Source organism: Oncorhynchus mykiss, chromosome 9 (assembly GCF_057628025.1).
Source record: "Oncorhynchus mykiss isolate SJ-2025 chromosome 9, ASM5762802v1, whole genome shotgun sequence".
NCBI lineage: Eukaryota > Metazoa > Chordata > Actinopteri > Salmoniformes > Salmonidae > Oncorhynchus > Oncorhynchus mykiss.
Window position 1 is genome coordinate 6845569 of NC_143030.1, and position 71744 is coordinate 6917312.

The 71744-nt window shown below is 45.0% G+C and overlaps 3 protein-coding genes across 7 annotated transcripts; all 3 read left to right on the plus strand.

The window, feature by feature from the left end:
* The first annotated feature begins 4298 nt into the window (after window positions 1-4298).
* On the plus strand, window positions 4299-6718 carry LOC110531335 (ladderlectin-like). Its single transcript, XM_090183384.1, has 6 exons — window positions 4299-4369; window positions 4778-4843; window positions 4984-5084; window positions 5495-5671; window positions 6252-6360; window positions 6498-6718. Exons 2-6 carry the CDS (start codon window positions 4786-4788, stop codon window positions 6587-6589), a joined length of 537 nt encoding a protein of 178 aa, XP_090039510.1. The 5' UTR covers window positions 4299-4369; window positions 4778-4785; the 3' UTR covers window positions 6590-6718.
* A 5354-nt stretch (window positions 6719-12072) lies between these two features.
* LOC149980731 (thyroglobulin-like) lies at window positions 12073-26370 on the plus strand. 2 transcript variants are annotated; one of them, XM_090183382.1, is made up of 16 exons: window positions 12074-12122; window positions 13886-13949; window positions 14603-14734; window positions 14964-15053; window positions 16560-16691; window positions 16926-17015; window positions 18965-19096; window positions 19238-19327; window positions 19675-19809; window positions 19925-20014; window positions 22818-22949; window positions 23105-23194; window positions 23576-23710; window positions 23846-23935; window positions 25547-25678; window positions 25824-26370. In XM_090183382.1, the coding sequence occupies exons 2-16, from the start codon at window positions 13898-13900 to the stop codon at window positions 25913-25915; spliced, it is 1614 nt and encodes a 537-aa protein (XP_090039508.1). In that variant the 5' UTR covers window positions 12074-12122; window positions 13886-13897; the 3' UTR covers window positions 25916-26370. The 2 variants fall into 2 exon arrangements, with proteins under 2 accessions (XP_090039509.1, XP_090039508.1); XM_090183383.1 differs by lacking the exons at window positions 19238-19327; window positions 19675-19809 and having other exon boundaries at window positions 12073-12122.
* Window positions 26371-49409: 23039 nt separating this feature from the next.
* LOC149980732 (thyroglobulin-like) lies at window positions 49410-65342 on the plus strand. 4 transcript variants are annotated; one of them, XM_090183378.1, is made up of 17 exons: window positions 49417-49525; window positions 51208-51244; window positions 52976-53039; window positions 53693-53824; window positions 54044-54133; window positions 55574-55705; window positions 55904-55993; window positions 57943-58074; window positions 58216-58305; window positions 58653-58787; window positions 58903-58992; window positions 61796-61927; window positions 62077-62166; window positions 62548-62682; window positions 62818-62907; window positions 64519-64650; window positions 64796-65342. In XM_090183378.1, exons 1-17 carry the CDS (start codon window positions 49479-49481, stop codon window positions 64885-64887), a joined length of 1710 nt encoding a protein of 569 aa, XP_090039504.1. In that variant the 5' UTR covers window positions 49417-49478; the 3' UTR covers window positions 64888-65342. The 4 variants fall into 4 exon arrangements, with proteins under 4 accessions (XP_090039506.1, XP_090039504.1, XP_090039507.1 ...); XM_090183379.1 differs by having other exon boundaries at window positions 49448-49525; window positions 51171-51244; XM_090183380.1 differs by lacking the exon at window positions 51208-51244 and having other exon boundaries at window positions 49410-49525.
* The last annotated feature ends 6402 nt before the right edge of the window (window positions 65343-71744 follow it).

A 71744-nucleotide genomic window follows, 5' to 3' on the forward strand; every position in this document is an offset into this window, starting at 1 on the left:
GTTGTCTTAAAAATTTAAAAGAGTCCAACTCCTTCCTCCATCTCCCAGAAATGGACAGGTTCAGATGAATTGTTCAGCCTATCAAAACGACAATAAAGAAAGTAAAATCGACAGTTTAATCTCTGGATTTCTTCATTTATTTTTAATGGAACGTGAATCAGTTCCTGTAGTACAGTAAAGACAACTGTGTCTTTTCAACATCTTCGTTCCAACTGCTTTCATCTACAATTACAGACAAAAACAACATTTAGAATCTGCTGCAAAGGACTAACATTTAGCGAATGAGTGACTGTGTACCTTGGTGAAACAGTTGATCTTGGTGGAGTCTCAGTACCCGGGATCTTCTGTCCAGTACTGGACACACGCCAACAGTAACCTACCAGAAATGGACAAGTTAAAAACATGTTACATATAAACTCAGCAAAAAAATAAACATCCTCTCACTGTCAAATGCGTTTATTTTCAGCAAACTCAACATGTGTACATTTTGGTATGAACAAAACAAGATCCAACAACTGAGACATAAACTGAACAAGTTCCACAGACATGTAACTAACAGAAATGGAATAATGTGTACCTGAACAAAGGAGGGGGGGTCAAAATCAAAAGTAACAGTCAGTATCTGGTGTGGCCACCAGCTGCATTAAGTACTGCAGTGCATCTCCTCCTCATGGACTGCACCAGATTTGCCCTTACCCTCCGATCCAACATGTCCCAGGCGTGCTCAATGGGATTGAGATCCGGGTTCCTCGTTGGCCATGGCAGAATACTGACATTCCTGTATTGCAGGAAATCACACTCGTTCTGTGCAGTATGGCTGGTGGCTTTGTCAAGCTGGAGGGTAGTTAGGATGAGCCTGCAGGAAGGGTACTACATGAGGGAGGAGGATGTCTTCCCTGTTCTTCCACTTTAAGATGACATATTATCATCATTGACAAAAAGATCATTGACAAAATAAATCAGTTATTCCATTCAGTTATTCCACTCCTCCTTTCATACCCTAACCTCTCCCCTCCTCCTCTCCTCCTCTAACCTCTCCCCTCTCCCATACCTCTCTCCCCTCCTCCTCTCATACCCTAACCTCTCCCTCCTTCTCTCGTCCCCTAACCTCTCCCCTCCTTCTCTCCTCCCCTAACCTCTCGACTCTCCCCTCCTCCTCTCCTCTCCTCCCCTAACCTCTCCTCTCTTCCCTTCACTCCTCCCTCCTCTCATCTCTCCCATAACTCTCTCTCCTCCTCTTGTCCTAACACAAACCCTGGTCCTACTTTCACTCTCTCTCTCCTCCAGACCTTCAGCTTTAATACAGTAACTATGTACCCATTAACTTGTCCAGTGATTTTTTTTGTTGTTGTTGTCAACATTTAGAAAGTTTGCACAGAAAATAGATGTAACAATTGTCTGCTACAGTGAGATTCTGTCGATTAAAAACAACTGGAGGTAAAAAAACTTTACCCCTCAAAAAAAAACATATCACCATCATCTGCACCAAGGTATCACCAAGGTCTGCACCAAGGTATCATCATGGTCTGTACCAAGGTATCATCATGGTCTGCACCAAGGTATCATCATGGTCTGCACCAAGGTATCACCAAGGTCTGCACCAAGGTATCATCATGGTCTGCACCAAGGTATCATCATGGTCTGCACCAAGGTATCATCATGGTCTGCACCAAGGTATCATCATGGTCTGTACCAAGGTATCATCATGGTCTGCACCAAGGTATCACCAAGGTCTGCACCAAGGTATCATCATGGTCTGCACCAAGGTATCATCATGGTCTGCACCAAGGTATCATCATGGTCTGCACCAAGGTATCATCATGGTCTGCACCAAGGTATCATCATGGTCTGCACCAAGGTATCATCATGGTCTGCACCAAGGTATCATCATGGTCTGCACCAAGGTATCATCATGGTCTGCACCAAGGTATCATCATGGTCTGCACCAAGGTATCATCATGGTCTGCACCAAGGTATCATCATGGTCTGTACCAAGGTATCATCATGGTCTGCACCAAGGTATCATCATGGTCTGCACCAAGGTATCATCATGGTCTGTACCAAGGTATCATCATGGTCTGCACCAAGGTATCATCATGGTCTGCACCAAGGTATCATCATGGTCTGCACCAAGGTATCATCATGGTCTGCACCAAGGTATCATCATGGTCTGCACCAAGGTATCATCATGGTCTGCACCAAGGTATCATCATGGTCTGCACCAAGGTATCATCATGGTCTGCACCAAGGTATCATCATGGTCTGCACCAAGGTATCATCATGGTCTGCACCAAGGTATCATCATGGTCTGCACCAAGGTATCATCATGCTCTGCACCAAGGTATCATCATGGTCTGCACCAAGGTATCATCATGGTCTGCACCAAGGTATCATCATGGTCTGCACCAAGGTATCATCATGCTCTGCACCAAGGTATCATCATGGTCTGCACCAAGGTATCATCATGGTCTGCACCAAGGTATCATCATGGTCTGCACCAAGGTATCATCATGGTCTGCACCAAGGTATCATCATGCTCTGCACCAAGGTATCATCATGGTCTGCACCAAGGTATCATCATGCTCTGCACCAAGGTATCATCATGGTCTGTGCCAAGGTATCATCATGCTCTGCACCAAGGTATCATCATGGTCTGCACCAAGGTATCATCATGCTCTGCACCAAGGTATCACCATGGTCTGCGCCAAGGTATCATCATGGTCTGCACCAAGGTATCATCATGGTCTGCACCAAGGTATCACCATGGTCTGCACCAAGGTATCATCATGGTCTGCACCAAGGTATCATCATGCTCTGCACCAAGGTATCATCATGGTCTGCACCAAGGTATCATCATGCTCTGCACCAAGGTATCATCATGGTCTGCACCAAGGTATCATCATGGTCTGCACCAAGGTATCATCATGGTGTGCACCAAGGTATCATCATGGTCTGCACCAAGGTATCATCATGGTCTGCACCAAGGTATCATCATGGTCTGCACCAAGGTATCATCATGGTCTGCACCAAGGTATCATCATGGTCTGCACCAAGGTATCATCATGGTCTGCACCAAGGTATCACCATGGTCTGCACCAAGGTATCATCATGGTCTGCACCAAGCTATCACCATCATCTGCGCCAAGGTATCACCATGGTCTGCACCAAGGTATCACCATGGTAGGTGCCAAGGTATCACCAAGGTCTGCACCAAGGTATCACCATGGTCTGCACCAAGGTATCACCATGGTCTGCACCAAGGTATCATCATGGTCTGCACCAAGGTATCATCATGGTCTGTGCCAAGGTATCATCATGGTCTGCACCAAGGTATTATCATGGTCTGCACCAAGGTATCATCATGGTCTGCACCAAGGTATCATCATGGTCTGCACCAAGGTATCATCATGGTCTGCACCAAGGTATCATCATGGTCCGTGCCATGGTGGAACTGCATTGTATGTCTGAAATAATTGTATGGTGAATCCTGCATCGAGCCTACCAGAAAAGCAAGGTGAAGCATTTCCGGCATTCTTGAAAGTCACGAGAATCCCTGTCATGCAAAAAACTATTTTTATATTTGATTTAAAAAAATTGCATGCAGTGAGCATAATAAAAGTCTAAATAAATCACTTTGCTTATATAATTAAACGATTGAAGATTTATAGTTATGTGATGACATCACGTACCCCAACAAACAACGATTAATCAGACTAACTTTCCACAACAATTTGAACCCGTTTTTGTTCCATTCTTGGAGTTCACTGTTCTCCACTTATCTTTCTTGCTAACTGTACTCAACCTGCTTTCAACTTCAAATGACACTTTTGCTTCCGCCATCTCCACCAACCTGCTCACAAAACTCGAGAGGGAGAGGTCTGACTGGATGGGTCCTTAAAAAGGAGAGGAGGGAGAGGTCTGACTGGATGGGTCCTTAAAAAGGAGAGGAGGGAGAGGTCTGACTGGATGGGTCCTTAAAAAGGAGAAGAGGGAGACGTAGCACTCAACTCACAGCAGGATTTCAGAAAGTGACATTTCAACATCTGTTCATCTAATACTGTATGTGCATGTATCCCAAATAGCCCTCTATTCCCTATGAAGTGCACTACTTTTGACCAGAGCCCATAGTGAATATGTTGCTCTGAACAAATGTAGTGCACTTGTTTTGAAGGATAATGCTAATTCCACAAACTCCCAATTACCCTCTAGACACGCCCCTTTCCTGCAAACTCACCACACCTGAACTCACTCTGCTAATCACCAATTCCTCTTCCATTCTTCTGGTATATAAGCAGCTTGTTCTACTTGGATTTGTTCAGCATTTGTGGTGTCCCAGTTCCTTTATAGTTCCTGTTGTTGATTGGCTAAAGTAAGTTCCTGCTATTGTAACTTTTCTAGGGTTTTAACTTCCTGCATTGGGGTGTAATATCCTGTTCATCCTAGCATGTGTATTGTTATGGTGTAGCTGGCCCAGTATTAGACCTTTAATTGAACTGTAAGGGAAGTGTTACAGCTTGTGAGATGAGACGTCGTATAATGATGGTTCCTGCTAGCAGAATGTGTCTTCCATCTATAATCCTGTAGACTGTTCTGATTGGTTGCCTGTTGCACTGTGTCTCAGTGAACAAGAAAATATGAAATAGAGGACACATGGATGTGCAAAGCCAGAACAAAACATTGGCAGCCATATTTAGCTGGGTAGTGTCTAAACTAGATTGTATTTACACTGAAGTTCTCATTGAATCTGGTTATGATGGCTTCACTCTGTTTCTCTCAGGAGACTCCATGACCATGTTGACCAGTCTTCTGCTTCTCAGTGCTGCCTTTGCTCTGGGAGATGCAAGTAAGAGTCTACTTTTCTTGACTCGTTCTGTATGTTTATTGTAGCAGAGGTGACTGACTGATCAACAAATAATACTGTAGCTCTGTTTTGTAGATCGTTCTCCACTAGCCTTTAAAGCCACATGTAACTTCTCTTCACAGATTCATTGCTAGAAGAAGACTTGTGTCCTTCCGGTTGGACCAAATATGGATCACGCTGTTTAATGTTTGTAAAGACTACAAGGAGCTGGCCTGAAGCAGAGGTATCACCCTTACCATCTACTGTGACTTTGAAGGGGAAGTGTAGTTGAAATTAGCTCTTTGACATTACCTTAGGTGATACTTTCTTAAACTGCAACACATGACTGATGTGAAATACTGAACTTCCCTTTAAGATGGGAATTTTCTATACATTTTGAAGATTTAATGTGGAGTCGTGCCTCCTGTATACTGGAACCCACCGGACATGGCTTAAGACTGAGATAAACTAGTATCTTGAAGAGTTTTAAAAAGGAATTAGTTGCGATGGTCAATATTTGGTTGAGTCCAGAAGACAAATTCTCAGCAAGGCTGACTAATACATGAAATGTCTTTGTTCCATCTACTGCTTGGCTGTCATTGTACATAATACTTTTCTTAACTGACTTGCCTAGTTAAATTAATACTTCTCTAGCGGTACTGTGTGTCCCTTGGTGATCAACTGGTGTCTGTACCCAACGTTGTGAAGTACCTTGGCGCAAACCTGGCATCTGTGCACAGCTCCGAGGAGGACCAATTTCTACAGACGTTGGTCTTGGTCAAGACTGTTGGTTTCCCTCCTACCTGGATTGGCGGATTTTATTCTGTTAAGGTGGGATCATTAACCCTACAGTGTTATATAGAACCATTATTGCAAGAAACTCCATCTCATCTTGCTCAAGTGAACAGCAAACCTCGTTAAAAAAATAGTGTGTTGTGGCATTTAGGCTACCTGTTATGTAGTTCTGTCTGAGTTGTCTATTTTGTGTGGACCCCAATAAAGTCAAGGCTGCTAGTTTGAATCCCAGAGCTCACTGAGAAATCTGACGTGCCCTTGAGCAAAACCCTTAACCTAATTGATCCTGTAGGTCATGCTAGATGAATCTACTAAATAACGTCAATGTATTTAATTGTTAACTTCCGTGGGATGCTTTTATACATCTGTAAAATGGTTCTAGTTAAGTATAGATGTAATCTATTACATACAGTCTTGTAACCATGTGTATGGGGTTTCTAGCTTCAAAAGTTGTAGACTTGTTATAGTCTTTGAAAGGCATCGGGATGATTGCAAATGTGAGAAGTAGACTGTAGGTTCTTTACACAAGCAACAGTCCCAGTAGGAGGGGTTTTGGAGTAGCTATAGCTGTACATTGAGTTTATTCTGAACCCCCCCCCCCCCCCCCCCCTTTCAGGACAGGCATTGGTTCTGGAGTGATGGCTACGACTTTGATCACCAGAACTGGGCTGAAGGAAGGCCTGGTGCTGGTGCCAGAGAGACTTGTCTTCATATCAACTTTGGAGGTACAGTAAACCCAGTATCATTCACTGATCCAGTCATCAAATTAAACTTACTCCTAGTTAATTTAACTAATGAATGTCTCCTGTGGACTTTCCTACTGTCTGTACAGCTGAGTTTTTCGGTTCTGTTTCATCTTCAGGTCAGAAGCGCTGGAACAATGCTCTATGTGGAAGGAGCTTTCCCTCGGTGTGCTCCCTGAGACTCCTGCCTCTCCGCCAGACTATACATTAGAAGTAGCAATGCTATTCTGTAGTGTCTGCACCCTTAATACCTCACGGTAACGTCAAAATACTTTGTTGCTGTTAAATGAAGTTTCAGTTACTACACAAATGTGGAATTGTTTGCAGCCAATAAAATGTGTACACTATTTTGTCTCATGAGTTATTGAACAGGAATGATGCGTTGTAGTTAGTACTCTTACTGGTCCTCTGTGGGACTCAAACCCACAACCTTGATGTTACAAGTGCCACCAGGACATAACTGTCATTGTGCTTTACTTTATGTAAATGTAGACATGAAGTGACGCAGTGTGTTTAGGATACTGAAGGTTCAAAAGACATGTTTAACCTGTCATGAAGTTATTTTGTCTACAAATGTTTGTTTTAAATAACTGAGGTCATTATGCCTCTAAAGAGGTGGTTTACAATGACCTAGGAACTTTCATGTTTATTATGACAACCTACTCCGGATGGTGCTACCGGACTCAATCACAGCTGAATGTGCTGGAGTTGAACCATGAACTGTAGTGAAGCCTCTTGTGCTGAGATGCAGTGTCTTTGACTGCTGTGCCACTCAGGCGCAGGTTCCTGGAGTATCCTTTTAGGGTTTCTTCAAATTGTAACTAGGGGGAACCCCTATCATCAGAGAACCCCCTTGGCAGTGATCCTTGAAGAAAAAAATGAGGTGAAACGCCAGCGGAGCTTCAGGTCCAATGTTTTATATCTGGCGTGTTGCTGCTCTCTGAACATTTGAATTATACTGATAAACAAAACAAGCTCAGATTTCATACCTTGGTTTTTGTGGTGACAACTTTTGCTAATAGTTTGAATACTTTGTCCATAACGTAGAGGCCCAGGTGGTAGTAATTGAAGAGGTAAAGGAGGTGGATGGTAAATGCGATCTGCATAACATACCAATTGACATTCCTCGTCTGTATACCTGCATACAAGAGAGCAGTTCAGTCTTTGGCACGCAATACAGCTAACCTTATCGTACCTCATGATTATCCATTGAATTGTGAATATTTTCTGTTAAGATTGTGAAAATAGATGGTATCAAACAATACTTAGATCATCCAAAGGACAAACCTCACCTTGATCTTTCCATTTTTCAGTTAAAATGTCTTATGGCTGAAATCCCGGTAACTGGATCGATATGACAACAGCCAGTGACAGTGCAGGGCGCCAAATTCAAACATCTCACAATTAAAATTCCTCAAACATGTGTCTCATACCATTTTAAAGGTAATCTTGTTAATCCCACTAAAGTGTGCGATTTCAAATAGGCTTTTCAGCGAAATCACAACAAACGATTGTTAGGCCACTGCAAAATCAGTCCTTTTTTCAGCCAAAGACCGGAGTCACAAAAAGCAGAAAGGGATAAAATGAATCACTAACCTTTGATCTTCATCAGATGGCACTCAGGACTTCATGTTACACAATACAAATGTTTTGTTCGATAAAGTTAATATTTATATACAAAAACCTCTACATTGGCACCATGTTCAGAAATGCCTCAAATATCCAGAGAAATTGCAGAGAACCAAGTCAAATAACAAATAGTCATCAACTTTGATGAAAGATACATGTTTTACATAGAACTAAAGAGACACTTGTTCTTAATGCAACCGCTTTGTCAGATTTCAAAAAGCTTTACAGCAAAACACAATATTCAATCATCTGAAAACAGGGTTCAGCCACAAAAGGAAGCCATACAGTTCACTGCCAAATTGTGCAGTCAACAAAACTCAAATCTTCACTTACCTTTGCTGATCTTCGTCGGAATGCACTCCCAGGACTCCCACAAGAAATGTTTGTTTTGTTCGGTTATGTCCAAGTAGCTACTTTTGTTAGCATGAAGCGCGTTCACTAAAGGCTGACGAAATGTCCAAAAGTTCCGTAACAGTCAGAAACATGTCAAACGATGTATTGAATCAATCTTTAGAATGTTAACATAAATCCTGAATAAAGTTCCAATCTGAGAATTACATGGACTTCAGATGAGCGATGGAAAAGAGCTCACACTCATGTGAACGCGCATGGTCAGGTCATGGCAGACCTGACTGATTCTGATTCTCCTCTCATTTGGCCCCCCTTGACAGTAGAGGCATCAGACAAAGTTCTACAGACTGTTGACATCTAGTGGAAGCCGTAGGAAGTGCAAACATCCATATCTCGCTGTGATTTCAATAGAATTTTGGTTGAACATTTCAGGTTTTTGCCTGCCATATGAGTTCTGTTATACTCACAAACATCATTCAAACGGTTTTAGAAACTTCAAAGTGTTTTCTATCCAATGTGAAAAAATCATATGCATATATTAGTAACTGGGACTGAGAAGCAAGCAGTTTAATATGGGCACCTCTGTGCACCTTTCATCCAAGCAACTCACTGCCCCTTAAGAAGTTAAGCACCTGCTACTGTCCTTTCAAATCTAAATGTTTGTTGGGCAGGTAGGTTCCTGCAAGAACCCCCACCAGCTAAGGAGGTTCCTTGATGACTCCCACCTTTTACAGGGTTCTTAGAATAACCTTTTGAGGGCCATTTTCAGTTCCAAGAACTGTATGGTTTTAAAGAACAGAACTTTACAACTCCAGTTGAACCCCACATTTTTAGAGCGCACCCTGACTAGGATTGAAGAGGCACTCTCACATCTGAGTTATCTTTGTTGCAGGTGCATGGTTACAGTTGAGTAAGATGAAGAACACTATTCTTGCTAGTCTCACTGCTCTAAAGCTGTAGGTATCAGCCTCAAAGCCTTCGTCAGAGCTTTCAGTGTTCACAACCTGCACCTCTATGTAGACATGGCTCCACCCACATCCGTTCAATGCATCCAATGGGGTTGGAGTATGAGAGAAAAAAGTGTTACCAAAAATAACTGCATTTCATAAGTATTCTAATAAAGTGTGTAGGTGATGTGTCAAACAAGACACAAATCACACAGAGGACATCGACCTATCAATTAAGTTCTCATAAATCATTGGGTTCCGTACAAGAATAAAACAAGAGGAGTCTAAAGTGGCAGCATTAATTCATGTTCACATTTACAACATAAATAGGCATTTCATACCTTAAGGGAACATTTTGACATTCGCCATATGGTTTGAGAGAAAGTCCATATTGCAAATGTACAGTCCCTTTCTAGACGTCCGAAAACGTTTGTAAAATTCGCGGACGGCGTCGGGCCGTGCGGCAGGGAAGGCATCAAACGAACTCTCGCGGACATTCGGTTTCCGTTTGATAAAATAATCAAATTTTGGTCATTTTTCCGCTGTCCCGATAAACCGTACAATGTCAAATTGGTGATGTTCAAAAATATATATATTTTTTTAACAGTTAAAGATCCAGTTGAAGCGTGGTCATACGAATCTTTTTAAAGTGTGCTTCGGAGCTCTGCGAGATTTCAGTGATTTTCTGAAATAACACACACTCACTAAACACTCCCTAAATAAGTCAGTTCTTAACATAAAGACTTACAACTCAGGATTCTGTAAAGGCATACCACAATGAGGATATGTGGTTACCTATAGCTTCCTGTGCCAACCGGAAGTGCCATACTTGGTGTCACAGGGGCTGTTTCAAAGGGTTAAAAAAGTCAGATCTTTCCAAAACTTCATATGTGTGATTAGGCAACCCCCATGAACTGTAAATCAGTCATTTTTCCCATAAATGTTTTAAGAAAAACTAAATCACACACACAGCTTGGAAGGAGGGACATATTGGGGTGCGTAGAGACAGACAGTGCCTGCAATAGTTAGCTTTGTTAGCGCTAAAAAATAATCGTCAGACCTAGAGTTCTGAAACCTGTTCTAGACCTCAGGTCGATAGAGCCACGTAACTCACCACGCACTAGAAGGTTCTCGGACCGAGAAACAGCCTCGCACATTTCCAATAACTTCAATTCATTTTTGCCTCACGAAAATGACGACGTTTAGAAATGTCCCAGAGTCGCAAGACTAGGTGCATTGCGACCGCCTCAGCCCATATAGACGGACCCCAACGTTTGTCCGATAGCTCATTCAAGGACCCCGTAGCAAGTCATGGAAAAAAGTGGATTTTCAGCACCAATTAGGGTCTTGCTCAGGCACCAAATGACCTATTGAGCCGAAACTTGGGATTCTGGGTCTCCTCAGCTAGGCCTACACATATCAGAACTGTACCCGCAGCTAGACTGTAACTAGGTGTTTTACGTTTTTGTTATGTTTGAACAGAAGGCGTCGTGAATTTCAGGCCAGCTCTGAAGTATGTGATAGTTGGCTACTAAACGAGTTGGAAAAAGTGGGGTTGGTGTAAGTTTGTATCAGTTGTCAGAATGATATCTAATTGACTGATGGATGGTGACTTGCTGGTGACTTGTCCATTTGCAATATGTTTAAACAGTGAGGTACCATCACCAAAGTGACATTCTGAAATCAACCCTAACGAGCGATGGAAAGGAACAACTATGACTGCCCAGCCATCCCGAGTTCATCAGGCCAGTCAATCTCTTTCCTGCAGTATTTTTGAGCATGCCAAATTTGTGATGGTAAATGGATATAACATCCTGATTTGGCATTTTCCAATCTTTCATATTGCATTTGGCCAAAAAGTGACTTGACTTCCTATGAAATCATATTGCAAATGGACCAAACATGCCATATGCGCAAGTAATTAAAAATGATAATAAAATTGGACAAAAGTATACTCATACAGTTCTTACATGTGTAATTGACAAAAAAAAAAGTCCAGAAAGCACTTTAAGGGGGTGATAAAAATCTACGTTTTGCTTTTGGATGTTGACGTGTTGCATTTGCAACATTTGCATTTGTTCCCTTACATCATTGAGATCTTTTGGGAATAATGAGGGTGAAAATCCCAGAACATTCAATAGACATAAATATGACCACCATCAAGACACACAAATATGACCCCACATCAGACAATATGGCGGTTGTTTTGCTGCACCAACAAGCCTCACAAGACTCGTCTGAAGGTAGACCAGTTTTAAAAAAGACAAGTAGGTATTTGATGAGCAGGTGACCACTTTGTCATGTGGTGTGTTTTAGTTATAAAATTACCTAGTTAGGAAATTATAGGCTGAACATTTACCCCACTAAAGTTATTAATTTAACTTCTTGGATGTCCTGTTCACACAGAGCAATGATGTGTATCACCCACACATTCTAGCTAGCTAATACTGTACTGACCACGTTCATTTTCTGGCAAGTTCCGTCCCCGCCTCCAAATATTGGTATGAACATGAAGTGGACCCAAATCCATAGGCATTGAGGCCTTGACTGTGCACGTGACTAAACCCCGCAACTCCCTTCTCAGCTGTCCATCTTTCTGATTTCCACCAATCAGAGTTGATGTCAGCGTGATTAGAGGGACAATAGTGCTCAGTACCAAGCAGTCTACCAAGTGTGGTAGACTACTAATGACCATCACCAGAGCTTGGAGAAGCCTAACATGGCATTTGACTGTCTTCATTTCCTGTAACAGTCACCATAACAGTCCTACTCCTTCCTCCATTTCCCAGAAATGAAACATATCACACCAACAATAACGTAAGTAAATCAACACTTTAATCTCTGGATTCCTTCATGTATTTATTTGTATGGGATGTGAAACCGTTCCTGTAGTACAGTAAACTGTCCGTCTTCTACATCTTACTTCCAACGCCTTTCATCTACAATTAGGAAGAAATACACAGCAATAACTAGCTGCAAAGTAGTAACATTTAGTGAATGAGTATGTATATACACACCTTGGTGGAACAGGTGATAGCAGTGCCTGGTGGAGTCTCAGTACCCTGGATCTTCTGTCCAGTAGTGGTCACACACCAACAGTAACCTACCAGAAAGAGACATGTTAATAACCTGTTACATAATACAACAGGTACACAAATATACATTTTACTGTAACATATTGAATTGTCACGTTAAACTGAATTGGAGCATTTATGGTGTGTGTGGTAACCTGTAGAGCCCCAACATTGCTCAGGGGTTTATTGTCCATTGTCGTCACACGTGGAGGATGTAGGCTCCAATTGAGCCATTTAAAGTGGCATCTCTAGCATCCTCACATGGGGTCTTTGGTCGTATCATAGCATCTGGACACAGGTAACATGCATTGTAATGTGGACATAACATTTCAGGACTATATACATTTCTGGACGCTGTTTGAGAGTTGGGCCAGTAGTTTAAATCAGAGCTTCCTGGCTAAATATTGAAGTTGTTTAAAAGCCCTGTGCAGTCAATTCTGGTTCTGTGTTTTGTAGAAGAGCTGATGAAACTAAGACTGGAAATTGTATCAGTGTTATTTCCTGATAGTTGCTAGACAATCCAATCATACATCCAGTTGAATGATCAAACCATTCATACCTCAGTCCAGCATCTAGATATACATCTCTGGAACTAGAGGAGTGGCAGGTAGCCTGCGGTTAGAGAGTTGGGTCAGTAGCTCAAATCAGTGAGGTGACAAGTTGACATATCTGTCTATGTGCCCATCAGCAAGGCACAACCTTAATTTCTCCAGTGTCAAGGTTGATAATGGCGGACCTCTCAGAGGGTGTCCCATGGGGAACCGATAATGAATAGAAACGCATTTCCAAATCACACCTGCGTATTAATTATTAATATTAAAACTCAGTTCACTTCACAGGAATATGTATCCTTCCCAAATGGCTCCTCACTCCTTGTGTAGTGAACTACCGTTGATCAGGGCCAACAATGCACTACATAGGGAATGGGAAGCATTATAGATAGTCAGAGACTGCCCATTTACTGCAAAGGTAACTATTAGTCTACACTCTTAAATTCAGGGGTCACTCCACAAAAATGGCACAACTACATAGTGCACTACGTTTGACAAGGGCACATAACATTTAGGTAACATTGGAGATGCAGATAGTCTATTAAATAATGATGCACTCTCACCATCTGCACTCTTCCAAGGGATTCACTGGGTGTCTCCCAGTACCATTTTTGTGAAGTGGCCCCCTGATTTTAAGAGCAGTAAATGGGTAGTCTCTGACGGTCTAAAATGCTTCCCATTCCCTATGTAGTGCATTCTAGGCCCTCGTCAATGGTGCCAGGCTAATCTATTGTATGTGGTTGAAGAAGTGATACCTGAGTTACATCAGAAGACTAGTAGCACCGTGTTGCCCATACTTCTTCTTGGGGTCCTCAGGACTGGGTTTAGAAAATGCTGCTTTGGCTGTTATTTCAGTTTTGTACCTAATAGTGGGTTTCTTTAACCTCTCCTCTAGTACCCACAGCCATTCCAGATGCTTTAAAATGCTCAACTAATCTCTCTTTCTCTCTCACAGGAGACTATAACCATGGCGATATTGACCATCATTCTGCTTGTCAGCACGGCTTTTGCTCAAGGAGGTAAGCGTGACATACCTCACACTTACTCACCAACATCTTAATTAAACATAACACACCTAATTCACACATGTAGGTATTAATATGCAGGTGTGAATTGGAAATGCGTTTTTATTCATAACCCGTTCTCCATGGGACACTCTCTGAGAGGTCAGCCATTATCAACCTTGACACTGGAGAAATGAAGGTTGTGCCTTACATATAGACAGATATATCAACTTGTCATCTCACTGATTTGAACTACTGGCCCAACTCTCTAACCGCAGGCTACCTGACACTCCTCTAGTTCCAGAGATGTATATCTAGATGCTGGACTGAGGTATTCTGATATGAATGGTTTGATCATTCAACTGGATGTATGATTGGATTGTCTAGCAACTATCAGGCAATAACACTGATACAATTTCCAGTCTTAGTTTCTTCAGCTCTTCTACTAAACTGGAATTTGACTCCACAGGCGTTTTAAACAAGTAGCAGAATGAATATTTAGCCATGAAGTACCTAGGTATCATCTGAAATGGAACCCTATTCCGTATAAACTACTTCTGAATAGGGCCCATATGGGACGCACCCCAAGATTCCAGAATGTATGTCCAGAAATGTATATTGTCCTGCAATGTTATGTCCACATTACAGATAATGTTACCTGTTTCCAGATACTATGATACGACCCAAGACCCCATGTGAGATTGCAAGAGATGCCGTGCCACATGACCTAGTTGGAGCCTACATCCCCACGTGTGACGCTGCTGGACGATACACCCCTAAGCAATGTTGGGGCTCTACAGGTTAAAACACACACACACACACACACACACACACACACACACACACACACACACACACACACACACACACACACACACACACACACACACACACACACACACACACACACACACACACACACACACACTATAAATGCTCCAATTCAGTTTAACTTGACAATTCAATGTGTTACAGTAAAATGTGTAAATATTATATATTTAACAGGTTATTAACATGTCTTTCTGGTAGGTTACTGTTGGTGTGTGACCAGTTCTGGACAGAAGATCCCGGGTACTGAGACTAAACCAGGCACTCCTAGATTCAACTGTTCCACCCAGAGTAAGTGAGGCCCTGTGGTCTCATCCAACACCATCACCACTTTAAACTCCAACACATCACTACTCTTGCTTCCTACCTTGGATCTCTTTATGCTTTCTTTAAAAGATGCTAAACTGATTTCTGTATCATGATCTCTCTTCTTCCTGTGTCAGTATCTCTCTTCTTTCTGTGTCATGATCTCTCTTCTTCCTGTGTTTTTCCACTTCCGACCATTCAGGTCATTAACCCTCATCCTCCCGCTACATACCATCAGAACTGACAGCTATATTGTTGTCAATCCTGCACAGCTGTTGCTTCACCAACTCATTCTTAATTTCCTGCATTTTTTCTGAACTACTCGCCGCCATTTCGTACCTCCAACTCTCCGTGCGGGGTTCCAGGGGGAGGGTTCTGACTGGACGGGTCCTTAAAAAGGAGAGGAGGGAGAATTTAACTCACAGGTAGGACAGAGAGAGACCCAGTGAAGACCTTTGAAGATCTCTGAAGGAGTGAAGCAACAACTGAAGATTTCAGAAATGTACATCTGAAATGGCTTCCTATTCTGTATAGGGCCCTTCTCCTGATCAGGGCCCTTCTCCTGATCATGGTACTTCTCCTGACCAGGGCCCTTCTCCTGACCAGGGCCCTTCTCCTGACCAGGGCCCTTCGGGGAACAGGGTCCCATGTAGGATGCAGTCTCCTGACCAGGGCCCAAAGGGGAACAGGGTCCCTTATAGGATGCAGTCTCCTGACCAGGGCCCTTCGGGGAACAGGGTCCTATGTAGGATGCAGTCTCCTGACCAGGGCTCTTTGGGGAACAGGGTCCCATATAGGATGCAGTCTCCTGACCAGGGCCCATAGGGGAACAGGGTCCCATAAAGGATGCAGTCTCCTGACCAGGGCCCTTAGGGGAACAGGGTCCCATATAGGATGCAGTCTCCTGACCAGGGCCCTTCGGGGAACAGGGTCCCATATAGGATGCAGTCTCCTGACCAGGGCCCTTCGGGGAACAGGGTCCCATATAGGATGCAGTCTCCTGACCAGGGCCCAAAGGGGAACAGGGTCCCAAAGGGGAACAGGGTCCCATATAGGAAGCAGTCTCCTGACCAGGGCCCAAAGGGGAACAGGGTCCCATATAGGATGCAGTCTCCTGACCAGGGCCCTTCGGGGAACAGGGTCCCATATAGGAAGCAGTCTCCTGACCAGGGCCCTTCGGGGAACAGTGTCCCATATAGGATGCAGTCTCCTGACCAGGGCCCTTCGGGGAACAGGGTCCCATATAGGATGCAGTCTCCTGACCAGGGCCCAAAGGGGAACAGGGTCCCAAAGGGGAACAGGGTCCCATATAGGAAGCAGTCTCCTGACCAGGGCCCAAAGGGGAACAGGGTCCCATATAGGATGCAGTCTCCTGACCAGGGCCCTTCGGGGAACAGGGTCCCATATAGAACACAGTCCATGATTCCAGAATGTATATCCATCATTGTTATTTTATGTCCACATTACAATGTATGTTACCTGTGTGTCCAGATGGTACAATACGACCCAAGACCCCATGTGAGATTGCTAGAGATGCAGTGCCACATGACCTAGTTGGAGCCTACATCCCCACGTGTGACGCCAATGGACGATACACCCTGGAGCAATGTTGGGGCTCTACAGGTTAAAACACACACACACACACACACACACACACACACACACACACACACACACACACACACACACACACACACACACACACACACACACACACACACACACACACACACACACACACACACACACACAAACTATAAATGCTCCAATTGAGTTGAACATGACAATTCAATATGTTACAGTAAAATGTGTAAATATTATTTATATTAACAGGTTATTAACATGTCTTTCTGGTAGGTTACTGTTGGTGTGTGACCAGTTCTGGACAGAAGATCCCGGGTACTGAGACTCCACCAGGCACTCCTAGAATCATCTGTTCCACCCAGAGTAAGTGAGGCCCTGTGGTCTCATCCAACACCATCACCACTTTAAACTCCAACACATCACTACTCTTGCTTCCTACCTTGGATCTCTTTATGCTTTCTTTACAAGATGCTAAACTGATTTCTGTATCATGATCTCTCTTCCTCCTGTGTCATTATCTCTCTTCTTCCTGTGTCATTATCTCTCTTCTTCCTGTGTCATTATCTCTATTCTTCCTGTGTCATTATCTCTCTTCTTCCTGTGTCATTATCTCTCTTCTTCCTGTGTCATTATCTCTCTTCTTCCTGTGCCATTATCTCTCTTCTTCCTGTGCCATTATCTCTTCTTCCTGTGTCATGATCTCTCTTCTTTCTGTGTCATGATCTCTCTTCTTCCTGTGTTTTTCCACTTCCGACCATTCAGGTCATTAACCCTCATCCTCCCGCTACATACCATAAGAACTGACAGCTATATTGTTCTCAATCCTGCACAGCTGTTGCTTCACCAACTCATTCTTAATTTCCTGAATTTTTTCTGAACTACTCGCCGCCATTTCGTACCTCCAACTCTCCGTGCGGGGTTCCAGGGGGAGGGTTCTGACTGGACGGGTCCTTAAAAAGGAGAGGAGGGAGAATTTAACTCACAGGCAGGACAGAGAGAGACCCAGTGAAGAGCTTTGAAGAACTCTGAAGGAGTGAAGCAACAACTGAAGATTTCAGAAATGTACATCTGAAATGACTTCCTATTCCGTATAGGGCCCTTCTCCTGATCAGGGCCCTTCTCCTGATCAGGGCACTTCTCCTGACCAGGGCACTTCTCCTGACCAGGGCACATCTCCTGACCAGGGCCCTTCTCCTGATCAGGGCCCTTCTCCTGACCAGGGCCCTTCTCCTGACCAGGGCCCTTCAGGGAACAGGGTCCCATATAGGATGCAGTCTACTGACCAGGGCCCTTCAGGGAACAGGGTCCCATATAGGATGCAGTCTCCTGACCAGGGCCCTTCGGGGAACAGGGTCCCATATAGGATGCAGTCTCATGACCAGGGCCCTTTGGGAACAGGGTCCCATATAGGATGCAGTCTCCTGATCAGGGCCCTTCAGGGAACAGGGTCCCATATAGGATGCAGTCTCCTGACCAGGGCCCTTCGGGGAACAGGGGCCCATATAGGATGCAGTCTCCTGACCAGGGCCCTTCGGGGAACAGGGTCCCATATAGGATGCAGTCGCTTGACCAGGGCCCTTCAGGGAACAGGGTCCCATATAGGATGCAGTCTCCTGACCAGGGCCAATAGGGGAACAGGGTCCCATATATGATGCAGTCTCCTGACCAGGGCCCTTCGGGGAACATGGTCCCATATAGGATGCAGTCTCCTGACCAGGGCCCAAAGGGGAACAGGGTCCCATAGGGGATCAGGGTCCCATAGGGGAACAGGGTCCCATATAGGATGTAGTCTCCTGACCAGGGCCAATAGGGGAACAGGGTCCCATATAGGCATATAGGATGCAGTCTCCTGACCAGGGCCCTTCGGGGAACAGGGTCCCATATAGGCATATAGGGTGCAGTCTCCTGACCAGGGCCCAAAAGGGAACAGGGTACCATATAGGATGCAGTCTCGTGACCAGGGCCCTTCGGGGAACAGGGTCCCATAGAGGATGCAGTCTCCTGACCAGGGCCCTTCGGGGAACAGGGTCCCTTATAGGATGCAGTCTCCTGACCAGGGCCCTTCAGGGAACAGGGTCCAGTATAGGATGCAGTCTCCTGACCAGGGCCCTTCGGGGAACAGGGTCCCATATAGGATGCAGTCTCCTGACCAGGGCCCAAAGGGGAACAGGGTCCCATATAGGATGCAGTCTCCTGACCAGGGCCCTTCGGGGAACAGGGTCCCATATAGAACACAGTCCATGATTCCAGAATGTATATCCATCATTGTTATTTTATGTCCACATTACAATGTATGTTACCTGTGTGTCCAGATGATGCGATACGACCCAAGACCCCATGTGAGATTGCTAGAGATGCCGTGCCACATGGCATAGTTGGAGCCTACATCCCCACGTGTGACGCTGCTGGACAATACACCCCTGAGCAATGTTGGGGCTCTACAGGTTAAAAAACACACACACACACACACACACACACACACTATAAATGCTCCAATTGAGTGGAACATGACAATTCAAGATGTTACAGTAAAATGTGTAAATATTATTTATATTTAACAGGTTATTAACATGTCTTTCTGGTAGGTTACTGTTGGTGTGTGACCAGTACTGGACAGAAGATCCCGGGTACTGAGTCTCCACCAGGCACTCCTCCAATCAGATGTTCCACCCAGAGTAAGTGAGGCCCTGTGGTCTCATCCAACACCATCACCCATAGGGCCCATAGGGGAACAGGGCCCATAGGGGAACAGGGCCCATAGGGGAACAGGGGCCCAGTAGGGGAACAGGGGCCCAGTAGGGGAATAGGGGCCCAGTAGGGGAACAGGGGCCCAGTAGGGGAACAGGGGCCCAATAGGGGAACAGGGGCCCCTAGGGGAACAGGGGCCCACAGGGGAACAGGGGCCCATAGGGGACTCAACCCAAGATTCCAGATCCAGCCAGAGCTTCCAGGATGCTTGTCCAGCAATGTATGTTCTACTATGTAATGTCATCGTTACAAATAATGTTATCTGTGTGTTTAGATGGTATGATACGACCCAAGACACCCTGTGAGATTGATAGAGAAAATGCTTTGAAAAACGTCAGGCCTGGAGTCTACGTCCCCACGTGTGACAACGATGGACAATACACCCCTGAGCAATGTTCAGGCTCTACAGGTTACCACACACACCATAAATGCTCCAATTCAGTTTAACTTGACAATTCAATGTGTTACAGTAAAATGTGTAAATATTATATATTTAACAGGTTATTAACATGTCTTTCTGGTAGGTTACTGTTGGTGTGTGACCAGTTCTGGACAGAAGATCCCGGGTACTGAGACTAAACCAGGCACTCCTAGATTCAACTGTTCCACCCTGAGTAAGTGAGGCCCTGTGGTCTCATCCAACACCATCACCACTTTAAACTCCAACACATCACTACTCTTGCTTCCTACCTTGGATCTCTTTATGCTTTCTTTAAAAGATGCTAAACTGATTTCTGTATCATGATCTCTCTTCTTCCTGTGTCAATATCTCTCTTCTTTCTGTGTCATGATCTCTCTTCTTCCTGTGTTTTTCCACTTCCGACCATTCAGGTCATTAACCCTCATCCTCCCGCTACATACCATAAGAACTGACAGCTATATTGTTCTCAATCCTGAACAGCTGTTGCTTCACCAACTCATTCTTAATTTCCTGAATTTTTCATTTCGTACCTCCAACTCTCCGGGCGGGGTTCCAGGGGGAGGGTTCTGACTGGACGGGTCCTTAAAACCTCTTACTTCTACCCCTTCCTTTTTCGAAAATTCTGTTAAAAATCGCGCAACTTTTCAGCGTCCTGCTACTCATGCCAGGAATATAGTATATGCATATGATTAGTATGTGTGGATAGAAAACACTCTGAAGTTTATAAAACTGGTTAAATCACGGCTGTGACTATAACAGATCGTGTGTTTCATTGAAAAACGCAAGAAAAACTGCTCTCTGAAAGCTAAAAAAAATTTCCATAAGTCACTTCCACCAGTTATTAAAAGAGAACAGAATTTAATGGCGACCTGCCTGCAATTCATACACATTCCGCACGATGGCGCCATTGTCCTAATTTTCAATTGAATTAATTGTTGGAAAATCCTTCTATCTGACCTCCATTTTCCCAGTCTTCACCCGGATGCAGTTGAGGGAGATATCAGATGGCATTGTTTTTGCAAGTGAAGACCTATTGAAAAGACATCGCCCTGTAATCATTTTGATAGATTATAAACGTTTACTAATACCTAAAGTTGGATTACAAAAGGATTTCGAAGTGTTTTGTGAAAGTTTATCGTCTACTTTTTTAATTTTAAAAAATTACGCAGCGTTTAAAAACGATGATTTTTTCTGAATGACACAGATCCCATACTAAGCTATTTTGGGTATATATGGACCGATTTAAACGAAAAAAAGACCCAATAGTGATGTTTATGGGGCATATAGGAGTGCCAAGAAAGAAGCTTGTCAAAGGTAATGAATGTTTTATATTTTATTTCTGCGTTTTGGGTAGCGCCGGCTACCGCAAAATCTGTTGTTTACGTGTCGAGCTGGCATTTTGGGGGGTGCATGCTATCAGATAATAGCTTCTCATGCTTTCGCCGAAAAGCATTTTAAAAATCTGACTTGCTGGCTAGGTTCACAACGAGTGTAGCTTTAATTCAATACCCTGCTTGTGAATTTTGATCAAAGATTGAGTTGTAACGAGTACATTTAGCATTTAGCGTAGCGCATTTGAATTTCCAGGGGCATACTTGAGACGTCTGCGTCTCAAGTATGGTCAAGAAGTTAAAAAGGAGAGGAGGGAGAATTTAACTCACAGGCAGGACAGAGAGAGACCCAGTGAAGAGCTTTGAAGATCTCTGAAGGAGTGAAGCAACAACTGAAGATTTCATAAATGTACATCTGAAATGACTTCCTATTCCGTATAGGGCCCTTCTCCTGATCAGGGCCCTTCTCCTGACCAGGGCCCTTCTCCTGACCAGGGCCCTTCAGGGAACAGGGTCCCATATAGGATGCAGTCTCCTGACCAGGGCCCTTCGGGGAACAGGGTCCCATATAGGATGCAGTCTCCTGACCAGGGCCCTTTGGGAACAGGGTCCCATATAGGATGCAGTCTCCTGATCAGGGCCCTTCAGGGAACAGGGTCCCATATAGGATGCAGTCTCCTGACCAGGGCCCTTCGGGGAACAGGGGCCCATATAGGATGTAGTCTCCTGACCAGGGCCCTTCGGGGAACAGGGTCCCATATAGGATGCAGTCGCTTGACCAGGGCCCTTCAGGGAACAGGGTCCCATATAGGATGCAGTCTCCTGACCAGGGCCAATAGGGGAACAGGGTCCCATATAGGATGCAGTCTCCTGACCAGGGCCCTTCGGGGAACATGGTCCCATATAGGATGCAGTCTCCTGACCAGGGCCCAAAGGGGAACAGGGTCCCATAGGGGATCAGGGTCCCATAGGGGAACAGGGTCCCATATAGGATGTAGTCTCCTGACCAGGGCCAATAGGGGAACAGGGTCCCATATAGGCATATAGGATGCAGTCTCCTGACCAGGGCCCTTCGGGGAACAGGGTCCCATATAGGCATATAGGATGCAGTCTCCTGACCAGGGCCCAAAAGGGAACAGGGTCCCATATAGGATGCAGTCTCGTGACCAGGGCCCTTCGGGGAACAGGGTCCCATATAGGATGCAGTCTCCTGACCAGGGCCCTTCGGGGAACAGGGTCCCATATAGGATGCAGTCTCCTGACCAGGGCCCAAAGGGGAACAGGGTCCCATAGGGGATTCAGTCTCCTGACCATTGCCAATAGGGGAACAGGGTCCCTTATAGGATGCAGTCTCCTGACCAGGGCCCTTCGGGGAACAGGGTCCCTTATAGGATGCAGTCTCCTGACCAGGGCCCTTCAGGGAACAGGGTCCAGTATAGGATGCAGTCTCCTGACCAGGGCCCTTCGGGGAACAGGGTCCCATATAGGATGCAGTCTCCTGACCAGGGCCCAAAGGGGAACAGGGTCCCATATAGGATGCAGTCTCCTGACCAGGGCCCTTCGGGGAACAGGGTCCCATATAGAACACAGTCCATGATTCCAGAATGTATATCCATCATTGTTATTTTATGTCCACATTACAATGTATGTTATCTGTGTGTCCAGATGATTCGATACGACCCAAGACCCCATGTGAGATTGCTAGAGATGCCGTGCCACATGGCATAGTTGGAGCCTACATCCCCACGTGTGACGCTGCTGGACAATACACCCCTGAGCAATGTTGGGGCTCTACAGGTTAAAAAACACACACACACACACACACACACACACACACACACACACACACACTAGAAATGCTCCAATTGAGTTGAACGTGACAATTCAATATGTTACAGTAAAATGTGTAAATATTATATATTTAACAGGTTATTAACATGTCTTTCTGGTAGGTTACTGTTGGTGTGTGACCAGTTCTGGACAGAAGATCCCGGGTACTGAGTCTCCACCAGGCACTCCTCCAATCAGATGTTCCACCCAGAGTAAGTGAGGCCCTGTGGTCTCATCCAACACCATCACCCATAGGGCCCATAGGGGAACAGGGTCCCATAGGGGAACAGGGCCCATAGGGGAACAGGGCCCATAGGGGAACAGGGCCCCATAGGGGAACAGGGCCCAATAGGGGAACAGGGGCCCAATAGGGGAACAGGGGCCCAGTAGGGGAACAGGGGCCCAATAGGGGAACAGGGGCCCCTAGGGGAACAGGGGCCCCTAGGAGAAAAGGGGCCCACAGGGGAACATGGGCCCATAGGGGACTCAACCCAAGATTCCAGATCCAGCCAGAGCTTCCAGGATGTTTGTCCAGCAATGTATGTTCTACTATGTAATGTCATCGTTACAAATAATGTTATCTGTGTGTTTAGATGGTATGATACGACCCAAGACCCCCTGTGAGATTGATAGAGAAAATGCTTTGAAAAACGTCAGGCCTGGAGTCTACGTCCCCACGTGTGACAACACTGGACGATACACCCCTGAGCAATGTTGGAGCTCTACAGGTTAAAAAACGCACACACACACACACACACACACCATAAATGCTCCAATTCAGTTGAACGTGACAATTCAGTATGTTACAGTAAAATGTGTAAATATTATATATTTAACAGGTTATTAACATGTCTTTCTGGTAGGTTACTGTTGGTGTGTGACCAGTTCTGGACAGAAGATCCCGGGTACTGAGACTCCACCAGTCACTCCTAGAATCATCTGTTCCACCCAGAGTAAGTGAGGCCCTGTGGTCTCATCCAACACCATCACCACTTTAAACTCCAACACATCACTACTCTTGCTTCCTACCTTGGATCTCTTTATGCTTTCTTTACAAGATGCTAAACTGATTTCTGTATCATGATCTCTCTTCTTCCTGTGTCATGATCTCTCTTCTTCCTGTGTCATTGTCTCTCTTCTTCCTGTGTCATTATCTCTCTTCTTCCTGTGTCATTATCTCTCTTCTTCCTGTGTCATTATCTCTTCTTCCTGTGTCATTATCTCTCTTCTTTCTGTGTCATGATCTCTCTTCTTCCTGTGTCATTATCTCTCTTCTTCCTGTGTCAAGATCTCTCTTCTTCCTGTGTCATTATCTCTCTTCTTTCTGTGTCATGATCTCTCTTCTTCCTGTGTCAGTATCTCTCTTCTTTCTGTGTCATGATCTCTCTTCTTCCTGTGTTTTTCCACTTCCGACCATTCAGGTCATTAACCCTCATCCTCCCGCTACATACCATAAGAACTGACAGCTATATTGTTCTCAATCCTGAACAGCTGTTGCTTCACCAACTCATTCTTAATTTCCTGAATTTTTTCTGAACTACTCGCCGCCATTTCGTACCTCCAACTCTCCGTGCGGGGTTCCAGGGGGAGGGTTCTGACTGGACGGGTCCTTAAAAAGGAGAGGAGGGAGAATTTAACTCACAGGCAGGAGAGAGAGAGAGAGACCCAGTGAAGACCTTTGAAGATCTCTGAAGGAGTGAAGCAACAACTGAAGATTTCAGAAATGTACATCTGAAATGACTTCCTATTCCGTATAGGGCCCTTCTCCTGATCAGGGCCCTTCTCCTGACCAGGGCCCTTCTCCTGACCAGGGCCCTTCTCCTGACCAGGGCCCTTCGGGGAACAGGGTCCCTTATAGGATGCAGTCTCCTGACCAGGGCCAATAGGGGAACAGTGTCCCATATAGGATGCAGTCTCCTGACAAGGGCCCATAGGGGAACAGGGTCCCATATAGGATGCAGTCTCCTGACCAGGGCCCAAAGGGGAACAGGGTCCAATATAGGATGAAGTCTCCTGACCAGGGCCAATAGGGGAACAGTGTCCCATATAGGATGCAGTCTCCTGACCAGGGCCCAAAAGGGAACAGGGTCCCATTTAGGATGCAGTCTCCTGACCAGGGCCCAAAGGGGAACAGGGTCCCATATAGGATGCAGTCTCCTGACCAGGGCCCAAAGGGGAACAGGGTCCCATATAGGATGCAGTCTCCTGACCAGGGCCCTTCGGGGAACAGGGTCCCATATAGGATGCAGTCTCGTGACCAGGGCCCAAATGGGAACAGGGTCCCATATAGGATGCAGTCTCCTGACCAGGGCCCAAAGGGGAACAGGGTCCCATATAGGATGCAGTCTCCTGACCAGGGCCCTTCGGGGAACAGGGTCCCATATAGGATGCAGTCTCCTGACCAGGGCCCAAAGGGGAACAGGGTCCCATATAGGATGCAGTCTCCTGACCAGGGCCCAAAGGGGAACAGGGTCCCATATAGGATGCAGTCCATGATTCCAGAATGTATATCCATCATTGTTATGTTATGTCCACATTACAATGTATGTTACCTGTGTGTCCAGATGATGTGATTCGACCCATGACCCCATGTGAGATTGCTAGAGATGCCGTGCCACATGACCTAGTTGGAGCCTACATCCCAACGTGTGACGCCAATGGACCATACACCCCTGAGCAATGTTGGGGCTCTACAGGTTAAAACACACACACACACACACACACACACACACACACACACTATAAATGCTCCAATTGAGTTGAACGTGACAATTCAATATGTTACAGTAAAATGTGTAAATATTATATATTTAACAGGTTATTAACATGTCTTTCTGGTAGGTTACTGTTGGTGTGTGACCAGTTCTGGACAGAAGATCCCGGGTACTGAGACTCCACCAGGCACTGCTATCAACTGTTCCACCAAGGTGTAAATGAGGCCCTGTGGTCTCATCCAACACCATCCCCACTTTAAACTCCAACACATCACTACTCTTGCTTCCTACCTTGGACCTCTTTATGCTTTCTTTACAAGATGCTAAACTGATTTCTGTATCATGATCTCTCTTCTTCCTGTCTTTCTGTATCACGATCTCTCTTCTTCCTGTGTCCCTCTGTCATGACATCTCTTCATCTCTTCTAATTTAATTATAATTATGGCGGCTTTGGTCCTCCAAAGAGATCGACATGTCACTCCAATATATACAGGAGTTCAGCAGAGTCCACAATCAGAACCATGCTACTCTGAGTCTGAAGAATTGTTCCAGACCACAGAGGGATGAAAGACCCCTTGACTGAGTCTACATCGTCACATTTCACTAAATCATTCCATTGTTTGCTTCATGCATTATATCATCCTGTAAAATAAAGGACATGCTCTTCATCTTTACATGAGTAAATGTTGTATTAGAACTTGTAGGATGAAAGATGATTCGTATTCCCTGGTTTTGTTACATGTTGATGCCATCTGATCTTTCAGGGACAGACTGATCTATTAGTGGTTAGGGTACTTCACATTTATACCAATATTTGGAGGCAGGGAGGAAACTTGCCTGAACATGGTCAGTACAGTATTAGCTAGAATGTGTGGGTGATTCACATCATTGCCCTCTGTGAACAGGACATCCAAGAAGTTAAATTAATAACTTTAGTGGGGTAAGTAAATGTTCAGCCTATAATTTGCTAACTAGATCATTTTATAACTAAAACACACCACATGACAAAGTATGTGGTCACCTGCTCGTTAAACATCTCATTCCAAAATCATGGAGTTGGTCCCCCCTTTTGTTATAACTACCTCAAGTCTTCTGGGAAGGCCTTGCACTAGATGTCAGAACATTGCTGTGGGGGACGTGCTTCCATTCAGCCACAACAGCATTAATGAGGTCGGGCACTGATTTTAGGCGATTAGGCCTGAATCGTAGTTGGCGTTCCGATTCATCCCAAAATAATTTGATGGGGTTGAGGTCAGGGCTCTGTGCAGGCCAGTCAAGTTCTTCCACACCAATCTCAAAAAACAATTTATGTATAAACCTGCACGGGGGGATTGTCATGCTGAAACAGGAAAGGGCCTTCCACAAACTCAAAGTTGGAAGCACAGAATCGTCTACAATGTCATTGTATGCAGTAGCGTTAAGATTTGCCTTCACTGGAATTAAGGGGCCCGAACCATGAACAACGGCACCAGACCATTATTCCTCCTCCACCAAACTTTATTTGGCACTATGCATTCGGGCAGGTCGCATTTCTCCAAACAGATGTCAAAGAAAAGCTCTCACGCACACACACACACAGCAAGGATGGAGTGACACAGTGCGGTGCTTTAAAGACACACAGAGCCGGCAATGGCATTACCATAATCTCTAGGCTGTGCCGAGTTCAACGAGATGCCCTGCTAGACCGTAGCTCGCTCGGTCTGAGCGCAGCGACCGTGAAAAAAAGTAGAGAGAGAACCGTTAGTGTTAGAAGCACAATTGACGATCTGTGCAAGCCTAACCTTGACCATGTGGCATTAACCCTTAATGAAAACATTTTTTTTTTAATCTCACAGTTTACATTGACATCTCTCCCCATAGGAATACATTGCCTTTTCTTCTAAATTCAATCTGAAGCCTATGTGGGTTATGAATGCCTTATGAACCTGTCTTCGATGAAAATCCATCAGGCCACTATGAGGTCTCCTTGTGTTGATTCTAAGCTTCCTGAAGCAACCGGAAGTGGTTAAAATCACCCTAAAAGTTTTGCCATACCCAACCTGCAGTTTGCGAGAAATATTACAAACCTGGATTCTGTAAAAGCCTACCCCAATGAGGATATGGGTTTACTTTTAGCTTCCTGTGCCATAATTGCGGTCAAAGGGGCTGTTTCGAACGTTAAAAAAGTCTGATCTTTCCAAAACTTCAAATGTCTGAATATGCAACCATCATGAACTGTAAATCAGTCATTCATCCCATCAGATTTCCAAGAAAAACTCACACACACACACACACACACACACACACAGCAAGGATGGAGTGACACAGTGTGGGGCTCAGAGACACAGAGCCTGCAATAGTTACCAAACTATCAAAGAACAGTCACACCTAGAGCTCTGAAAATTTAGAAACCTGTTATTAAAGAGCTCAAGTTGATAGTGCACGGTGAGTTGTGGCTCTAGAACGTTCTCAGATTGAGAAACAGCCTCGTGCATTTGCAATAACTTTAATTCATTTTCACCATTACGAAAATGACGACATTTAGAAAAGTCCCAGAGCCACAAGACTAGGTGCATTAAAACCGCATCGGCACATAAAGACGGACCACAACGTTTGTGTCCGATAGCTCATTCAGGGACCCGTAGCAACTCCCGGAAAATGTGGATTATCAGCACCAATTAAGGTCGCGGCTCGGGCTCCAAATTACCTATTGAGCTGAAACTTGGGATTTGAGGTCGCCTCAGCTAGGCCTACACATAATGTCAGTTACAGTTTTGGAAACTTTAGAGTGTTTTCTAACCTAAACTGTCAATTATATGCATATTCTAGCATCTTGTCCTGACAAAATATCCTGTTTACTACGGAAACGTTATTTTTCCAAAAATGAAAATACTGCCCCCTAGTCACAAAAGGTTAAACCATAATAAAGCATATAACACGTAGTTACTATCTTTCTGCGGGTCCAGTTCTGACATTATGTGTAGGCCTAGCTGAGGCGACCTCAAATCCCAAGTTTCAGCTCAATAGGTAATTTGGAGCCCGAGCCGCTAAATGTCGTCATTTTCGTAATGGTGAAAATGAATTGAAGTTATTGCAAATGCACGAGGCTGTTTCTCAATCTGAGAACGTTCTAGAGCCACAACTCACCGTGCACTATCAACTTGAGCTCTATAACAGGTTTCTACATTTTCAGAGCTCTAGGTGTGACTGTTCTTTGATAGTTTGGTAACTATTGCAGGCTCTGTGTCTCTGAGCCCCACACTGTGTCACTCCATCCTTGCTGTGTGTGTGTGTGTGTGTGTGTGTGTGAGTTTTTCTTGGAAATCTGATGGGATGAATGACTGATTTACAGTTCATGATGGTTGCATAATCAGACATTTGAAGTTTTGGAAAGATCAGACTTTTTTAACGTTCAAAACAGCCCCTTTGACCCCAATTATGGTACAGGAAGCTAAAAGTCAACCCATATCCTCATTGGGGTAGGCTTTTACAGAATCCAGGTTTGTAATATTTCTCGCAAACTGCAGGTTGGGTATGGCAAAACTTTTAGGGTGATTTTAACCACTTCCGGTTGCTTCAGGAAGCTTAGAATCAACACAAGGAGACCTCATAGTGGCCTGATGGATTTTCATCGAAGACAGGTTCATAAGGCATTCATAACCCACATAGGCTTCAGGTTGACTTTAGAAGAAAAGGCAATGTATTCCTATGGGGAGAGATGTCAATGTAAACTGTGAGATTAAAAAAAATAATGTTTTCACTGTTAAGGGTTAATGCCACATGGTCAAGGTTAGGCTTGCACAGATCGTCAATTGTGCTTCTAACACTAACGGTTCTCTCTCTACTTTTTTTCACGGTCGCTGCGCTCAGACCGAGCGAGCTACGGTCTAGCAGGGCATCTCATTGAACTTGGCACAGCCTAGAGATTATGGTAATGCCGGCTCTGTGTGTCTTTAAAGCACCGCACTGTGTCACTCCATCCTTGCTGTGTGTGTGTGTGCGTGAGAGCTTTTCTTTGACATCTGTTTGGAGAAATGCGACCTGCCCGAATGCATAGTGCCAAATAAAGTTTGGTGGAGGAGGAATAATGGTCTGGTGCCGTTGTTCATGGTTCGGGCCCCTTAATTCCAGTGAAGGCAAATCTTAACGCTACTGCATACAATGACATTGTAGACGATTCTGTGCTTCCAACTTTGAGTTTGTGGAAGGCCCTTTCCTGTTTCAGCATGACAATCCCCCCCGTGCAGGTTTATACATAAAATGTTTTTTGAGATTGGTGTGGAAGAACTTGACTCCCGGAAAATGTGGATTATCAGCACCAATTAAGGTCGCGGCTCGGGCTCCAAATTACCTATTGAGCTGAAACTTGGGATTTGAGGTCGCCTCAGCTAGGCCTACACATAATGTCAGTTACAGTTTTGGAAACTTTAGAGTGTTTTCTAACCTAAACGGTCAATTATATGCATATTCTAGCATCTTGTCCTGACAAAATATCCTGTTTACTACGGAAACGTTATTTTTCCAAAAATGAAAATACTGCCCCCTAGTCACAAAAGGTTAAACCATAATAAAGCATATAACACGTAGTTACTATCTTTCTGCGGGTCCAGTTCTGACATTATGTGTAGGCCTAGCTGAGGCGACCTCAAATCCCAAGTTTCAGCTCAATAGGTAATTTGGAGCCCGAGCCGCGACCTTAATTGGTGCTGATAATCCACATTTTCCGGGAGTTGCTACGGGGTCCCTGAATGAGCTATCGGACACAAACGTTGGGGTCCGTCTTTATGTGCCGATGCGGTTTTAATGCACCTAGTCTAGTGGCTCTGGGACTTTTCTAAATGTCGTCATTTTCGTAATGGTGAAAATGAATTGAAGTTATTGCAAATGCACGAGGCTGTTTCTCAATCTGAGAACGTTCTAGAGCCACAACTCACCGTGCACTATCAACTTGAGCTCTATAACAGGTTTCTACATTTTCAGAGCTCTAGGTGTGACTGTTCTTTGATAGTTTGGTAACTATTGCAGGCTCTGTGTCTCTGAGCCCCACACTGTGTCACTCCATCCTTGCTGTGTGTGTGTGTGTGTGTGTGTGTGTGAGTTTTTCTTGGAAATCTGATGGGATGAATGACTGATTTACAGTTCATGATGGTTGCATAATCAGACATTTGAAGTTTTGGAAAGATCAGACTTTTTTAACGTTCAAAACAGCCCCTTTGACCCCAATTATGGTACAGGAAGCTAAAAGTCAACCCATATCCTCATTGGGGTAGGCTTTTACAGAATCCAGGTTTGTAATATTTCTCGCAAACTGCAGGTTGGGTATGGCAAAACTTTTAGGGTGATTTTAACCACTTCCGGTTGCTTCAGGAAGCTTAGAATCAACACAAGGAGACCTCATAGTGGCCTGATGGATTTTCATCGAAGACAGGTTCATAAGGCATTCATAACCCACATAGGCTTCAGGTTGACTTTAGAAGAAAAGGCAATGTATTCCTATGGGGAGAGATGTCAATGTAAACTGTGAGATTAAAAAAAATAATGTTTTCACTGTTAAGGGTTAATGCCACATGGTCAAGGTTAGGCTTGCACAGATCGTCAATTGTGCTTCTAACACTAACGGTTCTCTCTCTACTTTTTTTCACGGTCGCTGCGCTCAGACCGAGCGAGCTACGGTCTAGCAGGGCATCTCATTGAACTTGGCACAGCCTAGAGATTATGGTAATGCCGGCTCTGTGTGTCTTTAAAGCACCGCACTGTGTCACTCCATCCTTGCTGTGTGTGTGTGTGCGTGAGAGCTTTTCTTTGACATCTGTTTGGAGAAATGCGACCTGCCCGAATGCATAGTGCCAAATAAAGTTTGGTGGAGGAGGAATAATGGTCTGGTGCCGTTGTTCATGGTTCGGGCCCCTTAATTCCAGTGAAGGCAAATCTTAACGCTACTGCATACAATGACATTGTAGACGATTCTGTGCTTCCAACTTTGAGTTTGTGGAAGGCCCTTTCCTGTTTCAGCATGACAATCCCCCCCGTGCAGGTTTATACATAAAATGTTTTTTGAGATTGGTGTGGAAGAACTTGACTCCCGGAAAATGTGGATTATCAGCACCAATTAAGGTCGCGGCTCGGGCTCCAAATTACCTATTGAGCTGAAACTTGGGATTTGAGGTCGCCTCAGCTAGGCCTACACATAATGTCAGTTACAGTTTTGGAAACTTTAGAGTGTTTTCTAACCTAAACTGTCAATTATATGCATATTCTAGCATCTTGTCCTGACAAAATATCCTGTTTACTACGGAAACGTTATTTTTCCAAAAATGAAAATACTGCCCCCTAGTCACAAAAGGTTAAACCATAATAAAGCATATAACACGTAGTTACTATCTTTCTGCGGGTCCAGTTCTGACATTATGTGTAGGCCTAGCTGAGGCGACCTCAAATCCCAAGTTTCAGCTCAATAGGTAATTTGGAGCCCGAGCCGCGACCTTAATTGGTGCTGATAATCCACATTTTCCGGGAGTTGCTACGGGGTCCCTGAATGAGCTATCGGACACAAACGTTGGGGTCCGTCTTTATGTGCCGATGCGGTTTTAATGCACCTAGTCTAGTGGCTCTGGGACTTTTCTAAATGTCGTCATTTTCGTAATGGTGAAAATGAATTGAAGTTATTGCAAATGCACGAGGCTGTTTCTCAATCTGAGAACGTTCTAGAGCCACAACTCACCGTGCACTATCAACTTGAGCTCTATAACAGGTTTCTACATTTTCAGAGCTCTAGGTGTGACTGTTCTTTGATAGTTTGGTAACTATTGCAGGCTCTGTGTCTCTGAGCCCCACACTGTGTCACTCCATCCTTGCTGTGTGTGTGTGTGTGTGTGTGTGTGTGTGTGTGTGAGTTTTTCTTCGAAATCTGATGGGATGAATGACTGATTTACAGTTCATGATGGTTGCATATTCAGACATTTGAAGTTTTGGAAAGATCAGACTTTTTTAACGTTCAAAACAGCCCCTTTGACCCCAATTATGGCACAGGAAGCTAAAAGTAAACCCATATCCTCATTGGGGTAGGCTTTTACAGAATCCAGGTTTGTAATATTTCTCGCAAACTGCAGGTTGGGTATGGCAAAACTTTTAGGGTGATTTTAACCACTTCCGGTTGCTTCAGGAAGCTTAGAATCAACACAAGGAGACCTCATAGTGGCCTGATGGATAGCATGGTAGCATGGTTCTGATTCTGGACTCTGCTGAAATCCTGTATATATTGGAATGACATTTGGATGTCTTTTGGGGACCACAGCCGCCATAATTATAATTAAATTAGAAGAGATGAAGAGATGTCATGACAGAGGGACACAGGAAGAAGAGAGATCGTGATACAGAAAGACAGGAAGAAGAGAGATCATGATACAGAAATCAGTTTAGCATCTTGTAAAGAAAGCATAAAGAGGTCTAAGGTAGGAAGCAAGAGTAGTGATGTGTTGGAGTTTAAAGTGGTGATGGTGTTGGATGAGACCACAGGGCCTCATTTACACCTTGGTGGAACAGTTGATAGCAGTGCCTGGTGGGGTCTCAGTCCCCTGGATCTTCTGTCCAGAACTGGTCACACACCAACAGTAACCTACCAGAAAGACATGTTAATAACCTGTTAAATATATAATATTTACACATTTTACTGTAACATATTGAATTGTCACGTTCAACTCAATTGGAGCATTTATAGTGTGTGTGTGTGTGTGTGTGTGTGTGTGGTGTGTGTGTGTGTGTGTGTGTGTTTTAACCTGTAGAGCCCCAACATTGCTCAGGGGTGTATCGTCCAGCAGCGTCACACGTGGGGATGTAGGCTCCAACTATGCCATGTGGCACGGCATCTCTAGCAATCTCACATGGGGTCTTGGGTCGTATCGCATCATCTGGACACACAGGTAACATACATTGTAATGTGGACATAAAATAACAATGATGGATATACATTCTGGAATCATGGACTGTGTTCTATATGGGACCCTGTTCCCCGAAGGGCCCTGGTCAGGAGACTGCATCCTATAAGGGACCCTTTTCCCCGAAGGGCCCTGGTCAGGAGACTGCATCCTATAAGGGACCCTGTTCCCCTATTGGCCCTGGTCAGGAGACTGCATCCTATAAGGGACACTGTTCCCCTTTGGGACCCTGTTCCCCTTTGGGCCCTGGTCAGGAGACTGCATCCTATATGGGACCCTGTTCCCCCTATGGGCCCTGGTCAGGAGACTGCATCCTATAAGGGACCCTGTTCCCCTATTGGCCCTGGTCAGGAGACTGCATCCTATATTGGACCCTGTTCCCCGAAGGTCCCTGGTCAGGAGACTGCATCCTATATGGGACCCTGTTCCCTGAAGGGCCCTGGTCAGGAGACTGCATCCTATATGGGACCCTGTTCCCCGAAGGGCCCTGGTCAGGAGACTGCATCCTATAAGGGACCCTGTTCCCCGAAGGGCCCTGGTCAGGAGACTGCATCCTATGTGGGACCCTGTTCCCCCGAAGGTCCCTGGTCAGGAGACTGCATCCTATATGGGACCCTGTTCCCCCGAAGGGCCCTGGTCAGGAGACTGCATCCTATTTTGGAACCTGTTCCCTTTGGGCCCTGGTCAGGAGACTGCATCCTATATGGGACCCTGTTCCCCGAAGGGCCCTGGTCAGGAGAAGGGCCCTGGTCAGGAGAAGGACCCTGGTCAGGAGAAGGGCCCTGGTCAGGAGAAGGGCCCTGGTCAGGAGAAGGGCCCTATACGGAATAGGAAGTCATTTCAGATGTACATTTCTGAAATCTTCAGTTGTTGCTTCACTCCTTCAGAGATCTTCAAAGGTCTTTACTGGGTCTCTCTCTCTCTCTCCTGCCTGTGAGTTAAATTCTCCCTCCTCTCCTTTTTAAGGACCCGTCCAGTCAGAACCCTCCCCCTGGAACCCCGCCCGGAGAGTTAGAGGTACGAAATGGCGGCGAGTAGTTCAGAAAAAATGCAGGAAATTAAGAATGAGTTGGTGAAGCAACAGCTGTGCAGGATTGAGAACAATATAGCTGTCAGTTCTGATGGTATGTAGCGGGAGGATGAGGGTTAATGACCTGAATGGTCGGAAGTGGATTAACACAGGAAGAAGAGAGATCATGACACAGGAAGAAGAGAGATCATGACACAGGAAGAAGAGAGATAATGACACAGGAAGAAGAGAGATAATGACACAGGAAGAAGAGAGATCATGATTCTGAAATCAGTGGAGCATCTTGTAAAGAAAGCATAAAGAGATCCAAGGTAGGAAGCAAGAGTAGTGATGTGTTGGAGTTTAAAGTGGTGATGGTGATGGATGAGACCACAGGGCCTCACATAGTCTGGGTGGAACAGATGATTGGAGCAGGGCCTGGTGGAGTCTCAGTACCCGCGATCTTCTGTCCAGAACTGGTCACACACCAACAGTAACCTACCAGAAAGACATGTTAATAACCTGTTAAATATATAATATTTACACATTTTACTGTAAAATATTGAATTGTCACGTTCAACTCAATTGGAGCATTTATAGTGTGTGTGTGTGTGTGTGTGTTTTAACCTGTAGAGCTCCAACATTGCTCAGGGGTGTATCGTCCAGTGGCGTCACACGTGGGGACGTAGACTCCAGGCCTGACGTTTTTCAAAGCAATTTCTCTATCAATCTCACAGGGGGTCTTGGGTCGTATCATACCATCTAAACACACAGATAACATTATTTGTAACGATGACATTACAATATGAAAAACCCCGGTGGAGCGCACTCGTCTCCTGTTGGATTTTTGAGGTGTTACAATTGGCAATTGCCATATGGCATTTGCCATATACTTTGCACGAATCAACGCCGCTTTGGGTGGTATTGGACATCGTGTATATGGTTTGTCCAATGCCAATATCTTGCCATTCTTTTTTGTACAATTCAGGGGGGTATTCCCTTACATAGTATAACATACATTGCTGGACAAACATCCTGGAAGCTCTGGCTGGATCTGGAATCTTGGGTTGAGTCCCCTATGGGCCCCTGTTCTCCTATGGGCCCCTGTTCTCCTATGGGCCCTGTTCCCCTAGGGGCCCCTGTTCCCCTAGGGGCCCCTGTTCCCCTTTTGGGCCCCTATTCCCCTATTGGGCCCCTGTTCCCCTATTGGGCCCCTGTTCCCATATTGGGCCCCTGTTCCCCTATGGGGCCCTGTTCCCCTATGGGCCCTGTTCCCCTATGGGCCCATGTTCCCCTATGGGCCCCTGTTCTCCTATGGGCCCCTGTTCTCCTATGGGCCCTGTTCCCCTAGGGGCCCCTGTTCCCCTAGGGGCCCCTGTTCCCCTTTTGGGCCCCTGTTCCCCTATTGGGCCCCTGTTCCCATATTGGGCCACTGTTCCCCTATGGGGCCCTGTTCCCCTATTGGGCCCCTGTTCCCCTATGTGCCCTGTCCAGAAGTAGGACGAAATGCAGGAAATTAAGAAAGAGTCGGTGAAGAAAAAGATGTGCTGGAATGAGAACAATATGGCTGTCAGATCTGATGGTATGAAGCGGGAGGACGAGGGTTAATGACCTGAATGGTCGGTAGTGGAAAACCACAGGAAGAAGAGAGATATTGACACAGGAAGAAGATAAATAATGGCACAGGAAGAATAGAGATAATGACACAGAAAGACAGGAAGAAGAGAGATCATGACACAGGAAGAAGAGAGATAATGACACAGGAAGAAGAGAGATCATGACACAGGATGAATAGAGATCATGACACAGGATGAGGAGAGATCATGACGCAGGAAGAAGAGAGATAATGACACAGGAAGAAGATATAATGACACAGGAAGAAGAGAGATAATGACACAAGAAGAAGAGAGATCATGACACAGGAAGAAGAGAGATAATGACACAGGAAGAAGAGAGATATTGACACAGGAAGAAGATAAATAATGGCACAGGAAGAATAGAGATAATGACACAGAAAGACAGGAAGAAGAGAGATCATGACACAGGAAGAAGAGAGATAATGACACAGGAAGAAGAGAGATCATGACACAGGATGAATAGAGATCATGACACAGGATGAATAGAGATCATGACGCAGGAAGAAGAGAGATAATGACACAGGAAGAAGATATAATGACACAGGAAGAAGAGAGATAATGACACAAGAAGAAGAGAGATCATGACACAGGAAGAAGAGAGATAATGACACAGGAAGAAGAGAGATCATGACACAGGAAGAAGAGAGATAATGACACAGGAAGAAGAGAGATCATGATACAGAAATCAGTTTAGCATCTTGTAAAGAAAGCATAAAGAGATCCAAGGTAGGAAGCAAGAGTAGTGATGTGTTGGAGTTTAAAGTGGTGATGGTGTTGGATGAGACCACAGGGCCTCACTTACTCTGGGTGGAACAGATGATTGGAGCAGGGCCTGGTGGCGTCTCAGTACCCGCGATCTTCTGTCCAGAACTGGTCACACACCAACAGTAACCTACCAGAAAGACATGTTAATAACCTGTTAAATATATAATATTTACACATTTTACTGTAACATATTGAATTGTCACGTTCAACTCAATTGGAGCATTTATAGTGTGTGTGTGTGTGTGTGTGTGTGTGTGTGTGTGTGTGTGTGTGTGTGTGTGTGTGTGTGTGTGTGTTTTAACCTGTAGAGCCCCAACATTGCTCAGGGGTGTATCGTCCAGCAGCGTCACACGTGGGGATGTAGGCTCCAACTAGGTCATGTGGCACGGCATCTCTAGCAATCTCACATGGGGTCTTGGGTCGTATCATAGTATCTGGAAACAGGTAACATTATCTGTAATGTGGACATAACATTGCAGGACAATACACAATCCTGGACATACATTCTGGAATCTTGGGGTGCGTCCCATATTGGCCATGTTCAGAAGTAGTTTATACGGAATAGGGTTCCATTTCAGATGATACCTAGGTACTTCATGGCTAAATATTCATTCTGCTACTTGTTTAAAACGCCTGTTGAGTCAAATTCCAGTTTAGTAGAAGAGCTGATGAAACTAAGACTGGAAATTTTATCAGTGTTATTGCCTGATAGTTGTTAGACAACCCAATCATACATCCAGTTGAATGATCAAACCATTCATATCAGAATACCTCAGTCCAGCATCTAGACACCAATATACATCTCTGGAACTAGAGGAGTGGCAGGTAGCCTGCGGTTAGAGAGTTGGGCCAGTCGTTCAAATCAGTGAGCTGACAAGTTGATATATCCATCTATGTGCCCTTAAGCAAGGCACAACCTTAATTTCTCCAGTGTCAATGTTGATAATGGCGGACCTCTCAGAGAGTGTTCCATGGAAAACCGATAATGAATAGAATAACATTTCCAAATAACACCTGTGTATTAACACCTACAAGTGTGTGTGCAGTAGGTGTGTTATGTTTAATTAAGATGTAGGTGTGAGTTATGTCACGCTTACCTCCTAGAGCAAAAGCCGTGCTGACAAGCAGAATGATGGTCAATATCGCCATGGTGATAGTCTCCTGTGAGAGAGAAAGAGAGATTAGTTGAGCATTTTAAAGCATCTGGAATGGCTGTGGGTACTAGAGGAGAGGTTAAGGAAGCCCACTATTAGGTACAAAACTGAAAAAACAGCCAAAGCAGCATTTTCTAAACCCAGTCCTGAGGATCCCAAGAAGAAGTATGGGCAACACGGTGCTACTAGTCTTCTGATGTAACTCAGGTATCACTTCTTCAACCACGTACAATAGATTAGCCTGGCACACAGGAATATGTATCCTTCCCAAATGGCTCCTCACTCCTTGTGTAGTGAACTAGGGCCTACAATGCACTACATAGGGAATGGGAAGCATTATAGATAGTCAGAGACTACCCATTTACTGCAAAGGTAACTAGTAGTCTACGCTCTTAAATTCAGGGGGCCACTTCACAAAAATGGTACAACTATATAGTGCACTACATTTGACCAGAGCCATATGCCAGCAGCATACCACCCTGCATACCACTGCTGGCTTGCTTCTGAAGCTAAGCAGGGTTGGGCCTGGTCAGTTCCTGGATGGGAGACCAGATGCTGCTGGAAGTGTTGGAGGGCCAGTAGGAGGAACTCTTTCCTCTGGTCTAAAAAAATATCCCATGGCACTTATTGTCAGAGTAGGGGTGTTAAACCCCCAGTGTCTTGGCTACATTCCCAATCTGACCCTCAAACAATCACCTAATAATCTCCAGTTTAAAGTTGGCTCATTCCTCTCCCCTGTAACTATTCCCCAGGTTGTTGCTGCAAATGAGAACATGTTCTCAGTCAACTTACCTGGTAAAATAACAGATAAATAAATAAACATGTTGGTAACATTTTAGATGCAAATAGTCTATTACATAATGATGCACTCTCACCTTCTGCACTCTTCCAAGGGATTCACTGGATGTCTCCCTCTCTGTTGTCTGTAAGTTATGGTCTACCTCTTCCACCTCTCCTTTTAAAGGACCTGTCACAGGTGTGACTAGTTGCCTCATTAACCCAAAGAGAGATCCCGATGTCGGGCCATTAGTTCGTTTGGTAAAGAACTTAAGTAGAACTACTTTAAGTACTACTAAAGTCGTTTTTTGGGGGGTATCTTGACTTCTGCTGTAAAATCTCATATGCATCTCAAATAGTACCTTGATGATATTTGGCCCGTGTCAAACGTAGTGCACTATATAGTTGGGCAATTTTTGTGGAGTGGCCCCCTGAATTTAAGAGCGTAGACTACTAGTTACCTTTGCAGTAAATGGTTAGTCTCTGACTGTCTAAAATGCTTCCCATTCCCTATTTAGTGTATTTTTGGCCCTTGTCAAAGGTAGTTCACTACATAAGGAATGAGGAGCCATTTGGGAAGGATACATATTCCTGTGAAGTGAACTGAGTTTTAATATTAATAATTAATACGCAGGTGTGATTTGGAAATGCGTTTCTATTCATCATCGGTTCTCCGTGGGACACCCTCTGAGAGGTCAGCCATTATCAACCTTGACACTGGTTGATAGATGGATATTTCAACTTGTCAGCTCACTGATTTGAGCTACTGGTCCAACTCTCAATCAGCAGGCTACCTGCCACTCCTCTAGTTCCAGAGAAGTATATTGGTGTCTAGATGCTGGACTCTGATATTCTGATATGAATTGTTTGATCATTCAACTGGATGTATGATTGGGTTGTCTAGCAACTATCAGGAAATAACACTGATACAATTTACCCTCACGTTTTGTCTTAGTTTCATCAGCTCTTCTACAAAACACAGAACCAGAATTGACTGCACAGGGCTTTTAACCTCTTAGAGCTCTAGGGGCGCTATTTCATTTTTGGATAAAAAACGTTCCCGTTTTAAGCGCGATATTTTGTCACGAAAAGATGCTCGACTATGCATATTCTTGACAGTTTTGGAAAGAAAACACTCTGAAGTTTCAGAATCTGCAAAGATTTTGTCTGTAAGTGCCCCAGAACTCATTCTACAGGCGAAACCAAGATGATGCATCACCCAGGAATTAGCAGAATTTCTGAAGCTCTGTTTTCCATTCTCTCCTTATATGGCTGTGATTGCGCAAGGAATGAGCCTACACTTTCTGTCGTTCGCCCAAGGTCTTAGCAGCATTGTGACGTATTTGTAGGCATATCATTGGAAGATTGGCCATAAGAGACTACATTTTCCAGAGGTCCGCCCGGTGTCCTTTGTCTAAATTTGTGCGTAATCTTCAGGTGCGGTCATTTTCTCCTGGGATTCAGGAGAGAAAGCATGTATCCAAGAACGATGTATCAATGAAGAGATATGTGAAAAACACCTTGAGGCTTGATTCTAAAAAACGTTTGGCATGTTTTCAGTCGATATTATGGAGTTAATTTGGAAAAAAGTTTGCGTTTTGAGGACTGAATTTATGGATTTTTTTTGGTAGCCAAATGTGATGTATAAAACGGAGCTATTTCTAATACACAAGGAATCTTTTTGGAAAAACTGAGCATCTGCTATCTAACTGAGAGTATCCTCATTGAAAACATCAGAAGTTCTTCAAAGGTAAAGGATTTTATTTGAAGGCTTTTATGTTTTTGTTAATGTTGCGTGCTGGATGCTAACGCTAATGCTAACGCTAAATGCTAACGCGAAATGCTAACTCTAGCTAGCTACTTTTACACAAATGATTGTTTTCCTATGGTTGAGAAGCATATTTTGAAAATCTGAGATGACAGTGTTGTTTACAAAAGGCTAAGCTTGAGAGATGGCATATTTATTTCATTTCATTTGCGATTCTCATAAATAGTTAACGTTGTGTTATGCTAATGAGCTTGCTGATAGATTTACACAATCCTGGATACAGGGGTTTTTTCATAGCTAAACGTGACGCAGAAAACGGAGCGATTTGTCCTAAACAAATAATCTTTCAGGAAAAACTGAACATTTGCTATCTGAGAGTCTCCTCATTGAAAACATCTGAAGTTCTTCAAAGGTAAATGATTTTTTTGAATGCTTTTCTGTTTTTTTGTGTAAATGTTGCCAGCTGAATGCTAATGCTAAATGCTACGTTAGCCATCAATACTGTTACACAAATGCTTGTTTTGCAATGGTTGAGAAGCATATTTTGAAAATCTGAGATGACAGTGTTGTTAACAAAAGGCTAAGCTTGAGAGATGGCATATTTATTTCATTTCATTTGCGATTTTCATGAATAGTTAACGTTGCGTTATGGTAATGAGCTTGAGTCTGTATTCACGAACCCGGATCCGGGATGGGGAGATCAGAAAGGTTAAACAACTTCAATATTTAGCCAGGAAGCTCTGATTTGAACTACTGGCCCAACTCTCAAACAGCGTACAGAAATGTATATAGTCCTGAAATGTTATGTCCACATTACAATGCATGTTACCTGTGTCCAGATGCTATGATACGACCAAAGACCCCATGTGAGGATGCTAGAGATGCCGCTTTAAATGGCTCAATTGGAGCCTACATCCCCACGTGTGACGACAATGACTGATTCACGTTACATACAAATAAATACAGGAAGGAATCCAGAGATTAAACCGTTGATTTACTTACTTTATAGTTGGTGTGATTTTTCTCAACCAGTCCAATTCTGGGAACTGGAGGAAGGAGTAGGACTGTTATGGTGACTGTATTACCACCACACCGGCAGTTCCAGAACATGAAGGCAGTCAAATGCCACGTGACCATGTAGTAGTTAGGCTTCTCAAAGCTCTGATGCTGGTGATGGTCATTAGTAGCCTACCACACCTGCTAACTGCCTGGTACTCAGCACTCTATTGTCCCTCTAATCACTCTGACATCAACTCTGATTGGTGGAAATCAGAAAGATGGACGGGGGTTGTGTCATGTGCACAGGCAAGGCCTTTTTAATGCTTAGGGCTCTTGGGTCCATGATGTGGGGCATCAGCCTACTCAGTGACAACCACAGAACACAACTGAAAGAGTTTACAAAATATTAGCATCCTAACTCTGATTGCAGGACTTGGACTCTGGAATCAAATGTGTCAGTATTTCCTTTGTGTGGATTTCTCTTTATATACTAATTATGACAGCTTTGGTCCTCCATAGACATCGACATGTCACTCCAATATATACAGGAGTTCAGCAGAGTCCAGAATCAGAACCATGCTACTCTGAGTCTGAAGAATTGTTCCAGACCACAGAGGGATGAAAGACCCCTTGACTGAGTCCCTTGACAAGACCCCTTCACCCTTGACCCCTTGAATGCTCTTCATCTTTACATGAGTAAATGTTGTATTAGAACTTGTAGGATGACTTGATGGAAGATGGTACATCTCCTGGTTTGGTTACATTTGCTGCCATCTGATATTTAGGGCCAGACTATGATCTATTAATGGTTAGGGAACTTCATGTTCATGCCAATGTTTGGAGGAAGCTTGCCAGAAAATGAACATGGTCAGTACAGTATTAGCGAGCTAGAATGTATGGGTGATTCACATCAACTTTAAGGGGGTAAGTAAATGTTCAGCCCAAAATTTGCTAACCAGTTAATTTTATAACTAAAACACACACCACATGATAAAGTATATGAACACCTGCTTGTCAAACATCTCATTCCAAAATCATGGAGTTGGTCCCCCCCCCTTTGCTATAACAGCCTCCACTCTTCTGGGAAGGCTTTACACTAGATGTTGGAACATTGCTGCTATAACAGCTTCCACTGTTCTGGGAAGGCTTTACACTAGATGTTGGAACATTGCTGTGGGGGACGTGCTTCCATTCAGCCACAACAGCATTAGTGACGTCTGGCACTGATTTAAGGCGATTAGGCCTGGTTCGTCGTTAGTGTTTCAATTAATTCGATGGAGTTGAGGTCAGGGCTCTGTGCAGGCCAGTCAAGTTCTTCCACACCAATCTCAAACCATTTCTGTTTAAACCTGCACGGGGGAATTGTCATGCTGAAACAGGAAAGGGCCTTCCCCAAACTGATGCCACAAAGTTGGAAGCACAGAATTGTCTACAATGTCATTGTACTCAGTAGCATTAAGATTTGCCTTCACTGAAACTAAGGGCCCGAACCATGAACAGCCTCTGACCATTATTCCTCCACAAACTTTACAGTTGGCACGATGCATTCGGGCAGTTAGCGTTCTCCTGGCAGACGTTTTACAAACTGACTTGTTGAAAAGGCAGTTTCCTACGATGGTGCCACATTGAAAGTCACTGAACTCTTGTGTTAGGCAATTCTACTGTCAATGTTTGTCTATGGAGATTGCACGGCTGCGTGCTCGATTTTATACACCTGTCAGCAAGGGGAATGGTGTGACAAACATACATCTTCCAGTCAGTGGCAGGTCTTTAGGGCGAAAACAGCTCATTGATGAAAGGTCGAAAGAGAATGGCAGGTTTTCATGCAAGCTGGATAATTGAGTGGAAAACATCGCCTGGCCTGATGTATCCCGGTTCCTGTTGCATCATGCTGATGGCAGAGTCAGGATTTGGTGGAAGCTGCATCAGTCCACGGCCACATCCTGCCTGGTGTCAACGGTACAGGCTGGTGGAGGAGGTGTAATGATGTTTCCCAGGTACACGTTAAGTCCCTTGATACCAATTGAGCAATGTATCCAAGCCCTGAAGAATTCAGGCTTTTCTGGAGGCAATGGGAGGGTCCAACCCAGAACTAGATGGGTGTACCTAATAAACTGTATACATTCAAACTGGTCTACCTTCAGACGAGTCTTGTGTGAAAAGCAATACAGCCGTACTGTCTATTGATGTTGGGGTCAAATTAGGGTCTTGATGGTGGGGTCATATCAGTGTATTGATGGTGGGGTCATATTAGTGTCTATTGATGGTGGGGTCATATCAGTGTATTGATGGTGGGGTCATATTAGTGTGTATTGATGGTGGGGTCATATTAGTGTCTATTGATGGTGGGGTCATATTAGTGTATTGATGGTGGGGTCATATTAGTGTATTGATGGTGGGGTCATATTAGTGTATTGATGGTGGGGTCATATCAGTGTATTGATGGTGGGGTCAAAATAGTGTCAATTGATGGTGGGGTCATATCAGTGTATTGATGGTGGGGTCATATCAGTGTACTGATGGTGGGGTCATATCAGTGTACTGATGGTGGGGTCATATCAGTGTACTGATGGTGGGGTTCATATCAGTGTATTGATGGTGGGGTCATATCAGTGTACTGATGGTGGGGTCATATCAGTGTATTGATGGTGGGGTCATATTAGTGTATTGATGGTGGGGTTATATTACTGTATTGATGGTGGGGTCATATTAGTGTGTATTGATGGTGAGGTCATATTAGTGTATTGATGGTGTGGTCATATCAGTGTACTGATGGTGGGGTCATATCAGTGTATTGATGGTGGGGTCATATTAGTGTATTGATGGTGGGGTTATATTACTGTATTGATGGTGGGGTCATATTAGTGTATTGATGGTGAGGTCATGTTAGTGTATTGATGGTGGGGTTATATTAGTGTATTGATGGTGGGGTCATACTAGTGTATTAGTGTATCAGCCCTTGTTACATGGAGATACGGCTCAGACCCTGTTATATAGAGATACGGCTCAGGCCCTGTTATATAGAGATACGGCTCAGACCCTGTTATGAGATACGGCTCAGCCCCTGTTATATAGAGATACGGCTCAGCCCCTGTTATATAGAGATATGGCTCAGACCCTGTTATGAGATATGGCTCAGACCCTGTTATATAGAGATATGGCTCAGACCCTGTTATTTAGAGATACGGCTCAGACCCCTTTATATGGAGATATGGCTCAGACCCTGTTATTTAGAGATATGGCTCAGACCCCTTTATATAGAGATATGGCTCAGACCCTGTTATATAGAGATATGGCTCAGACCCTGTTATATAGAGATATGGCTCAGACCCTGTTATATGGAGATACGGCTCAGACCCTGTTAGAGATACGGCTCAGACCCCGTTATATAGAGATACGGCTCAGACCCCGTTATATAGAGATATGGTTCAGACCCTGTTATGAGATATGGCTCAGACCCTGTTATATAGAGATATGGCTCAGACCCTGTTATACAGAGATACGGCTCAGACCCTGTTAGAGATACGGCTCAGCCCCTGTTATATAGAGATACGGCTCAGACACTGTTATATGGAGATACGGCTCAGACCCTGTTATATGGAGATACGGCTCAGACCCTGTTATATAGATATACGGCTCAGACCCTGTTATATGGAGATACGGCTCAGACCCTGTTATATAGAGATAAGACTCAGACCCTGTTATGAGATCTGCTCAGCCAACCGTTATATAGAGATACGGCTCAGACCCCTTTATATAGAGATATGGCTCAGACCCTGTTACATAGAGATACGGCTCAGCCCCTGTTATATAGAGATACGGCTCAGACCCTGTTACATGGAGATACGGCTCAGACCCTGTTATATAGAGATACGGCTCAGCCCCTGTTATATAGAGCTACGGCTCAGCCCCTGTTATATAGAGATACTGCTCAGCCCCTGTTATATAGAGATATGGCTCAGCCCCTGTTATATAGAGATATGGCTCAGCCCTTGTTACATGGAGATATGGCTCAGACCCTGTTATCTGGAGATATGGCTCAGACCCTGATGTATAGAGTTACGGCTCAGACCCTGATATATAGAGATACGGCTCAGACCCTGTTATATAGAGTTATGGCTCAGACCCTGTCATATAGAGATATGGCTCAGACCCTGTTATACAGAGACATGGCTCAGACCCTTTTACACAGAGATATGGCTCAGACCCTGTTATACAGAGATATGACTCAGACCCTGTTATACAGAGATATGGCTCAGACCCTGTTATACAGAGATATGGCTCAGACCCTGTTATACAGAGATATGGCTCAGACCCTGTTATACAGAGATATGGCTCAGACCCTGATATACAGAGATATGGCTCAGACCCTGTTATACAGAGATATGGCTCAGACCCTGATATACAGAGATATGGCTCAGACCCTGATATACAGATATATGGCTCAGACCCTGATATCTGGAGATATGGCTCAGACCCTGTTTTATAGAGATATGGCTCAGACCCTGTTATATATAGATATGGCTCAGACCCTGTTGTATGGAGATATGGCTCAGACTCTGTTATCTGGAGATATGGCTCAGACCCTGTTGTATGGAGATATGGCTCAGACCCTGTTATATAGAGATACGGCTCAGACCCTATGAATCCAAGATGGCGTAGCAGTCAGATGTCTTTGTCCTGTTGTGTCTCTTGCATATATCGTTTTACATATTTTTTTTTCATATATCTATCATTTAAAATCATTTGCTAAACTTCAACTTCTAAATTCTCTATTACTTTTATCCCCTGATTCCTACCACAAACTGAACATTTTCATCTGGATCTTCACAACTAGCTAACCGCAATCCCGGATCACTACTCCTGGCTAGCATTTCCATCCCAGACCAAGCACCAATTAGCTTGAAGCTAGCCCGGTCAGGGATCCTGTGCTACCACCGAAGCATACTCCTGGGCTACAATCTCCGGACCCCTTCTACAGCCGGTACGGGGCACGGAACCCCGCAGATCCCCTACGACTTGAATATCGACATAATCTGCCCGAGGACTCCAACAGGCCCCTCAGGCGCGACGCCCGCTGAAGGCCCATTCTGCTAACCAGCTAACTACCTAGAACTACTTGGAACCCAAGTAATTCCACGACTGGTCTATCGACGTCACCTCACGAAGAGGCTAAAACAGACTTACCCCCATCGCAACGTCCCCCAAAGGCTAACTTTCTAGCCCCTGCTATCTGCTTGCTGGCTAACCCGGTCTGCTAATTGCTAGCTTGCCGGCCCCGGTCTGCTAACTGCTAGCTTGCCCGGTCTGCTAACTGCTAGCCCCTGCTAACTGCTAGCTAACCCAGTCTGCTAACTGCTAGCTAACCCAGTCTGCTAACTGCTTGCTAACCCGGCCTGCGAACTGCTAGCTTGCACCGGGCTACTAACTGCTAGCTTGCAGACCCCGGCCTGCTAACTGCTAGGTTTCCTGCCCCGGCCTGCTAACTGCTAGCTTGCCTGCCCGGTCTGTATCTTTTAGCCGCTGCTAACTGCTTGCTTTCTTGCTAACCCGGCTTGCTAACTGCTAGCTTGTTTAGCCCCGGCCTACTAACTGTTAGCTTGTTAGCATCGGCCTGCTAACTGCTAGCTTGTTTAGCCCCGGCCTACTAACTGTTAGCTTGTTTGCATCGGCCTGCTAACTGTCGGAATCGCCGTGTCCCCAGTCAGCCCAACCACTCACTGGATCCATATATTCACTTGGCTACACATGCCTCTCTCTAATATCAATATGCCTCGTCCATTACTGTCCTGGATAGCTCCACTCCCACTCCCATAGGTGCTCACATTTGTTCACTTCTGTAACCATAAAAGCCTTGGTTTCATTCATGTTAACATTAGAAGCCTACTCCCCAAGTGTGTTTTACTCACTGCGTTAGCACACTCTGCCAACCCAGATGTCTTAGCCATGTCTGAATCCTGGCTCAGGAAAACCACCAAAAACCCTGAAATCTCCATCGCTAACTATAACATTTTCCACCAAGATAGAACTGCCAAAGGGGGTGTTTCAATCTACTGCAAAGATAGATAGTAATACAGAACTCTGCAGAATAAGCTTAGACTTCTAAAAATGAACCTTTCCAGAAACAAGTCTCTCACTGTTGCCGCTTGCTATAGACCTCCATCTGTCCCCAGCTGTGCCCTCGGGCACCCTCATAGATGTCAACCTAACACACCCTCCAAATAACCCTCTGCTGTTTTCAATCAAGATCTCAGCGATCACTGCCTCATTGCCTGCATCCGTAATGGGTCTGCGACAAAACGACCACCCCTCATCACTTTCAAACGCTCCCTGAAAGATTTCTGCGAGCAGGCCTTTCTAATCCACCTGGCCGGGGTATCCTGGAATGACATTGACCTCATCCCGTCAGTAGATGATGCCTGGCTATTCTTTAAAAGTGCCTTTAAATAAGTATGCCCTTCTCAAAATGTAGAACTAGGAACAGATATAGTCCTTGGTTCACTCCAGACCTGTCTGCCGTTGACCAGCACAAAAACATCCTGTGGCGTTCTGCATTAGCATCGAATAGCCCCCGTGATATGCAACTTTTCAGGGAAGTTAAGAACAAATATACACAGGCAGTTAGAAAAGCTAAGGCAAGCTTTTTCAAACCGAAATTTGCATCCTGTAGTACTAATTCAAAAAAGTTCTGGGACACTGTAAAGTCCATGGAGAATAAGAGCACCTCCTCCCAGCTGCCCACTGCTCTGAGGCTAGGAAACACTGTCACCACCGATAAATCCACTATAATTGAGAATTTCAATAAGCATTTCTCTACGGCTGGCCATGCTTTCCACATGGCTACCCCTACCCCGGTCAACTGCCCGGCACCCTCCACAGCAACCCACCAAAGCCCCCACCTTTCTCCTTTACCCAAATCCAGATAGCTGATGTTCTGAAAGAGCTGCAAAATCTGGACCCCTACGAATCAGCCGGGCTAGACAATCTGGACCCTCTCTGTAAAAAGAGTGATTAGAGGGACAATAGTGCTGAGTACCAAGCAGTTAGCAAGTGTGGTAGACTACTAATCAAATCAAATCAAATCAAATGTATTTATATAGCCCTTCTTACATCAGCTGATATCTCAAAGTGCTGTACAGAAACCCAGCCTAAAACCCCAAACAGCAAGCAATGCAGGTGTAGAAGCACGGTGGCTAGGAAAAACTCCCTAGAAAGGCCAAAACCTAGGAAGAAACCTAGAGAGGAACCAGGCTATGTGGGGTGGCCAGTCCTCTTCTGGCTGTGCCGGGTGGAGATTATAACAGAACATGGCCAAGATGTTCAAATGTTCATAAATGACCAGCATGGTCCAATAATAATAAGGCAGAACAGTTGAAACTGGAGCAGCAGCACGGCCAGGTGGACTGGGGACAGCAAGGAGTCATCATGTCAGGTAGTCCTGGGGCATGGTCCTAGGGCTCAGGTCCTCCGAGAAAGAGAAAGAAAGAGAGAAGGAGAGAATTAGAGAACGCACACTTAGATTCACACAGGACACAGAATAGGACAGGAGAAGTACTCCAGATATAACAAACTGACCCTAGCCCCCCGACACATAAACTACTGCAGCATAAATACTGGAGGCTGAGACAGGAGGGGTCAGGAGACACTAATGACCATCACCAGAGCTTGGAGAAGCCTAACATGGTCACGTGGCATTTGACTGTCTTCATTTCCTGTAACAGTCACCATAACAGTCCTACTCCTTCCTCCATTTCCCAGAAATGAACCGGTTCAGATACATTGTTCAACACATCACACCAACAATAACGTAAGTAAATCAACACTTTAACCTCTGGATTCTTTCATGTATTTATTTGTATGGGATGTGAATCCGTTCCTGTAGTACAGTAAAGACAACTGTCCGTCTTCTACATCTTACTTGCAACGCCTTTCATCTACAATTACAGACAACAACAAAATATACACATCAAGAATTAGCTGAAAAGTAGTAACATTTAGTGAATGAGTATGTACACACAGACCTTGGTGGAACAGTTGATAGCAGGTGATAGCAGTGCCTGGTGGAGCCTCAGTACCCTGGATCTTCTGTCCAGAACTGATCACACAACAACAGTAACCTTCCAGAAATAGACATGTTGTATGTACAATCAATACACATTGAACTGTCACATTCAACTGAATTGAGAATTTTGTGCGTCAGTGTTAATCTGTAGAGCCCCAACATTGCTCGGGGGTGTATTGTCCATTGTCGTCACACGTGGGGATGTAGGCTCTAATTGAGCCATTTAAAGTGGCATCTCTAGCATCCTCACATGGGGTCTTGGGTCGTATCATAGAATCTGGAAACAGGTAACATTCATTGTAATGTGGACATAACATTGCAGGACAATATACATTTCTGGACATACATTCTGGAATATTGGGTTACGTCCCATATGGGCCCTATTCAGAAGTAGTTTATACGGAATAGGGTTTCATTTAAGATGATACCGAGGTACTTCATGGATAAATATTGAAATGCCGCTGCTTGTTTAAAAGCCCTGTGCAGTCAAAATACAGTTTCTGTCTTTTGTATAAAAGCTGATGAAACTAAGACTGAAAGTGAGGGTAAATTGTATCAGTGTTATTTCCTGATAGTTGCTAGACAATCCAATCATACATCCAGTTGAATGATCAAACCATTCATATCAGAATACCTCAGTCCAGCATCTAGATATACATCTCTGGAACTAGAGGAGTGGCAGGTAGCCTGCGGTTAGAGAGTTGGGCCAGTAGTTCAAATCAGTGAGATGACAAGTTGATATATCCATCTATATGCAAGGCACAACCTTCATTTCTCCAGTGTCAATGTTGATAATGGCTGACCTCTCAGAAGGTGTCCCATGGAGAACGGGTTATGAATAAAAACACATTTCCAAATCACACCTGCATATTAATAACCTCTTAAAGCTAGGGGGCAGCATTTTCACTTTTGGATTAATAGCGTGCCCAATTTCAACTTCCTGCTACTCATGCCAAGAATATAAGATATGCATATTATTCATAGATTTGGATAGAAAACTCCCCGTTTCTAAAACTGTTTGAATTATGTCTGTGAGTATAACAGAACTTATGTAGCAGGCAAAACCCCAAGGACTAACTGTTCAGATTTTTTTTTTCCCCCATCTCTCTTCCCTATATTGTCTTTACTATTGGAAATTTAATAGAAATATAAGTGTGTGTGAAGTAGGTGTGTTATGTTTATTTAAGATGTTTATTTAAGATAACGTCAGAGTTGATGTCTGAGTGATTAGAGGGACAATAGAATGCTGAGTACCAGGCAGTTAGCAGGTGTGGTAGGCTACTAATGACCATCACCAGCATCAGAGCTTTGAGAAGCCTAACTACTACATGGTCACGTGGCATTTGACTGCCTTCATGTTCTGTAACTTCCGGTGGGTGTGGTAATACAGTCACCATAAAGGTCCTCGTCCTTCCTCCATTTCCCAGAATTGGACTGGTTCAGAAAAATCACACCAACAATAACGTAAGTAATTCAACACTTTAATCTCTGGATTCCTTCATGTATTTATTTGTATGGGATGTGAATCCCTTCCTGTAGTACAGTAAACTGTCCGTCTTCTACATCTTACTTCCAACGCCTTTCATCTACAATTAGGAAGAAATACACAGCAATAACTAGCTGCAAAGTAGTAACATTTAGTGAATGAGTATGTATATACACACACCTTGGTGGAACAGGTGATAGCAGTGCCTGGTGGAGTCTCAGTACCCTGGATCTTCTGTCCAGAACTGTTCACACACCAACAGTAACCTACCAGAAATAGACATGTTTCATATACACATTGAATTGTCACATTCAACTGAATTGGAGGATTTAGTGTCTGCATGTGCGTCGGTGTTAACCTGTAGAGCCCCAACATTGCTCAGGGGTTTATTGTCCATTGTCGTCACACGTGGAGGATGTAGGCTCCAATTGAGCCATTTAAAGCGGCATCTCTAGCATCCTCACATGGGGTCTTTGGTCGTATCATAGCATCTGGACACAGGTAACATGCATTGTAATGTGGACATAACATTTCAGGACTATATACATTTCTGGACGCTGTTTGAGAGTTGGGCCAGTAGTTTAAATCAGAGCTTCCTGGCTAAATATTGAAGTTGTTTAAAAGCCCTGTGCAGTCAATTCTGGTTCTGTGTTTTGTAGAAGAGCTGATGAAACTAAGACTGGAAATTGTATCAGTGTTATTTCCTGATAGTTGCTAGACAATCCAATCATACATCCAGTTGAATGATCAAACCATTCATACCTCAGTCCAGCATCTAGATATACATCTCTGGAACTAGAGGAGTGGCAGGTAGCCTGCGGTTAGAGAGTTGGGTCAGTAGCTCAAATCAGTGAGGTGACAAGTTGACATATCTGTCTATGTGCCCATCAGCAAGGCACAACCTTAATTTCTCCAGTGTCAAGGTTGATAATGGCGGACCTCTCAGAGGGTGTCCCATGGGGAACCGATAATGAATAGAAACGCATTTCCAAATCACACCTGCGTATTAATTATTAATATTAAAACTCAGTTCACTTCACAGGAATATGTATCCTTCCCAAATGGCTCCTCACTCCTTGTGTAGTGAACTACCGTTGATCAGGGCCAACAATGCACTACATAGGGAATGGGAAGCATTATAGATAGTCAGAGACTGCCCATTTACTGCAAAGGTAACTATTAGTCTACACTCTTAAATTCAGGGGTCACTCCACAAAAATGGCACAACTACATAGTGCACTACGTTTGACAAGGGCACATAACATTTAGGTAACATTGGAGATGCAGATAGTCTATTAAATAATGATGCACTCTCACCATCTGCACTCTTCCAAGGGATTCACTGGGTGTCTCCCAGTACCATTTTTGTGAAGTGGCCCCCTGATTTTAAGAGCAGTAAATGGGTAGTCTCTGACGGTCTAAAATGCTTCCCATTCCCTATGTAGTGCATTCTAGGCCCTCGTCAATGGTGCCAGGCTAATCTATTGTATGTGGTTGAAGAAGTGATACCTGAGTTACATCAGAAGACTAGTAGCACCGTGTTGCCCATACTTCTTCTTGGGATCCTCAGGACTGGGTTTAGAAAATGCTGCTTTGGCTGTTATTTCAGTTTTGTACCTAATAGTGGGTTTCTTTAACCTCTCCTCTAGTACCCACAGCCATTCCAGATGCTTTAAAATGCTCAACTAATCTCTCTTTCTCTCTCACAGGAGACTATAACCATGGCGATATTGACCATCATTCTTCTTGTCAGCACGGCTTTTGCTCAAGGAGGTAAGCGTGACATACCTCACACTTACTCACCAACATCTTAATTAAACATAACACACCTAATTCACACATGTAGGTATTAATATGCAGGTGTGAATTGGAAATGCGTTTTTATTCATAACCCGTTCTCCATGGGACACTCTCTGAGAGGTCAGCCATTATCAACCTTGACACTGGAGAAATGAAGGTTGTGCCTTACATATAGACAGATATATCAACTTGTCATCTCACTGATTTGAACTACTGGCCCAACTCTCTAACCGCAGGCTACCTGACACTCCTCTAGTTCCAGAGATGTATATCTAGATGCTGGACTGAGGTATTCTGATATGAATGGTTTGATCATTCAACTGGATGTATGATTGGATTGTCTAGCAACTATCAGGCAATAACACTGATACAATTTCCAGTCTTAGTTTCTTCAGCTCTTCTACTAAACTGGAATTTGACTCCACAGGCGTTTTAAACAAGTAGCAGAATGAATATTTAGCCATGAAGTACCTAGGTATCATCTGAAATGGAACCCTATTCCGTATAAACTACTTCTGAATAGGGCCCATATGGGACGCACCCCAAGATTCCAGAATGTATGTCCAGAAATGTATATTGTCCTGCAATGTTATGTCCACATTACAGATAATGTTACCTGTTTCCAGATACTATGATACGACCCAAGACCCCATGTGAGATTGCAAGAGATGCCGTGCCACATGACCTAGTTGGAGCCTACATCCCCACGTGTGACGCTGCTGGACGATACACCCCTAAGCAATGTTGGGGCTCTACAGGTTAAAACACACACACACACACACACACACACACACACACACACACACACACACACACACACACACACACACACACACACACACACACACACACACACACACACACACACACACACACTATAAATGCTCCAATTCAGTTTAACTTGACAATTCAATGTGTTACAGTAAAATGTGTAAATATTATATATTTAACAGGTTATTAACATGTCTTTCTGGTAGGTTACTGTTGGTGTGTGACCAGTTCTGGACAGAAGATCCCGGGTACTGAGACTAAACCAGGCACTCCTAGATTCAACTGTTCCACCCAGAGTAAGTGAGGCCCTGTGGTCTCATCCAACACCATCACCACTTTAAACTCCAACACATCACTACTCTTGCTTCCTACCTTGGATCTCTTTATGCTTTCTTTAAAAGATGCTAAACTGATTTCTGTATCATGATCTCTCTTCTTCCTGTGTCAGTATCTCTCTTCTTTCTGTGTCATGATCTCTCTTCTTCCTGTGTTTTTCCACTTCCGACCATTCAGGTCATTAACCCTCATCCTCCCGCTACATACCATCAGAACTGACAGCTATATTGTTGTCAATCCTGCACAGCTGTTGCTTCACCAACTCATTCTTAATTTCCTGCATTTTTTCTGAACTACTCGCCGCCATTTCGTACCTCCAACTCTCCGTGCGGGGTTCCAGGGGGAGGGTTCTGACTGGACGGGTCCTTAAAAAGGAGAGGAGGGAGAATTTAACTCACAGGTAGGACAGAGAGAGACCCAGTGAAGACCTTTGAAGATCTCTGAAGGAGTGAAGCAACAACTGAAGATTTCAGAAATGTACATCTAAAATGGCTTCCTATTCTGTATAGGGCCCTTCTCCTGATCAGGGCCCTTCTCCTGATCATGGTACTTCTCCTGACCAGGGCCCTTCTCCTGACCAGGGCCCTTCTCCTGACCAGGGCCCTTCGGGGAACAGGGTCCCATGTAGGATGCAGTCTCCTGACCAGGGCCCAAAGGGGAACAGGGTCCCTTATAGGATGCAGTCTCCTGACCAGGGCCCTTCGGGGAACAGGGTCCTATGTAGGATGCAGTCTCCTGACCAGGGCTCTTTGGGGAACAGGGTCCCATATAGGATGCAGTCTCCTGACCAGGGCCCATAGGGGAACAGGGTCCCATAAAGGATGCAGTCTCCTGACCAGGGCCCTTAGGGGAACAGGGTCCCATATAGGATGCAGTCTCCTGACCAGGGCCCTTCGGGGAACAGGGTCCCATATAGGATGCAGTCTCCTGACCAGGGCCCAAAGGGGAACAGGGTCCAATATAGGAAGCAGTCTCCTGGCCAGGGCCCTTCGGGGAACAGGGTCCCATATAGGATGCAGTCTCCTGACCAGGGCCCTTCGGGGAACAGGGTCCCATATAGGAAGCAGTCTCCTGACCAGGGCCCTTCGGGGAACAGTGTCCCATATAGGATGCAGTCTCCTGACCAGGGCCCTTCGGGGAACAGGGTCCCATATAGGATGCAGTCTCCTGACCAGGGCCCAAAGGGGAACAGGGTCCCAAAGGGGAACAGGGTCCCATATAGGAAGCAGTCTCCTGACCAGGGCCCAAAGGGGAACAGGGTCCCATATAGGATGCAGTCTCCTGACCAGGGCCCTTCGGGGAACAGGGTCCCATATAGAACACAGTCCATGATTCCAGAATGTATATCCATCATTGTTATTTTATGTCCACATTACAATGTATGTTACCTGTGTGTCCAGATGGTACAATACGACCCAAGACCCCATGTGAGATTGCTAGAGATGCAGTGCCACATGACCTAGTTGGAGCCTACATCCCCACGTGTGACGCCAATGGACGATACACCCTGGAGCAATGTTGGGGCTCTACAGGTTAAAACACACACACACACACACACACACACACACACACACACACACACACACACACACACACACACACACACACACACACACACACACACAAACTATAAATGCTCCAATTGAGTTGAACATGACAATTCAATATGTTACAGTAAAATGTGTAAATATTATTTATATTAACAGGTTATTAACATGTCTTTCTGGTAGGTTACTGTTGGTGTGTGACCAGTTCTGGACAGAAGATCCCGGGTACTGAGACTCCACCAGGCACTCCTAGAATCATCTGTTCCACCCAGAGTAAGTGAGGCCCTGTGGTCTCATCCAACACCATCACCACTTTAAACTCCAACACATCACTACTCTTGCTTCCTACCTTGGATCTCTTTATGCTTTCTTTACAAGATGCTAAACTGATTTCTGTATCATGATCTCTCTTCCTCCTGTGTCATTATCTCTCTTCTTCCTGTGTCATTATCTCTCTTCTTCCTGTGTCATTATCTCTATTCTTCCTGTGTCATTATCTCTCTTCTTCCTGTGTCATTATCTCTCTTCTTCCTGTGTCATTATCTCTCTTCTTCCTGTGCCATTATCTCTCTTCTTCCTGTGCCATTATCTCTTCTTCCTGTGTCATGATCTCTCTTCTTTCTGTGTCATGATCTCTCTTCTTCCTGTGTTTTTCCACTTCCGACCATTCAGGTCATTAACCCTCATCCTCCCGCTACATACCATAAGAACTGACAGCTATATTGTTCTCAATCCTGCACAGCTGTTGCTTCACCAACTCATTCTTAATTTCCTGAATTTTTTCTGAACTACTCGCCGCCATTTCGTACCTCCAACTCTCCGTGCGGGGTTCCAGGGGGAGGGTTCTGACTGGACGGGTCCTTAAAAAGGAGAGGAGGGAGAATTTAACTCACAGGCAGGACAGAGAGAGACCCAGTGAAGAGCTTTGAAGAACTCTGAAGGAGTGAAGCAACAACTGAAGATTTCAGAAATGTACATCTGAAATGACTTCCTATTCCGTATAGGGCCCTTCTCCTGATCAGGGCCCTTCTCCTGATCAGGGCACTTCTCCTGACCAGGGCACTTCTCCTGACCAGGGCACATCTCCTGACCAGGGCCCTTCTCCTGATCAGGGCCCTTCTCCTGACCAGGGCCCTTCTCCTGACCAGGGCCCTTCAGGGAACAGGGTCCCATATAGGATGCAGTCTACTGACCAGGGCCCTTCAGGGAACAGGGTCCCATATAGGATGCAGTCTCCTGACCAGGGCCCTTCGGGGAACAGGGTCCCATATAGGATGCAGTCTCATGACCAGGGCCCTTTGGGAACAGGGTCCCATATAGGATGCAGTCTCCTGATCAGGGCCCTTCAGGGAACAGGGTCCCATATAGGATGCAGTCTCCTGACCAGGGCCCTTCGGGGAACAGGGGCCCATATAGGATGCAGTCTCCTGACCAGGGCCCTTCGGGGAACAGGGTCCCATATAGGATGCAGTCGCTTGACCAGGGCCCTTCAGGGAACAGGGTCCCATATAGGATGCAGTCTCCTGACCAGGGCCAATAGGGGAACAGGGTCCCATATATGATGCAGTCTCCTGACCAGGGCCCTTCGGGGAACATGGTCCCATATAGGATGCAGTCTCCTGACCAGGGCCCAAAGGGGAACAGGGTCCCATAGGGGATCAGGGTCCCATAGGGGAACAGGGTCCCATATAGGATGTAGTCTCCTGACCAGGGCCAATAGGGGAACAGGGTCCCATATAGGCATATAGGATGCAGTCTCCTGACCAGGGCCCTTCGGGGAACAGGGTCCCATATAGGCATATAGGGTGCAGTCTCCTGACCAGGGCCCAAAAGGGAACAGGGTCCCATATAGGATGCAGTCTCGTGACCAGGGCCCTTCGGGGAACAGGGTCCCATAGAGGATGCAGTCTCCTGACCAGGGCCCTTCGGGGAACAGGGTCCCTTATAGGATGCAGTCTCCTGACCAGGGCCCTTCAGGGAACAGGGTCCAGTATAGGATGCAGTCTCCTGACCAGGGCCCTTCGGGGAACAGGGTCCCATATAGGATGCAGTCTCCTGACCAGGGCCCAAAGGGGAACAGGGTCCCATATAGGATGCAGTCTCCTGACCAGGGCCCTTCGGGGAACAGGGTCCCATATAGAACACAGTCCATGATTCCAGAATGTATATCCATCATTGTTATTTTATGTCCACATTACAATGTATGTTACCTGTGTGTCCAGATGATGCGATACGACCCAAGACCCCATGTGAGATTGCTAGAGATGCCGTGCCACATGGCATAGTTGGAGCCTACATCCCCACGTGTGACGCTGCTGGACAATACACCCCTGAGCAATGTTGGGGCTCTACAGGTTAAAAAACACACACACACACACACACACACACACACTATAAATGCTCCAATTGAGTGGAACATGACAATTCAAGATGTTACAGTAAAATGTGTAAATATTATTTATATTTAACAGGTTATTAACATGTCTTTCTGGTAGGTTACTGTTGGTGTGTGACCAGTACTGGACAGAAGATCCCGGGTACTGAGTCTCCACCAGGCACTCCTCCAATCAGATGTTCCACCCAGAGTAAGTGAGGCCCTGTGGTCTCATCCAACACCATCACCCATAGGGCCCATAGGGGAACAGGGCCCATAGGGGAACAGGGCCCATAGGGGAACAGGGGCCCAGTAGGGGAACAGGGGCCCAGTAGGGGAATAGGGGCCCAGTAGGGGAACAGGGGCCCAGTAGGGGAACAGGGGCCCAATAGGGGAACAGGGGCCCCTAGGGGAACAGGGGCCCACAGGGGAACAGGGGCCCATAGGGGACTCAACCCAAGATTCCAGATCCAGCCAGAGCTTCCAGGATGCTTGTCCAGCAATGTATGTTCTACTATGTAATGTCATCGTTACAAATAATGTTATCTGTGTGTTTAGATGGTATGATACGACCCAAGACACCCTGTGAGATTGATAGAGAAAATGCTTTGAAAAACGTCAGGCCTGGAGTCTACGTCCCCACGTGTGACAACGATGGACAATACACCCCTGAGCAATGTTCAGGCTCTACAGGTTACCACACACACCATAAATGCTCCAATTCAGTTTAACTTGACAATTCAATGTGTTACAGTAAAATGTGTAAATATTATATATTTAACAGGTTATTAACATGTCTTTCTGGTAGGTTACTGTTGGTGTGTGACCAGTTCTGGACAGAAGATCCCGGGTACTGAGACTAAACCAGGCACTCCTAGATTCAACTGTTCCACCCTGAGTAAGTGAGGCCCTGTGGTCTCATCCAACACCATCACCACTTTAAACTCCAACACATCACTACTCTTGCTTCCTACCTTGGATCTCTTTATGCTTTCTTTAAAAGATGCTAAACTGATTTCTGTATCATGATCTCTCTTCTTCCTGTGTCAATATCTCTCTTCTTTCTGTGTCATGATCTCTCTTCTTCCTGTGTTTTTCCACTTCCGACCATTCAGGTCATTAACCCTCATCCTCCCGCTACATACCATAAGAACTGACAGCTATATTGTTCTCAATCCTGAACAGCTGTTGCTTCACCAACTCATTCTTAATTTCCTGAATTTTTCATTTCGTACCTCCAACTCTCCGGGCGGGGTTCCAGGGGGAGGGTTCTGACTGGACGGGTCCTTAAAACCTCTTACTTCTACCCCTTCCTTTTTCGAAAATTCTGTTAAAAATCGCGCAACTTTTCAGCGTCCTGCTACTCATGCCAGGAATATAGTATATGCATATGATTAGTATGTGTGGATAGAAAACACTCTGAAGTTTATAAAACTGGTTAAATCACGGCTGTGACTATAACAGATCGTGTGTTTCATTGAAAAACGCAAGAAAAACTGCTCTCTGAAAGCTAAAAAAAATTTCCATAAGTCACTTCCACCAGTTATTAAAAGAGAACAGAATTTAATGGCGACCTGCCTGCAATTCATACAAATTCCGCACGATGGCGCCATTGTCCTAATTTTCAATTGAATTAATTGTTGGAAAATCCTTCTATCTGACCTCCATTTTCCCAGTCTTCACCCGGATGCAGTTGAGGGAGATATCAGATGGCATTGTTTTTGCAAGTGAAGACCTATTGAAAAGACATCGCCCTGTAATCATTTTGATAGATTATAAACGTTTACTAATACCTAAAGTTGGATTACAAAAGGATTTCGAAGTGTTTTGTGAAAGTTTATCGTCTACTTTTTTAATTTTAAAAAATTACGCAGCGTTTAAAAACGATGATTTTTTCTGAATGACACAGATCCCATACTAAGCTATTTTGGGTATATATGGACCGATTTAAACGAAAAAAAGACCCAATAGTGATGTTTATGGGGCATATAGGAGTGCCAAGAAAGAAGCTTGTCAAAGGTAATGAATGTTTTATATTTTATTTCTGCGTTTTGGGTAGCGCCGGCTACCGCAAAATCTGTTGTTTACGTGTCGAGCTGGCATTTTGGGGGGTGCATGCTATCAGATAATAGCTTCTCATGCTTTCGCCGAAAAGCATTTTAAAAATCTGACTTGCTGGCTAGGTTCACAACGAGTGTAGCTTTAATTCAATACCCTGCTTGTGAATTTTGATCAAAGATTGAGTTGTAACGAGTACATTTAGCATTTAGCGTAGCGCATTTGAATTTCCAGGGGCATACTTGAGACGTCTGCGTCTCAAGTATGGTCAAGAAGTTAAAAAGGAGAGGAGGGAGAATTTAACTCACAGGCAGGACAGAGAGAGACCCAGTGAAGAGCTTTGAAGATCTCTGAAGGAGTGAAGCAACAACTGAAGATTTCATAAATGTACATCTGAAATGACTTCCTATTCCGTATAGGGCCCTTCTCCTGATCAGGGCCCTTCTCCTGACCAGGGCCCTTCTCCTGACCAGGGCCCTTCAGGGAACAGGGTCCCATATAGGATGCAGTCTCCTGACCAGGGCCCTTCGGGTAACAGGGTCCCATATAGGATGCAGTCTCCTGACCAGGGCCCTTTGGGAACAGGGTCCCATATAGGATGCAGTCTCCTGATCAGGGCCCTTCAGGGAACAGGGTCCCATATAGGATGCAGTCTCCTGACCAGGGCCCTTCGGGGAACAGGGGCCCATATAGGATGTAGTCTCCTGACCAGGGCCCTTCGGGGAACAGGGTCCCATATAGGATGCAGTCGCTTGACCAGGGCCCTTCAGGGAACAGGGTCCCATATAGGATGCAGTCTCCTGACCAGGGCCAATAGGGGAACAGGGTCCCATATAGGATGCAGTCTCCTGACCAGGGCCCTTCGGGGAACATGGTCCCATATAGGATGCAGTCTCCTGACCAGGGCCCAAAGGGGAACAGGGTCCCATAGGGGATCAGGGTCCCATAGGGGAACAGGGTCCCATATAGGATGTAGTCTCCTGACCAGGGCCAATAGGGGAACAGGGTCCCATATAGGCATATAGGATGCAGTCTCCTGACCAGGGCCCTTCGGGGAACAGGGTCCCATATAGGCATATAGGATGCAGTCTCCTGACCAGGGCCCAAAAGGGAACAGGGTCCCATATAGGATGCAGTCTCGTGACCAGGGCCCTTCGGGGAACAGGGTCCCATATAGGATGCAGTCTCCTGACCAGGGCCCTTCGGGGAACAGGGTCCCATATAGGATGCAGTCTCCTGACCAGGGCCCAAAGGGGAACAGGGTCCCATAGGGGATTCAGTCTCCTGACCATTGCCAATAGGGGAACAGGGTCCCTTATAGGATGCAGTCTCCTGACCAGGGCCCTTCGGGGAACAGGGTCCCTTATAGGATGCAGTCTCCTGACCAGGGCCCTTCAGGGAACAGGGTCCAGTATAGGATGCAGTCTCCTGACCAGGGCCCTTCGGGGAACAGGGTCCCATATAGGATGCAGTCTCCTGACCAGGGCCCAAAGGGGAACAGGGTCCCATATAGGATGCAGTCTCCTGACCAGGGCCCTTCGGGGAACAGGGTCCCATATAGAACACAGTCCATGATTCCAGAATGTATATCCATCATTGTTATTTTATGTCCACATTACAATGTATGTTACCTGTGTGTCCAGATGATGCGATACGACCCAAGACCCCATGTGAGATTGCTAGAGATGCCGTGCCACATGGCATAGTTGGAGCCTACATCCCCACGTGTGACGCTGCTGGACAATACACCCCTGAGCAATGTTGGGGCTCTACAGGTTAAAAAACACACACACACACACACACACACACACACACACACACACTAGAAATGCTCCAATTGAGTTGAACGTGACAATTCAATATGTTACAGTAAAATGTGTAAATATTATATATTTAACAGGTTATTAACATGTCTTTCTGGTAGGTTACTGTTGGTGTGTGACCAGTTCTGGACAGAAGATCCCGGGTACTGAGTCTCCACCAGGCACTCCTCCAATCAGATGTTCCACCCAGAGTAAGTGAGGCCCTGTGGTCTCATCCAACACCATCACCCATAGGGCCCATAGGGGAACAGGGTCCCATAGGGGAACAGGGCCCATAGGGGAACAGGGCCCATAGGGGAACAGGGCCCCATAGGGGAACAGGGCCCAATAGGGGAACAGGGGCCCAATAGGGGAACAGGGGCCCAGTAGGGGAACAGGGGCCCAATAGGGGAACAGGGGCCCCTAGGGGAACAGGGGCCCCTAGGAGAAAAGGGGCCCACAGGGGAACATGGGCCCATAGGGGACTCAACCCAAGATTCCAGATCCAGCCAGAGCTTCCAGGATGTTTGTCCAGCAATGTATGTTCTACTATGTAATGTCATCGTTACAAATAATGTTATCTGTGTGTTTAGATGGTATGATACGACCCAAGACCCCCTGTGAGATTGATAGAGAAAATGCTTTGAAAAACGTCAGGCCTGGAGTCTACGTCCCCACGTGTGACAACACTGGACGATACACCCCTGAGCAATGTTGGAGCTCTACAGGTTAAAAAACGCACACACACACACACACACACACCATAAATGCTCCAATTCAGTTGAACGTGACAATTCAGTATGTTACAGTAAAATGTGTAAATATTATATATTTAACAGGTTATTAACATGTCTTTCTGGTAGGTTACTGTTGGTGTGTGACCAGTTCTGGACAGAAGATCCCGGGTACTGAGACTCCACCAGTCACTCCTAGAATCATCTGTTCCACCCAGAGTAAGTGAGGCCCTGTGGTCTCATCCAACACCATCACCACTTTAAACTCCAACACATCACTACTCTTGCTTCCTACCTTGGATCTCTTTATGCTTTCTTTACAAGATGCTAAACTGATTTCTGTATCATGATCTCTCTTCTTCCTGTGTCATGATCTCTCTTCTTCCTGTGTCATTATCTCTCTTCTTCCTGTGTCATTATCTCTCTTCTTCCTGTGTCATTATCTCTCTTCTTCCTGTGTCATTATCTCTTCTTCCTGTGTCATTATCTCTCTTCTTTCTGTGTCATGATCTCTCTTCTTCCTGTGTCATTATCTCTCTTCTTCCTGTGTCAAGATCTCTCTTCTTCCTGTGTCATTATCTCTCTTCTTTCTGTGTCATGATCTCTCTTCTTCCTGTGTCAGTATCTCTCTTCTTTCTGTGTCATGATCTCTCTTCTTCCTGTGTTTTTCCACTTCCGACCATTCAGGTCATTAACCCTCATCCTCCCGCTACATACCATAAGAACTGACAGCTATATTGTTCTCAATCCTGAACAGCTGTTGCTTCACCAACTCATTCTTAATTTCCTGAATTTTTTCTGAACTACTCGCCGCCATTTCGTACCTCCAACTCTCCGTGCGGGGTTCCAGGGGGAGGGTTCTGACTGGACGGGTCCTTAAAAAGGAGAGGAGGGAGAATTTAACTCACAGGCAGGAGAGAGAGAGAGAGACCCAGTGAAGACCTTTGAAGATCTCTGAAGGAGTGAAGCAACAACTGAAGATTTCAGAAATGTACATCTGAAATGACTTCCTATTCCGTATAGGGCCCTTCTCCTGATCAGGGCCCTTCTCCTGACCAGGGCCCTTCTCCTGACCAGGGCCCTTCTCCTGACCAGGGCCCTTCGGGGAACAGGGTCCCTTATAGGATGCAGTCTCCTGACCAGGGCCAATAGGGGAACAGTGTCCCATATAGGATGCAGTCTCCTGACAAGGGCCCATAGGGGAACAGGGTCCCATATAGGATGCAGTCTCCTGACCAGGGCCCAAAGGGGAACAGGGTCCAATATAGGATGAAGTCTCCTGACCAGGGCCAATAGGGGAACAGTGTCCCATATAGGATGCAGTCTCCTGACCAGGGCCCAAAAGGGAACAGGGTCCCATTTAGGATGCAGTCTCCTGACCAGGGCCCAAAGGGGAACAGGGTCCCATATAGGATGCAGTCTCCTGACCAGGGCCCAAAGGGGAACAGGGTCCCATATAGGATGCAGTCTCCTGACCAGGGCCCTTCGGGGAACAGGGTCCCATATAGGATGCAGTCTCGTGACCAGGGCCCAAATGGGAACAGGGTCCCATATAGGATGCAGTCTCCTGACCAGGGCCCAAAGGGGAACAGGGTCCCATATAGGATGCAGTCTCCTGACCAGGGCCCTTCGGGGAACAGGGTCCCATATAGGATGCAGTCTCCTGACCAGGGCCCAAAGGGGAACAGGGTCCCATATAGGATGCAGTCTCCTGACCAGGGCCCAAAGGGGAACAGGGTCCCATATAGGATGCAGTCCATGATTCCAGAATGTATATCCATCATTGTTATGTTATGTCCACATTACAATGTATGTTACCTGTGTGTCCAGATGATGTGATTCGACCCATGACCCCATGTGAGATTGCTAGAGATGCCGTGCCACATGACCTAGTTGGAGCCTACATCCCAACGTGTGACGCCAATGGACCATACACCCCTGAGCAATGTTGGGGCTCTACAGGTTAAAACACACACACACACACACACACACACACACACACACACTATAAATGCTCCAATTGAGTTGAACGTGACAATTCAATATGTTACAGTAAAATGTGTAAATATTATATATTTAACAGGTTATTAACATGTCTTTCTGGTAGGTTACTGTTGGTGTGTGACCAGTTCTGGACAGAAGATCCCGGGTACTGAGACTCCACCAGGCACTGCTATCAACTGTTCCACCAAGGTGTAAATGAGGCCCTGTGGTCTCATCCAACACCATCCCCACTTTAAACTCCAACACATCACTACTCTTGCTTCCTACCTTGGACCTCTTTATGCTTTCTTTACAAGATGCTAAACTGATTTCTGTATCATGATCTCTCTTCTTCCTGTCTTTCTGTATCACGATCTCTCTTCTTCCTGTGTCCCTCTGTCATGACATCTCTTCATCTCTTCTAATTTAATTATAATTATGGCGGCTTTGGTCCTCCAAAGAGATCGACATGTCACTCCAATATATACAGGAGTTCAGCAGAGTCCACAATCAGAACCATGCTACTCTGAGTCTGAAGAATTGTTCCAGACCACAGAGGGATGAAAGACCCCTTGACTGAGTCTACATCGTCACATTTCACTAAATCATTCCATTGTTTGCTTCATGCATTATATCATCCTGTAAAATAAAGGACATGCTCTTCATCTTTACATGAGTAAATGTTGTATTAGAACTTGTAGGATGAAAGATGATTCGTATTCCCTGGTTTTGTTACATGTTGATGCCATCTGATCTTTCAGGGACAGACTGATCTATTAGTGGTTAGGGTACTTCACATTTATACCAATATTTGGAGGCAGGGAGGAAACTTGCCTGAACATGGTCAGTACAGTATTAGCTAGAATGTGTGGGTGATTCACATCATTGCCCTCTGTGAACAGGACATCCAAGAAGTTAAATTAATAACTTTAGTGGGGTAAGTAAATGTTCAGCCTATAATTTGCTAACTAGATCATTTTATAACTAAAACACACCACATGACAAAGTATGTGGTCACCTGCTCGTTAAACATCTCATTCCAAAATCATGGAGTTGGTCCCCCCTTTTGTTATAACTACCTCAAGTCTTCTGGGAAGGCCTTGCACTAGATGTCAGAACATTGCTGTGGGGGACGTGCTTCCATTCAGCCACAACAGCATTAATGAGGTCGGGCACTGATTTTAGGCGATTAGGCCTGAATCGTAGTTGGCGTTCCGATTCATCCCAAAATAATTTGATGGGGTTGAGGTCAGGGCTCTGTGCAGGCCAGTCAAGTTCTTCCACACCAATCTCAAAAAACAATTTATGTATAAACCTGCACGGGGGGATTGTCATGCTGAAACAGGAAAGGGCCTTCCACAAACTCAAAGTTGGAAGCACAGAATCGTCTACAATGTCATTGTATGCAGTAGCGTTAAGATTTGCCTTCACTGGAATTAAGGGGCCCGAACCATGAACAACGGCACCAGACCATTATTCCTCCTCCACCAAACTTTATTTGGCACTATGCATTCGGGCAGGTCGCATTTCTCCAAACAGATGTCAAAGAAAAGCTCTCACGCACACACACACACAGCAAGGATGGAGTGACACAGTGCGGTGCTTTAAAGACACACAGAGCCGGCAATGGCATTACCATAATCTCTAGGCTGTGCCGAGTTCAACGAGATGCCCTGCTAGACCGTAGCTCGCTCGGTCTGAGCGCAGCGACCGTGAAAAAAAGTAGAGAGAGAACCGTTAGTGTTAGAAGCACAATTGACGATCTGTGCAAGCCTAACCTTGACCATGTGGCATTAACCCTTAATGAAAACATTTTTTTTTTAATCTCACAGTTTACATTGACATCTCTCCCCATAGGAATACATTGCCTTTTCTTCTAAATTCAATCTGAAGCCTATGTGGGTTATGAATGCCTTATGAACCTGTCTTCGATGAAAATCCATCAGGCCACTATGAGGTCTCCTTGTGTTGATTCTAAGCTTCCTGAAGCAACCGGAAGTGGTTAAAATCACCCTAAAAGTTTTGCCATACCCAACCTGCAGTTTGCGAGAAATATTACAAACCTGGATTCTGTAAAAGCCTACCCCAATGAGGATATGGGTTTACTTTTAGCTTCCTGTGCCATAATTGCGGTCAAAGGGGCTGTTTCGAACGTTAAAAAAGTCTGATCTTTCCAAAACTTCAAATGTCTGAATATGCAACCATCATGAACTGTAAATCAGTCATTCATCCCATCAGATTTCCAAGAAAAACTCACACACACACACACACACACACACACACACAGCAAGGATGGAGTGACACAGTGTGGGGCTCAGAGACACAGAGCCTGCAATAGTTACCAAACTATCAAAGAACAGTCACACCTAGAGCTCTGAAAATTTAGAAACCTGTTATTAAAGAGCTCAAGTTGATAGTGCACGGTGAGTTGTGGCTCTAGAACGTTCTCAGATTGAGAAACAGCCTCGTGCATTTGCAATAACTTTAATTCATTTTCACCATTACGAAAATGACGACATTTAGAAAAGTCCCAGAGCCACAAGACTAGGTGCATTAAAACCGCATCGGCACATAAAGACGGACCACAACGTTTGTGTCCGATAGCTCATTCAGGGACCCGTAGCAACTCCCGGAAAATGTGGATTATCAGCACCAATTAAGGTCGCGGCTCGGGCTCCAAATTACCTATTGAGCTGAAACTTGGGATTTGAGGTCGCCTCAGCTAGGCCTACACATAATGTCAGTTACAGTTTTGGAAACTTTAGAGTGTTTTCTAACCTAAACTGTCAATTATATGCATATTCTAGCATCTTGTCCTGACAAAATATCCTGTTTACTACGGAAACGTTATTTTTCCAAAAATGAAAATACTGCCCCCTAGTCACAAAAGGTTAAACCATAATAAAGCATATAACACGTAGTTACTATGTTTCTGCGGGTCCAGTTCTGACATTATGTGTAGGCCTAGCTGAGGCGACCTCAAATCCCAAGTTTCAGCTCAATAGGTAATTTGGAGCCCGAGCCGCTAAATGTCGTCATTTTCGTAATGGTGAAAATGAATTGAAGTTATTGCAAATGCACGAGGCTGTTTCTCAATCTGAGAACGTTCTAGAGCCACAACTCACCGTGCACTATCAACTTGAGCTCTATAACAGGTTTCTACATTTTCAGAGCTCTAGGTGTGACTGTTCTTTGATAGTTTGGTAACTATTGCAGGCTCTGTGTCTCTGAGCCCCACACTGTGTCACTCCATCCTTGCTGTGTGTGTGTGTGTGTGTGTGTGTGTGAGTTTTTCTTGGAAATCTGATGGGATGAATGACTGATTTACAGTTCATGATGGTTGCATAATCAGACATTTGAAGTTTTGGAAAGATCAGACTTTTTTAACGTTCAAAACAGCCCCTTTGACCCCAATTATGGTACAGGAAGCTAAAAGTCAACCCATATCCTCATTGGGGTAGGCTTTTACAGAATCCAGGTTTGTAATATTTCTCGCAAACTGCAGGTTGGGTATGGCAAAACTTTTAGGGTGATTTTAACCACTTCCGGTTGCTTCAGGAAGCTTAGAATCAACACAAGGAGACCTCATAGTGGCCTGATGGATTTTCATCGAAGACAGGTTCATAAGGCATTCATAACCCACATAGGCTTCAGGTTGACTTTAGAAGAAAAGGCAATGTATTCCTATGGGGAGAGATGTCAATGTAAACTGTGAGATTAAAAAAAATAATGTTTTCACTGTTAAGGGTTAATGCCACATGGTCAAGGTTAGGCTTGCACAGATCGTCAATTGTGCTTCTAACACTAACGGTTCTCTCTCTACTTTTTTTCACGGTCGCTGCGCTCAGACCGAGCGAGCTACGGTCTAGCAGGGCATCTCATTGAACTTGGCACAGCCTAGAGATTATGGTAATGCCGGCTCTGTGTGTCTTTAAAGCACCGCACTGTGTCACTCCATCCTTGCTGTGTGTGTGTGTGCGTGAGAGCTTTTCTTTGACATCTGTTTGGAGAAATGCGACCTGCCCGAATGCATAGTGCCAAATAAAGTTTGGTGGAGGAGGAATAATGGTCTGGTGCCGTTGTTCATGGTTCGGGCCCCTTAATTCCAGTGAAGGCAAATCTTAACGCTACTGCATACAATGACATTGTAGACGATTCTGTGCTTCCAACTTTGAGTTTGTGGAAGGCCCTTTCCTGTTTCAGCATGACAATCCCCCCCGTGCAGGTTTATACATAAAATGTTTTTTGAGATTGGTGTGGAAGAACTTGACTCCCGGAAAATGTGGATTATCAGCACCAATTAAGGTCGCGGCTCGGGCTCCAAATTACCTATTGAGCTGAAACTTGGGATTTGAGGTCGCCTCAGCTAGGCCTACACATAATGTCAGTTACAGTTTTGGAAACTTTAGAGTGTTTTCTAACCTAAACTGTCAATTATATGCATATTCTAGCATCTTGTCCTGACAAAATATCCTGTTTACTACGGAAACGTTATTTTTCCAAAAATGAAAATACTGCCCCCTAGTCACAAAAGGTTAAACCATAATAAAGCATATAACACGTAGTTACTATCTTTCTGCGGGTCCAGTTCTGACATTATGTGTAGGCCTAGCTGAGGCGACCTCAAATCCCAAGTTTCAGCTCAATAGGTAATTTGGAGCCCGAGCCGCGACCTTAATTGGTGCTGATAATCCACATTTTCCGGGAGTTGCTACGGGGTCCCTGAATGAGCTATCGGACACAAACGTTGGGGTCCGTCTTTATGTGCCGATGCGGTTTTAATGCACCTAGTCTAGTGGCTCTGGGACTTTTCTAAATGTCGTCATTTTCGTAATGGTGAAAATGAATTGAAGTTATTGCAAATGCACGAGGCTGTTTCTCAATCTGAGAACGTTCTAGAGCCACAACTCACCGTGCACTATCAACTTGAGCTCTATAACAGGTTTCTACATTTTCAGAGCTCTAGGTGTGACTGTTCTTTGATAGTTTGGTAACTATTGCAGGCTCTGTGTCTCTGAGCCCCACACTGTGTCACTCCATCCTTGCTGTGTGTGTGTGTGTGTGTGTGTGTGTGAGTTTTTCTTGGAAATCTGATGGGATGAATGACTGATTTACAGTTCATGATGGTTGCATAATCAGACATTTGAAGTTTTGGAAAGATCAGACTTTTTTAACGTTCAAAACAGCCCCTTTGACCCCAATTATGGTACAGGAAGCTAAAAGTCAACCCATATCCTCATTGGGGTAGGCTTTTACAGAATCCAGGTTTGTAATATTTCTCGCAAACTGCAGGTTGGGTATGGCAAAACTTTTAGGGTGATTTTAACCACTTCCGGTTGCTTCAGGAAGCTTAGAATCAACACAAGGAGACCTCATAGTGGCCTGATGGATTTTCATCGAAGACAGGTTCATAAGGCATTCATAACCCACATAGGCTTCAGGTTGACTTTAGAAGAAAAGGCAATGTATTCCTATGGGGAGAGATGTCAATGTAAACTGTGAGATTAAAAAAAATAATGTTTTCACTGTTAAGGGTTAATGCCACATGGTCAAGGTTAGGCTTGCACAGATCGTCAATTGTGCTTCTAACACTAACGGTTCTCTCTCTACTTTTTTTCACGGTCGCTGCGCTCAGACCGAGCGAGCTACGGTCTAGCAGGGCATCTCATTGAACTTGGCACAGCCTAGAGATTATGGTAATGCCGGCTCTGTGTGTCTTTAAAGCACCGCACTGTGTCACTCCATCCTTGCTGTGTGTGTGTGTGCGTGAGAGCTTTTCTTTGACATCTGTTTGGAGAAATGCGACCTGCCCGAATGCATAGTGCCAAATAAAGTTTGGTGGAGGAGGAATAATGGTCTGGTGCCGTTGTTCATGGTTCGGGCCCCTTAATTCCAGTGAAGGCAAATCTTAACGCTACTGCATACAATGACATTGTAGACGATTCTGTGCTTCCAACTTTGAGTTTGTGGAAGGCCCTTTCATGTTTCAGCATGACAATCCCCCCCGTGCAGGTTTATACATAAAATGTTTTTTGAGATTGGTGTGGAAGAACTTGACTCCCGGAAAATGTGGATTATCAGCACCAATTAAGGTCGCGGCTCGGGCTCCAAATTACCTATTGAGCTGAAACTTGGGATTTGAGGTCGCCTCAGCTAGGCCTACACATAATGTCAGTTACAGTTTTGGAAACTTTAGAGTGTTTTCTAACCTAAACTGTCAATTATATGCATATTCTAGCATCTTGTCCTGACAAAATATCCTGTTTACTACGGAAACGTTATTTTTCCAAAAATGAAAATACTGCCCCCTAGTCACAAAAGGTTAAACCATAATAAAGCATATAACACGTAGTTACTATCTTTCTGCGGGTCCAGTTCTGACATTATGTGTAGGCCTAGCTGAGGCGACCTCAAATCCCAAGTTTCAGCTCAATAGGTAATTTGGAGCCCGAGCCGCGACCTTAATTGGTGCTGATAATCCACATTTTCCGGGAGTTGCTACGGGGTCCCTGAATGAGCTATCGGACACAAACGTTGGGGTCCGTCTTTATGTGCCGATGCGGTTTTAATGCACCTAGTCTAGTGGCTCTGGGACTTTTCTAAATGTCGTCATTTTCGTAATGGTGAAAATGAATTGAAGTTATTGCAAATGCACGAGGCTGTTTCTCAATCTGAGAACGTTCTAGAGCCACAACTCACCGTGCACTATCAACTTGAGCTCTATAACAGGTTTCTACATTTTCAGAGCTCTAGGTGTGACTGTTCTTTGATAGTTTGGTAACTATTGCAGGCTCTGTGTCTCTGAGCCCCACACTGTGTCACTCCATCCTTGCTGTGTGTGTGTGTGTGTGTGTGTGTGTGTGTGAGTTTTTCTTCGAAATCTGATGGGATGAATGACTGATTTACAGTTCATGATGGTTGCATATTCAGACATTTGAAGTTTTGGAAAGATCAGACTTTTTTAACGTTCAAAACAGCCCCTTTGACCCCAATTATGGCACAGGAAGCTAAAAGTAAACCCATATCCTCATTGGGGTAGGCTTTTACAGAATCCAGGTTTGTAATATTTCTCG

What these genes read in the sequence shown, in the direction of transcription:
- LOC110531335 (XM_090183384.1), top strand. Translation starts at nt 4,786, where the DNA reads ATGACCATGTTGACCAGTCTTCTGCTTCTCAGTGCTGCCTTTGCTCTG. An exon ending in CTTTGCTCTGGGAGATGCAA is followed by an intron (nt 4,844 to 4,983) that starts GTAAGAGTCTAC and finishes TTCTCTTCACAG; the next exon opens with ATTCATTGCTAGAAGAAGAC. An exon ending in TCTTCATATCAACTTTGGAG is followed by an intron (nt 6,361 to 6,497) that starts GTACAGTAAACC and finishes TTTCATCTTCAG; the next exon opens with GTCAGAAGCGCTGGAACAAT.
- LOC149980731 (XM_090183382.1), top strand. Translation starts at nt 13,898, where the DNA reads ATGGCGATATTGACCATCATTCTGCTTGTCAGCACGGCTTTTGCTCAA. An exon ending in GCAATGTTCAGGCTCTACAG is followed by an intron (nt 19,810 to 19,924) that starts GTTACCACACAC and finishes TCTTTCTGGTAG; the next exon opens with GTTACTGTTGGTGTGTGACC. An exon ending in AATCATCTGTTCCACCCAGA is followed by an intron (nt 23,936 to 25,546) that starts GTAAGTGAGGCC and finishes CTGTGTGTCCAG; the next exon opens with ATGATGTGATTCGACCCATG.
- LOC149980732 (XM_090183378.1), top strand. Translation starts at nt 49,479, where the DNA reads ATGAACCGGTTCAGATACATTGTTCAACACATCACACCAACAATAAC. An exon ending in GCAATGTTGGGGCTCTACAG is followed by an intron (nt 53,825 to 54,043) that starts GTTAAAACACAC and finishes TCTTTCTGGTAG; the next exon opens with GTTACTGTTGGTGTGTGACC. An exon ending in GCAATGTTCAGGCTCTACAG is followed by an intron (nt 58,788 to 58,902) that starts GTTACCACACAC and finishes TCTTTCTGGTAG; the next exon opens with GTTACTGTTGGTGTGTGACC.